The 62,638-nt window shown below is 47.9% G+C and overlaps 3 protein-coding genes across 10 annotated transcripts; 1 reads left to right on the top strand and 2 right to left on the bottom strand.

The window, feature by feature from the left end:
- Nucleotides 1–10,971: 10,971 nt before the first annotated feature.
- On the bottom strand, nt 10,972–57,706 carry LOC143805148 (uncharacterized). Of its 7 annotated transcripts, none has more exons than XM_077284082.1 (6): nt 57,461–57,706; nt 29,058–29,204; nt 27,533–27,666; nt 27,181–27,339; nt 21,673–21,762; nt 10,972–11,343 (listed from the first exon to the last, which is right to left on the bottom strand). In XM_077284082.1, exons 3-6 carry the CDS (start codon nt 27,654–27,656, stop codon nt 11,093–11,095), a joined length of 624 nt encoding a protein of 207 aa, XP_077140197.1. In that variant the 5' UTR covers nt 27,657–27,666; nt 29,058–29,204; nt 57,461–57,706; the 3' UTR covers nt 10,972–11,092. The 7 variants fall into 7 exon arrangements, with proteins under 7 accessions (XP_077140197.1, XP_077140196.1, XP_077140195.1 ...); XM_077284081.1 differs by lacking the exon at nt 57,461–57,706 and adding an exon at nt 37,531–37,717; XM_077284080.1 differs by lacking the exon at nt 57,461–57,706 and adding an exon at nt 37,168–37,258.
- Nucleotides 31,567–34,110, bottom strand: LOC143805146 (uncharacterized). The gene is made up of 2 exons (XM_077284076.1): nt 33,850–34,110; nt 31,567–33,065 (listed from the first exon to the last, which is right to left on the bottom strand). Exons 1-2 carry the CDS (start codon nt 34,088–34,090, stop codon nt 31,582–31,584), a joined length of 1,725 nt encoding a protein of 574 aa, XP_077140191.1. The 5' UTR covers nt 34,091–34,110; the 3' UTR covers nt 31,567–31,581.
- Nucleotides 37,309–49,704, top strand: CXXC1 (CXXC finger protein 1). Of its 2 annotated transcripts, none has more exons than XM_077284078.1 (14): nt 37,309–37,383; nt 41,023–41,132; nt 41,589–41,689; nt 42,802–42,935; nt 43,617–43,772; nt 43,968–44,123; nt 44,202–44,309; nt 44,409–44,593; nt 44,986–45,193; nt 45,928–46,038; nt 46,128–46,177; nt 46,782–46,878; nt 46,964–47,116; nt 49,162–49,704. In XM_077284078.1, exons 1-14 carry the CDS (start codon nt 37,381–37,383, stop codon nt 49,306–49,308), a joined length of 1,719 nt encoding a protein of 572 aa, XP_077140193.1. In that variant the 5' UTR covers nt 37,309–37,380; the 3' UTR covers nt 49,309–49,704. The 2 variants fall into 2 exon arrangements, with proteins under 2 accessions (XP_077140193.1, XP_077140192.1); XM_077284077.1 differs by having other exon boundaries at nt 37,368–37,471.
- Nucleotides 57,707–62,638: the final 4,932 nt, after the last annotated feature.

The raw sequence follows: 62,638 nt of genomic DNA, 5'->3' as shown, positions 1-62,638 counted from the left end.
AGACCCGTCACCTCCTCCTAATATACAGAGATCAGACCCGTCACCTCTTCCTAATATACAGAGATCAGACCCGTCACCTCTTCCTAATATACAGAGATCAGACCCGTCACCTGCTCCTAATATACAGAGATCAGACCCGTCACCTGCTCCTAATATACAGAGATCAGACCCGTCACCTGCTCCTAATATACAGGGATCACAACTGTCACCTACTCCTAATATACAGGGATCACACCGTCACCTGCTCCTAATATACAGGGATCACACCTGTCACCTACTCCTAATAAACAGGGATCACACCTGTCACCTGCTCCTAATATACAGAGATCACACCAGTCACCTCCTAATATACAGAGATCAGACCCGTCACCTGCTCCTAATATACAGAGATCACACCAGTCACCTCCTCCTAATATAGAGATCATACCCGTCACCTGCTCCTAATATACAGAGATCACACCAGTCACCTCCTCCTAATATAGAGATCAGAGCCGTCACCTCCTCCTAATATACAGAGATCACACCTGTCACCTGCTCCTAATATACATAGATCAGACCCGTCACCTGCTCCTTATATACAGGGATCACACCTGTCACCTGCTCCTAATATACAGGGATCACACCTGTCACCTACTCCTAATATACAGGGATCAGACCCGTCACCTGCTCCTAATATACAGAGATCAGACCCGTCACCTGCTCCTAATATACAGAGATCAGACCCGTCACCTGCTCCTAATATACAGGGATCACAACTGTCACCTACTCCTAATATACAGGGATCACACCGTCACCTGCTCCTAATATACAGGGATCACACCTGTCACCTACTCCTAATAAACAGGGATCACACCTGTCACCTACTCCTAATATACAGGGATCACACCCGTCACCTCCTCCTAATATACAGAGATCAGACCCGTCACCTGCTCCTAATATACAGGGATCAGACCCGTCACCTCCTCCTAATATACAGAGATCAGACCCGTCACCTCCTCCTAATATACAGAGATCACACCTGTCACCTGCTCCTAATATACAGAGATCAGACCCATCACCTGCTCTTAATATACAGAGATCAGACCCGTCACCTGCTCCTAATATACAGGGATCACACCTTTCACCTACTCCTAATATACAGGGATCAGACCCGTCACCTGCTCCTAATATACAGGGATCACACCTGTCACCTACTCCTAATATACAGCGATCAGACCCGTCACCTCCTCCTAATATACAGAGATCAGACCCGTCACCTCTTCCTAATATACAGAGATCAGACCCGTCACCTCTTCCTAATATACAGAGATCAGACCCGTCACCTGCTCCTAATATACAGAGATCAGACCCGTCACCTGCTCCTAATATACAGAGATCAGACCCGTCACCTGCTCCTTATATACAGGGATCACACCTGTAACCTGCTCCTAATATACAGGGATCACACCTGTCACCTACTCCTAATATACAGAGATCAGACCCGCCACCTCCTCCTAATATAAAGAGATCACATCCGTCACCTCCTCCTAATATACAGGGATCACACCTGTAACCTGCTCCTAATATACAGGGATCACACCTGTCACCTACTCCTAATATACAGAGATCAGACCCGTCACCTCCTCCTAATATACAGAGATCAGACCCGTCACCTGCTCCTAATATACAGAGATCACACCTGTCACCTCTTCCTAATATACAGAGATAAGACCCGTCACCTGCTCCTAATATACAGAGATCAGACCCGTCACCTGCTCCTAATATACAGAGATCAGACCCGTCACCTCCTCCTAATATACAGGGATCACACCTTTCACCTCCTCCTAATACAGAGATCAGACCCGTCACCTCCTCCTAATATACAGAGATCAGACCCATCACCTCCTCCTAATATACAGAGATCACACAAGTCACCTCCTAATATACAGAGATCACACCAGTCACCTCCTCCTAATATAGAGATCAGACCCGTCACCTCCTCCTAATACAGAGATCAGACCCGTCACCTGCTCCTAATATACAGAGATCAGACCTGTCACCTCTTCCTAATATACAGAAGATCAGACCCGTCACCTCCTCCTAATATACCGGGATCAGACCCGTCACCTCCTCCTAATATACAGGGATCAGACCCGCCACCTCCTCCTAATATAAAGAGATCACACCCGTCACCTCCTCCTAATATACCGGGATCAGACCCGTCACCTCCTCCTAATATACAGGGATCAGACCCGTCACCTGCTCCTAATATACAGAGATCACACCTGTCACCTCCTCCTAATATACCGGGATCACACCCGTCACCTCCTCCTAATATACAGAGATCAGACCCGCCACCTCCTCCTAATATACAGAGATCAGACCTGTCACCTGCTCCTAATATACAGAGATCAGACCCGCCACCTCCTCCTAATATAAAGAGCTCACATTCGTCACCTCCTCCTAATATACCGGGATCAGACCCGTCACCTCCTCCTAATAAACAGGGATCACACCTGTCACCTGCTCCTAATATACAGGGATCACACCTGTCACCTACTCCTAATATACAGAGATCAGACCTGTCACCTGCTCCTAATATACAGAGATCAGACCCGTCACCTGCTCCTAATATACAGAGATCACACCCGTCACCTCCTCCTAATATACAGAGATTTGCTTATAGTCACCCATATGCCCAAAACATATTACAATTCTGCTTGGGAAATAATTATTTTCCATCGATGTAACAGGAAATATTAATCTGATGGTCGGTGGGATAACACTACAACGCCCTCTGTGCACAGGGACGGAGCACACAACACAAGAAAACAACCAATATAAACTGTGTAACCAATAAGCAGAGGTGTCCTGTACTCACATAAATAGTCCAGAAATATCTGTGCTGAGTATCAGTGTCTTTATAGATGTGGTTTATAGCTACATCACTGGAAAGACATAATCCCACCACTAGGGGGAAGTCTGCTGCACAATGTTTTGTTATTGAGATCACCATGTACATGTATGGAATGAGCTCCTCCTAATGGTGACTGCAGACATAATCTTATCATGTATCTCTGTATACAGCGAGCAAACCCTAGTGGTGACTGCAGACAAAATCTTATCATGTATTTCTGCATAAAGGGAGCTCCACCTAGTGGTGGCTGAAGACATAATCTTATTATGTATCTCTGTATACAGGGAGCTCCCCCTAGTGGTGGCTGCAGACAGGATCTTATCATGTATCTGTATACAGGGAGCTCCCCCTAGTAGTGGCTGCAGACAGGATCTTATCATGTATCTCTGTATACAGGGAGCTCCCCCTAGTGGTAGCTGCAGACAGAATCTTATCATGTATCTCTGTATACAGCGAGCTCCCCCTAGTGGTGGCTGCAGACATAATCTTATGTATCTCTGTATACAGGGAGCTCCCCCTAGTGGTGAGTGTAGACAGAATGTTATCATGTATCTCTGTATGCAGGGAGCTCCCCCTAGTGGTGGCTGCAGACAGAATCTTATTATGTATCTCTGTATAGAGGGAGCTCCCCCTAGTGGTGACTGAAGACAGGATCTTATCATGTATCTGTATACAGGGAGCTCCCCCTAGTAGTGGCTGCAGACATAATCTTATCATGTATCTCTGTATACAGGGAGCTCTCCCTAGTGGTCGCTGCAGACAGAATCTTATCATGTATCTCTGTATACAGGGAGCTCCCCCTAGTGGTGGCTGCAGACAGAATCTTATCATGTATCTCTGTATACAGGGAGCTCCCCCTAGTGGTGGCTGCAGACAGAATCTTATCATGTATCTCTGTATACAGGGAGCTCCCCCTAGTGGTGATGCAGACAGAATCTTATCATGTATCTTTGTATACAGGGAGCTCCACCTAGTGGTGGCTGCAGACAGAATCTTATCATGTATCTCTATATGGAGGGAGCTTCCTCTAGTGGTGACGCAGACAGAATCTTATCATGTATCTCTGTATACAGGAAGCTCCCCCTAGTGGTGGCTGCAGACAGAATCTTATTATGTATCTCTGTATACAGGGAGCTCCCCCTAGTGGTGGCTACAGACAGATTGTTATCATGTATCTCTATATGGAGGGAGCTCCCCCTAGTGGTGATGCAGACAGAATCTTATCATATATCTCTGTATACAGGGAGCTCCCCCTAGAGGTGGCTGCAGCCAGGATCTTATGTATCTCTGTATACAGGGAGCTCCCCCTAGTGGTGGCTGCAGACAGAATCTTATCATGTATCTCTGTATACAGGGAGCTCCCCCTAGTGGTGGCTGCAGACAGAATCTTATCATGTATCTCTGTATACAGGGAGCTCCCCCTAGTGGTGGCTGCAGACATGATCTTATCATGTATCTCTGTATACAGGGAGCTCCCCATAGTGGTGGCTGCAGACAGAATCTTATCATGTATCTCTGTATACAGGGAGCTCCCCCTAGTGGTGACTGCAGAAAATAGAATTAGACTTAAAGGGCCACTGTCACCCCCCCTCCAGCCGTTATAAACTAAAAGAGCCACCTTGTGCAGCAGTCATGCTGCAGTCTAACAAGGTGGCTCTTTTAGTTTTTGATTCAGTTATTCCCTAAATAAAGCGTTTTAAAATTCGTAGAAAATAACCTGTCCTCGGACCTGGAGGCGGTCCGAAGCTTCCTCGGTGAATCTCCCAACGGCCGTCACTCTTCTCTTCTGTGGATGTGGTCGCCGCCCCCTGAGCGCTGTTTCTTCTTAAATCCGGCGCCTGCGCTGTGCGTGCCTGCCTGGGGCAGGCGCAGTCTTCATTGTCCTTCATAGCTCAGATCCAGGGTGCCGGGGGAGCGTCTGAACAGCGCAGTGCGCATGCCCAGGAACACCAGCCCCGCACTGTGCATAATGAATAACACAGTGCGGGGCGGGGATTCAGCAACAGGGTGGCCGCACTGCCTGCACAGGCGCAGTCCGGCACCCTGGATCTGAGCTATGAAGGACAATGAAGACTGCGCCTGCCCCAGGCAGGCACGCACAGCGCAGGCGCCGGATTTAAGAAGAAACAGCGCTCAGGGGGCGGCGACCACATCCCCAGAAGAGAAGAGTGACGGCCGTTGGGAGATTCACAGAGGAGGCTTCGGACCGCCTCCAGGTCTGAGGACAGGTTATTTTCTACAAATTTTAAAACGCTTTATTTAGGGAATAACTGAATCAAAAACTAAAAGAGCCACCTTGTTAGACTGCAGCATGACTGCTGCACAAGGTGGCTCTTTTAGTTTATAACGGCTGGAGGGGGGTGACAGTGGCCCTTTAACGGTAATTCGGTTTCTAGGAACCTTCCACGACAGCAGTATGGGAGGATGTCTCCCCGCCTTAATAGGGGACAGGAAATCAGAGAGGTTAAATACCCTCCCCTTCCTGCAACCACCAGTGTTTTTTTCTGGACACAGTACCATGTATAGTTACCACTTAAGTGCAGGAATCATCCAATAGGAATATCAGATAGGGAGGGAAATTAGTGCTGTCCTGGAAGGTTCCTAGAAACCGAATTACCGGTATGTCTAATTCTATTTTCTCCAGTCACCTTCCACGACAGCAGTATCAGAGTGATACCAACAGCTAATTTCTTTAGGGAGGGACAACAGCCTGCAGAACACGTCTGCCAAACGATAGATCCCTATTAAAATTTAGTCTGTAGTGCCTGGTGAATGTATGGATTGACGACCAGGTGGCAGCTCTGCATATCTGCTCAGACGATGCGTTCCCTCTCTCTGCCCAGGATGTTGAGACTGAACGGGTGGAGTGAGCTTTCAGCGTTGTCGGGGGAGCAATTTCCTGTGTTGAGTATGCAAGACAGATGGCCTGCTTGATCCAGTTAGCGATCGTACTTTTAGCCGCTTTCTTGCCTTTATTCCATCCTGACCACTGGACGAAAAGGTTTTGGTCTATCCTCCAACCCTCCGTTTGTTGGAGGTAGAAGAGGACCACCCTGCGGACATCCAGGGTGTGAAAGGTTTCTTCCTTCGGATTAGAGGGATTTGGACAGAATGAGGGTAAGACAATATCTTGACTTGTGTGGAAGTCTGAGACTACTTTTGGCATAAAGGCAGGGTCCAGTTTAAGGATTATGCTATCCATGGTTATTGTTATGTATGGCTCCTGTACTGATAAAGCCTGTAACTCCTATGCGCCTAGCGGTAGTGATTGCTACTAGGAAGACAGTCTAGAGGGTGAGGATTTTCAAGCTGATGGCTGATAAGGGCTCAAAGGGGTCCCTGGTCAGACTATTTAGTACGAAGTTCAGATCCCAAGGAGGGGTCTGGACCTGGAGCCTAGGGCGAATCCTAGCTACAGATGTCATGAAACGTTTAACCCAACGGTGACCTGCTAAATCCTGAACAAAAAAGGAACTTAGTGCCGACACCTGAACTTTTAAGGTGCTAGGTGAGAGTCCTAACTCCAGTCCCATTTGGAAAAATTCTAATACCTGAGCGACGTTGGGATGGAATGGATCAGGTTTGTTTGGGGCACACCAGGATGAAAATATTTTCCAAACCTTGCCATAGATGGCATTAGTTATAGGTTTCCTACTTTTTTGTAGGGTTTGAATGACGTCATCTGAGAGACCTCTAGCTCTCAGAATCTCGGTCTCATTAACCAGGCTGCCAGTTTCAGCCTGTGAAGGTTCGGGTGTAGCAGTGGCCCCTGCTGAAGAAGGTCTACTATTTGAGGTAGAAGTATCGGGCCTTCCAGGGACATGTCTGTTATTGCGCCGTACCAGCTTGTTCCCGGCCACATTGGTGCTATCAGAATTGTTGTGACTCGATCCGCCCGGATCTTCTGTAACGTCCTTGGCAACATCGGAATTGGTGGAAAAGCGTATGCCAGAGCAAACTTCCAAGGATGGGAGAAGGCGTCCAGTCCCTGAGCCCCCCCCTGAGAGGTTGAGGGAGAAGAAAGTGTCCGACTTTGTGTTCTGACTGTTGGCGAACAGATCCACATCGGGACTTCCCCATCTCTGGACTAAGGATAGGAACACCTCTTGGTTCAAGGACCATTCTCCAGGATGGAAATCCCTTCTGCTTAGGAAGTCCGCCTGGGCATTGTCTGACCCCTTTATGTGTACTGCCGAGATGGACAGGAGATGTCTTTTTCCCCAGGAAAAAAATCCTTGCAGCGGTTGATTTTAGGCTGGTGTATTTTGTACCTCCCTGGTGTCGGGGGTAGGCCACCGTAGTTGTGTTGTCGGACATAATCCGTACATGGTGACCCTGGATGAGGATGGATGCGGCTTTTAGCGCCTCCTCCACCGCTTTCAGTTCTCTCAGATTCGAGGATCTGGACCTGATGTTTGGGGGCCACAACCCCTGGAAGTGGGAACCTTCTATTATGGCACCCCAACCTCTCTGGCTCGCATCTGTTGTGAGTACCTTCAGAGGCCTTTGATCCCAGCTGACTCCTCTTTGAAGGTTCTGGGAGTTCAGCCACCATAAAAGGGAGGTTTTCACGTGATTGGGAAGGGGAATCCTCCTGGTTAGAGCATTCTGGGGTCCTTTTGAATGTCTCAGGATGTGGGTTTGAAGGACTCTTGTGTGAGCCTGGGCCCAGGAGACTGCCTGGATGCAGGACGTCAAAGAACCCAGGATTGACATGGAGTCCCTTAGGGTCGGAGAATTCTGGCTCCTGAACCTGGAGATCCTGTGGATGAGATCGTCCTGACGGTCCCTGGGTAAGAAGGACATTCTTTCCCTTGAGTCCAGAAGAACCCCTAGAAATTTTTTCCTTGGAGATGGATTGAGGTCCGACTTCTCCAAGTTCGGAATCCATCTTAGTGATTTCAGGATATCCAGGACTTTCGTCACATCCTGATTTAAATGAGAGACAGATGGCGCGATAATGAGAAAATCATCCAGGTATGGGATGAACAGATCCCCTGATGCCAGATGAAGATCACTGCTTCTGACATGATCTTGGTAAAAACCTGTGGAGCTGATGAGACTCCGAATGGGAGGACGTTGAACTGATAATGGCTGGTTTGATGGTTCTGGGCCACCGCAAATCTGAGGAACTTTCTGTGGTCGGGATGTATCGGCACATGATAGTAAGCGTCCCTCAGATCCAACGTAGCCATTACCCAGTCCTGGCCAATCAGCGGGATTGCTGATTTGATTAATTCCATTTTGAATCTGTGGTATTTGATTACTTGATTCAGAGGTTTCAGGTTTATGATAACCCGGTGTATCCCAGAGGGTTTTTTCACCAAAAATACAGTAGGTGAGAATAGTGGCCTTCTCCTACTTCCTGAGGAGGTACCTGGGAGATTGCCCCTGCCTGAAGCAGATCGAGAATATCTGCATTGAGGCATCCCCGAAGGTGTGGAGACTGTAGGGAGGTAATTGTTAGACGGTGAGGAGGAGGACTCTCGAATTCTAGCCTTAAGCCTTCCCGAATGGTACGTAGGACCCACTGATTCGTGGTGATGGTCTGCCATTGGGAAAGAAAACCTGAGAGTTGGCCTCTGACCAGAGAGCAGTCATTGTTTCTCAGGGGTCTGCTGGGGTTGAGGAACAAGGATGTTCCTAGCCTTATCCCCTTTGGGGTAACTCCACCGACCCGATTTACCTTTACCCCTGTAATCCCTCTGGGGGACCTGCTCACGGGGGGGGGGGGGGGAAGCATTTCCTTGAGCTTTTTTGCTCCGGAAGAGCTTTCTTTTTATCCGTAACCTTGTCTAGGATGTCATCGAGGGCTGGCCCGAACATATAATGCCCCTGAAAGGGAATACCACATAACCTGGATTTAGAAGTTAAGTCACCTCCCCAGGATTTAAGCCATAGAGCTCTCCTAGCGAAGTTGGAGAGAACTGCGGACCTAGCAGCTACCCGTACAGACTCAGCGGAAGCATCCGCCAGGAACCCCGTTGCCTTCTGGAGTAATGGTAGGGAATTTAAAATTTCCTCCCCTGATAAAGGTGATTTTTTTAAGGTACGTAACCAGAGAAATAGGGATCTGGCAACACATGTGGAGGCCACATTTGTCTTCAGCAGATTAGTAGATGTGTCCCAGGATTTCTTTAGTAAGCTCTCAGTTTTTCGATCCATAGGATCTTTGAGCTGTGAGGAATCCTCGAAGGGTAGAGCCGTTTTTTTGGTCACCCTGGACACCTGTACATCTACTTTAGGCATCTCCCATAAAGAACAATCCCCCTCCAGAGGGAAACGATTCTTCAATTCTGATGGGACATTCAAAGCTTTCTCAGGTAGGCCCCACTGATGAAGGATAAGGTTTTCAATATTCTCGTGAATAGGGAACCCTTTCGGGGTCCTAGGCTTTAACCCTCCAAACATGTCATCCTGAACGGAATGACTTGCTACCTCCTCTTCCACCCCCATGGTACCCCTCACCATGGAAATCAGCTCTTCCATATCTTCGGAAGAGAAGAGATATTTTTTATTGTCTATTTTGGGGTTGGAAGTAGAACCCTCATTCTCCCAAATGTCCTCTGAACCCGATGTATGGATCTCGCCCGAGTCAGATACAGTATGAGCCATCTTCCTTTTCTTAGGAGGAGGAGGCTGTGGTGTCGGGGCCTGAGACAGGGCCGCCATAGAGGATTGGACCTCCTGTTTGATGAGGGTTCTGATGCTGTCCAGGAGAGAGGGCTGTTCACTGTGCAGCACTTCATCCGTGCATGATTGGCAGAGTTTTTTCTTATAAGCTGAGGGAAGCTTGGTCACACATGTACCACACTTGCGGCTGGAATTTTTAGGGGCAGAGGCCTTGTCTCCCTAGAAGAGAGAGAAAGGCTGGACTAAGTTATTTAATAACAAAAAGCTGGACAGCAAGGGACCTCATCCTCTACTTACAGAACGCTGGGCTCTGCAGAAGCAGAGTGCAGGGGTTTGTCGCCATCCATAGGGCCAGTCAGTCACCGGTCAGAAGGGACACAGACAGAGGCCTTACCTGGAGGCTTCCCCTGACCAGGAATATATACACATCGAGGTCACCAGCTAATTCTATGCTTCTCCTCCTCCTCCTAGGGTCCGTAGGGGGTGCTGTGATCGAACCGCCTGTCATGGCTGCCACCGGCTTGGAACGCCGGCCGGCGCGCGCGCGCAGGCTCCGGAGTATGGAGGCCTAAACCGGAAGTTCGACACCTGCGGCTGAAACGTCACTTCCGGTGCGCGTCGCGCGGCCCCCAGCGGCAGCGAGGCGGGAGTAGGAGAGCCGGGGAGCTACATGAGGACCCCAGAGAGCTTCACCGCCTTTGCCCCACGAGGGAGGCGCAGGAAGGGCGGGATGGAGGGTCCCAAGTCACGCAGTACATGCGGAGATGGGAGCAGTTACCGAGGAGAAGAGCGGAGCCCCCCGACCTCAACTGCCCGGCTATTCAGGTAACAGTGCTCCGATCACCGGCCACAGCAGCACTATCTGAGAACCTCTTAGTGCCCCATAGGGGACAGGAAAAATACTGGTGGTGGTTGCAGGAAGGGAAGGGTATTTAACCTCTTTGTTTCCTGTCCCCTATTAGGGCGGGGAGACATCCTCCGATACTGCTGTCGTGGAAGGTGACTTGAGAAAGACAGAATTTCATTGGTGGTATGATTCTCACTTACTAACGTGACATTTATGAACTAGGGACATAAGAAGGCGGCATAAGGGCTTTATAGCAAACATTTTTATGGGTTCCCATGACCAGATAGTCCCAGGATACCCACTGAACAGTAACAAGCACGACCACATTCCTTCGTACCATGGCTCGCTCTCTGGTGACTGGTAATAACTGGATCTAAGAGTAGATAACTTTTCCTATAATCTTACCTATAAATTTATTCCTGTCAGGTGGAGTAGCACCTGTGGACCAATGGACTATGTTGTTTGGTCACAACTGTGACTCCTATAGTTACGCCTGCCGTGAGATATGATTCTTAGTATGCAGTTTCTCAGGATACCCTGCAGTGCTGCCCCCTGGTGGATAAACCGTAAAGGAGATATGACAAGTGCCAATATACACAGGAGTCAGAGCAGTTTTATTGAGATGAGGGTACAAGCATGGGGCACGGTATGAATCTCTACCAGTCTGCTCCCGGCGTTACTCCCACTGAGAATTAGTGGAGCTGCAGATTCTTCATTCAGGATGGGAAGCAGAGGGAACAGCACTCCAGGCAGATGTCCAGGCAGTCTGATGAGCGGCAGCCCTCGTCCAGGACGGCACAACCAGGCTCACAAGGCCACAACCGGGCACACATTAGTCCACTGGGGCACAATGACCCACATAGGGCACCATCACTGCAGAGCCCGCAGCTTAAACACCCGAGGACTGTAGAGCAGAGGATGGAGACCTCGCAAAACAGGACAGCCAGGAGACAGCGGGCACACCTGTCTACAGGGAGAGACACAGTAGTCAGGAGGGAGACAGCGGGCACACCTGTCTACAGGGAGAGAGACAGTAGTCAGAAAGGAGACAGCAGGCACACCTGTCTACAGAGCGAGAGACAGTGGTCAGGAGGGAGACAGGGGGCACACCTGTCTACAGGGAGAGAGACAGTAGTCAGAACAGAGACAGCGGGCACACCTGTCTACAGGGAGAGAGACAGTGGTCAGGAGGGAGACAGGGGGCACACCTGTCTACAGGGAGAGAGACAGTAGTCAGAACAGAGACAGCGGGCACACCTGTCTACAGGGAGAGAGACAGTAGTCAGAACAGAGACAGCGGGCACACCTGTCTACAAGGAGAGAGACAGCGGGCACACCTATCTACAGGTAGGGAGACAGTGGTCAGGAGGGAGACAGCGGGCACACCTGTCTACAGGGAGAGAGACAGTAGTCAGAACGGAGACAGCGGGCACACCTGTCTACAAGGAGAGACAGTGGTCAGGAGGGAGGGAGACAGCGGGCACACCTGTCTACAGGGAGAGAGACAGTGGTCAGGAGGGAGACAGCGGGCACACCTGTCTACAGGGAGAGACACAGAGGTCAGGAGGGAGACAGGGGGCACACCTGTCTACAAGGAGAGAGACAGTAGTCAGAAGGGAGACAGCGGGCACACCAGTCTACAGGGAGAGACACAGAGGTCAGGAGGGAGACAGGGGGCACACCTGTCTACAAGGAGAGAGACAGTAGTCAGAAGGGAGACAGCGGGCACACCAGTCTACAGGGAGAGAGACAGTAGTCAGGAGGGAGACAGCGGGCACACCTGTCTACAGGGAGAGAGACAGTAGTCAGGAGGGAGACAGCGGGCACACCTGTCTACAGGGAGAGAGACAGTGGTCAGGAGGGAGGGAGACAGCGGGCACACCTGTCTACAAGGAGAGAGACAGTAGTCAGGAGAGAGACAGAGGGCACACCTGTCTACAGGGAGAGACACAGCGGGCACACCTGTCTGCAAGGAGAGAGACAGAGGTCAGGAGGGAGACAGCGGGCACACCTGTCTACAGGGAGAGAGACAGTAGTCAGGAGGGAGGGAGACAGCGGGCACACCTGTCTACAGAGCGAGAGACAGTGGTCAGGAGGGAGACAGGGGGCACACCTGTCTACAGGGAGAGAGACAGTAGTCAGAACAGAGACAGCGGGCACACCTGTCTACAGGGAGAGAGACAGTAGTCAGAACAGAGACAGCGGGCACACCTGTCTACAAGGAGAGAGACAGTGGTCAGGAGGGAGGGAGACAGCGGGCACACCTGTCTACAGGGAGAGAGACAGTGGTCAGGAGGGAGACAGCGGGCACACCTGTCTACAGGGAGAGAGACAGTAGTCAGAACGGAGACAGCGGGCACACCTGTCTACAAGGAGAGACAGTGGTCAGGAGGGAGGGAGACAGTGGGCACACCTGTCTACAGGGAGAGAGACAGTGGTCAGGAGGGAGACAGCAGGCACACCTGTCTACAGGGAGAGAGACAGTAGTCAGGAGGGAGACAGCGGGCATACCTGTCTACAGGGAGAGAGACAGAGGTCCGGAGGGAGACAGCGGGCACACCTGTCTACAGGGAGAGACATTAGTCAGAAAGGAGACAGCGGGAACAGCTGTCTACAGGGAGAGAGACAGTAGTCAAAAGGGAGACAGCGGGCACACCTGTCTACAAGGAGAGAGACGGTGGTCAGGAGGGAGAGAACGGGCACACCTGTCTACAGGGAGAGACAGTAGTCAGAAAGGAGACAGCGGGCACACCTGTCTACAGGGAGAGAGACAGTAGTCAGGAGGGAGGGAGACAGCGGGCACACCTGTCTACAAGGAGAGAGACAGTAGTCAGGAGGGAGGGAGACAGTGGGCACACCTGTCTACAAGGAGAGAGACAATAGTCAGGAGGGAGACAGCGGGCATACCTGTCTACAGGGAGAGAGACAGAGGTCCGGAGGGAGACAGCGGGCACACCTGTCTACAGGGAGAGACAGTAGTCAGAAAGGAGACAGCGGGAACAGCTGTCTACAGGGAGAGAGACAGAGGTCCGGAGGGAGACAGCGGGCACACCTGTCTACAGGGAGAGACATTAGTCAGAAAGGAGACAGCGGGAACAGCTGTCTACAGGGAGAGAGACAGTAGTCAAAAGGGAGACAGCGGGCACACCTGTCTACAAGGAGAGAGACGGTGGTCAGGAGGGAGAGAACGGGCACACCTGTCTACAGGGAGAGACAGTAGTCAGAAAGGAGACAGCGGGCACACCTGTCTACAGGGAGAGAGACAGTAGTCAGGAGGGAGGGAGACAGCGGGCACACCTGTCTACAAGGAGAGAGACAGTAGTCAGGAGGGAGGGAGACAGTGGGCACACCTGTCTACAAGGAGAGAGACAATAGTCAGGAGGGAGACAGCGGGCATACCTGTCTACAGGGAGAGAGACAGAGGTCCGGAGGGAGACAGCGGGCACACCTGTCTACAGGGAGAGACAGTAGTCAGAAAGGAGACAGCGGGAACAGCTGTCTACAGGGAGAGAGACAGAGGTCCGGAGGGAGACAGCGGGCACACCTGTCTACAGGGAGAGACATTAGTCAGAAAGGAGACAGCGGGAACAGCTGTCTACAGGGAGAGAGACAGTAGTCAAAAGGGAGACAGCGGGCACACCTGTCTACAAGGAGAGAGACGGTGGTCAGGAGGGAGAGAACGGGCACACCTGTCTACAGGGAGAGACAGTAGTCAGAAAGGAGACAGCGGGCACACCTGTCTACAGGGAGAGAGACAGTAGTCAGGAGGGAGGGAGACAGCGGGCACACCTGTCTACAAGGAGAGAGACAGTAGTCAGGAGGGAGGGAGACAGTGGGCACACCTGTCTACAAGGAGAGAGACAATAGTCAGGAGGGAGACAGCGGGCATACCTGTCTACAGGGAGAGAGACAGAGGTCCGGAGGGAGACAGCGGGCACACCTGTCTACAGGGAGAGACAGTAGTCAGAAAGGAGACAGCGGGAACAGCTGTCTACAGGGAGAGAGACAGTAGTCAAAAGGGAGACAGCGGGCACACCTGTCTACAAGGAGAGAGACGGTGGTCAGGAGGGAGAGAACGGGCACACATGTCTACAGGGAGAGACAGTAGTCAGAAGGGAGACAGCGGGCACACCTGTCTACAGGGAGAGAGACAGTAGTCAGAAGAGAGACAGCGGGCACACCTGTCTACAAGGAGAGAGACAGTAGTCAGGAGGGAGACAGAGGGCACACCTGTCTGCAAAGAGAGAGACAGTAGTCAGGAGGGAGACAGAGGGCACACCTGTCTACAGGGAGAGACAGTAGTCAGGAGGGAGGGAGACAGCGGGCACACCTGTCTACAAGGAGAGAGACAGTAGTCAGGAAGGAGACAGCGGGCACACCTGTCTACAGGGAGAGAGACAGTAGTCAGGAGGGAGGGAGACAGCGGGCACACCTGTCTACAGGGAGAGAGACAGTAGTCAGGAGGGAGGGAGACAGCGGGCACACCTGTCTACAAGGAGAGAGACAGTAGTCAGGAGGGAGACAGCGGGCACACCTGTCTACAGGGAGAGAGACAGTAGTCAGGAGGGAGGCAGACAGCGGGCACACCTGTCTACAGGGAGAGAGACAGTAGTCAGAAGGGAGAGAGACAGCGGGCACACCTGTCTACAAGGAGAGAGACAGTAGTCACGAGGGAGACAGCGGGCACACCTGTCTGCAAGGAGAGAGACAGTAGTCAGGAGGGAGACAGAGGGCACACCTGTCTACAGGGAGAAACACAGCGGGCACACCTGTCTACAAGGAGAGAGTCAGTAGTCAGCAGGGAGACAGCGGGCACGCCTGTCTACAGGGAGAGAGACAGTAGTCAGGAGGGAGGGAGACAGCGGGCACACCTGTCTACAGGGAGAGACAGAGGTCAGGAGGGAGACAGGGGGCACACCTGTCTACAAGGAGAGAGACAGTAGTCAGAAGGGAGACAGCGGGCACACCAGTCTACAGGGAGAGAGACAGTAGTCAGGAGGGAGACAGCGGGCACACCTGTCTACAGGGAGAGAGACAGTAGTCAGGAGGGAGGGAGACAGCTGGCACACCTGTCTACAGGTAGAAAGACAGTAGTCAGGAGGGAGGGAGACAGCGGGCACACCTGTCTACAGGGAGAGAGACAGTGGTCAGGAGGGAGGGAGACAGCGGGCACACCTGTCTACAAGGAGAGAGACAGTAGTCACGAGAGAGACAGAGGGCACACCTGTCTACAGGGAGAGACACAGCGGGCACACCTGTCTGCAAGGAGAGAGACAGAGGTCAGGAGGGAGACAGCGGGCACACCTGTCTACAGGGAGAGAGACAGTAGTCAGGAGGGAGGGAGACAGCGGGCACACCTGTCTACAAGGAGAGAGACAGTAGTCAGGAAGGAGACAGCGGGCACACCTGTCTACAGGGAGAGAGACAGTAGTCAGGAGGGAGGGAGACAGCGGGCACACCTGTCTACAAGGAGAGAGACAGTAGTCAGGAAGGAGACAGCGGGCACACCTGTCTACAGGGAGAGAGACAGTAGTCAGGAGGGAGACAGCGGGCACACCAGTCTACAGGGAGAGAGACAGAGGTCAGGAGGGAGACAGCGGGCACACCTGTCTACAGGGAGAGAGACAGTAGTCGGGAGGGAGACAGCGGGCACACCTGTCTACAGGGAGAGAGACAGTAGTCAGGAGGGAGGGAGACAGCGGGCACACCTGTCTACAAGGAGAGAGACAGTAGTCAGGAAGGAGACAGCGGGCACACCTGTCTACAGGGAGAGAGACAGTAGTCAGGAGGGAGACAGCGGGCACACCAGTCTACAGGGAGAGAGACAGAGGTCAGGAGGGAGACAGCGGGCACACCTGTCTACAGGGAGAGAGACAGTAGTCAGAAGGGAGACAGCGGGCACACCTGTCTACAGGGAGAGAGACAGTAGTCAGAAGGGAGACAGCGGGCATACCTGTCTACAGGGAGAGAGACAGTAGTCGGAAGGGAGACAGCGGGCACAGCTGTCTACAGGGAGAGAGACAGTAGTCAGAAGGGAGACAGCGGGCACAGCTGTCTACAGGGAGAGAGACAGTAGTCAGAAGGGAGACAGCGGGCACACCTGTCTACAGGGAGAGAGACAGTAGTCAGGAGGGAGGGAGACAGCGGGCACACCTGTCTACAGGGAGAGACAGAGGTCAGGAGGGAGACAGGGGGCACACCTGTCTACAAGGAGAGAGACAGTAGTCAGAAGGGAGACAGCGGGCACACCAGTCTACAGGGAGAGAGACAGTAGTCAGGAGGGAGACAGCGGGCACACCTGTCTACAGGGAGAGAGACAGTAGTCAGGAGGGAGGGAGACAGCTGGCACACCTGTCTACAGGTAGAAAGACAGTAGTCAGGAGGGAGGGAGACAGCGGGCACACCTGTCTACAGGGAGAGAGACAGTGGTCAGGAGGGAGGGAGACAGCGGGCACACCTGTCTACAAGGAGAGAGACAGTAGTCACGAGAGAGACAGAGGGCACACCTGTCTACAGGGAGAGACACAGCGGGCACACCTGTCTGCAAGGAGAGAGACGGTGGTCAGGAGGGAGAGAGCGGGCATACCTGTCTACAGGGAGAGAGACAGTGGTCAGGAGGGAGACAGCGGGCACACCTGTCTACAGAGAGAGAGACAGTAGTCAGGAGGGAGACAGCGGGCACACCTGTCTACAGGGAGATAGACAGTGGTCAGGAGGGAGGGAGACAGCGGGCACACCTGTCTACAGGTAGAGAGACAGTAGTCAGGAGGGAGGGAGACAGCGGGCACATCTGTCTACAGGTAGAGAGACAGTAGTCAGGAGGGAGGGAGACAGCGGGCACACCTGTCTACAAGGAGAGAGACAGTAGTCAGGAGGGAGACAGCGGGCACACCTGTCTACAGGGAGAGAGACAGTAGTCAGGAGGGAGGGAGACAGCGGGCACACCTGTCTACAGGTAGAAAGACAGCAGTCAGGAGGGAGGGAGAGAGCGGGCACACCTGTCTACAGGGAGAGAGACAGTGGTCAGGAGGGAGACAGCGGGCACACCTGTCTACAGAGAGAGAGACAGTAGTCAGGAGGGAGACAGCGGGCACACCTGTCTACAGGGAGAGAGACAGTGGTCAGGAGGGAGGGAGACAGCGGGCACACCTGTCTACAGGTAGAGAGACAGTAGTCAGGAGGGAGGGAGGGAGACAGCGGGCACACCTGTCTACAAGGAGAGAGACAGTAGTCAGGAGGGAGACAGCGGGCACACCTGTCTACAGGGAGAGAGACAGTAGTCGGAAGGGAGACAGCGGGCACACCTGTCTACAGGGAGATAGACAGTAGTCAGGAAGGAGACAGCGGGCACACCTGTTTACAGGGAGAGAGACAGTAGTCAGGAGGGAGGGAGTCAGCGGGCACACCTGTCTACAAGGAGAGAGACAGTAGTCAGGAGGGAGACAGCGGGCACACCTGTCTGCAAGGAGAGAGACAGAGGTCAGGAGGGAGACAGCGGGCACACCTGTCTTCAAGGCGAGAGACAGTAGTCAGGAGGGAGACAGCGGGCACACCTGTCTACAGGGAGAGAGACAGTAGTTAGGAGGGAGGGAGACAGCGGGCACACCTGTCTACAAGGAGAGAGACAGTAGTCAGGAGGGAGACAGCGGGCACACCTGTCTGCAAGGAGAGAGACAGAGGTCAGGAGGGAGACAGCGGGCACACCTGTCTTCAAGGCGAGAGACAGTAGTCAGGAGGGAGACAGCGGGCACACCTGTCTACAGGGAGAGAGACAGTAGTCAGGAGGGAGGGAGACAGCGGGCACACCTGTCTACAAGGAGAGAGACAGTAGTCAGGAGGGAGACAGCGGGCACACCTGTCTACAGGGAGAGAGACAGTAGTCAGGAGGGAGGCAGACAGCGGGCACACCTGTCTACAGGGAGAGAGACAGTAGTCAGAAGGGAGAGAGACAGTGGGCACACCTGTCTACAAGGAGAGAGACAGTAGTCAGCAGGGAGACAGCGGGCACACCTGTCTACAGGGAGAGAGACAGTAGTCAGGAGGGAGGGAGACAGCGGGCACACCTCTCTACAAGGAGAGAGACAGTAGTCAGGAAGGAGACAGCGGGCACACCTGTCTACAGGGAGAGAGACAGTAGTCAGGAGGGAGACAGCGGGCACACCTGTCTACAAGGAGAGTGTCGATAGTCAGGAGGGAGACAGCGGGCACACCTGTTTGCAAGGAGAGAGACAGAGGTCAGGAGGGAGACAATGGGCACACCTGTCTACAGGGAGAGAGACAGTAGTCAGGAGGGAGACAGCGGAAACACCAGTCTACCGGGAGAGAGACAGTAGTCAGGAGGGAGACAGCAGGCACACCTGTCTACAGGGAGAGAGACAGTAGTCAGGAGGGAGACAGCGGGCACACCAGTCTACAGGGAGAGAGACAGTAATCAGGAGGGAGACAACGGGCACATCTGTCTACAGGGAGAGAGACAGTAGTCAGGGGGGAAGACAGCGGGCACACTTGTCTACAGGGAGAGAGACAGTAGTCAGATGGGAGACAACGGGCACACCTGTCTACAGCGAGAGAGACAGTAGTCAGGAGGGAGACAGCGGGCACACCTGTCTACAGGGAGAGAGACAGTAGTCAGGAGGGAGACAGCAGGCACACCTGTCTACAGAGAGAAAGACGGTGGTCAGGAAAGAGACAGCGGGCACACCTGTCTACAGGGAGAGGCAGTAGTCAGATGGGAGACAGCGGGCACACCTGTCTACAGGGAGAGAGACAGCGGGCACACCTGTCTACAGAGAGAGAGAGCAGGCACACCTGTCTACAGAGAGAGAGACAGTGTTCAGGAAAGAGACAGCGGGCACACATGTCTACAGAGAGAGAGACAGCAGGCACACCTGTCTACAGGGAGAGAGACAGCGGGCACACCTGTCTACAGGGAGAGAGACAGCGGGCACACCTGTCTACAGAGAGAGAGACAGCGGGCACACCTGTCTACAGAGAGAGAGAGACAGCGGGCACACCTGTCTACAGAGAGAGAGAGACAGCGGGCACACCTGTCTACAGAGAGAGAGAGACAGCGGGCACACCTGTCTACAGAGAGAGAGACAGCGGGCACACCTGTCTACAGAGAGAGAGACAGCAGGCACACCTGTCTACAGAGAGAGAGACAGCAGGCACACCTGTCTACAGAGAGAGAGACAGTCGTGAGGAAAGAGACAGTGGGCACACCTGTCTACAGAGAGAGAGACAGAGGTCAAAAGGGAGATAGCAGGTACAATTGTCTACATGGTTGTTAGGCAGGGGAGAGCAGGTACAGTGGCATGTAAAAGTTTAGGCACCCCTAGTCAAAATTACTTGTTATAGTGAACAGTTACACAAACTAAAAGCTTAAGTTACAGATGAGACATTTCCTTTCTAATTTAGGCAAAAAAAATGTCATTTTTAAAATTACAAAAAGGGAAAATGGGCTGATGCTAAAGTTTGGGCACCCTGCATGGTTAGTACCTAGTAGCACCCCCATTTGCAAGTATCACAGCTTGTAAATCATTTTTGTAGTCAGAAAAGAGTCTTTCAGTTCTTGTTTGGGGGATTTTCATCCATTCTTCCTTGGGAAATTCTTCCAGTTCTGTGAGATTCCTGGGTCGTCTTGCATCCTCTGCTATTTTGAGGTCTAGTTAGATTTTCAATGATGTTCAGATCAGAGGACTGTAAGGTCCATTGTAAAACCTTCATCCTGCACCTTTTGAGGTCGTCAATTGTGGATTTTGACGTGTGTTTAGGATCATTATCCATTTGTAGAAGTCATCCTCTTTTCAACATCAGCTTTTTTACAAATGGCGTTATATTTGCATGAAGAATATTTTGAAATGTAATTAGACCCATTCTTCCCTGTACCCATGAACTGTTCCCCGTGCCATTGGCTGCAACACAACCCCAAAGCATGATTGATTCACCCACATGCTTAATGTTTGGTGAGATGTTCTTTTCCTGAATTCTGTGCCCTTTTTTTCTCTACACAAACCTTTGATCATTGTGGCTAAAGAGTTCTATTCTACATTCACCGGTCCACAGGACTTGTTTCCAAAATGCGTCAGGCTTGTTTGGATGCTCTCTTGTATGCTTCTGACACTGAATTTTATGATGAGGACGCAGGAGAGGTTTTCTTCTGATGCCTCTTCCATAAAGACCATATATGTACAGATGTCTCTCTACAGTAGAACAATGTACCACAACTCCAGAGTCTGCTAAATCTTTCTGAAGGTCTTTTGCAGTCAAGCAGAGGATCTGATTTGCCTTTCTAGCAATCCTACAAGCAGCTCTTACGGAAATGTTGTTTGGTCTTCCAGACCTTATCTTGACCTCCACTGTTACTGGTAACTGACATTTCTTAATTACATTTTGAACTGAGGAAAGGACAACTTGAAAACACTTTGCCATCTTCTTATAGCCTTCTCCTGCTTTGTGAGCCTCCACCATTTTCATTTTCACAGTACTACCGTAGGCAGCTGCTTAGAAGAACCCATGGCTGCTGTTTTTTGGCACAAGGTTAGTGGAGGCTGGGTTTTATAAAGCTGGAAAATTTGCATCACATGGCCTTTCCTAACAATGATAGTGAACAAGCCATAACCATAACAGGTTAATTAAGGTCTGAAATCTTGGTCAAAGTTATCTGAGCACACAAATCTCCAAGGGTGCCCAAACTTTTGCATCAGCCCATTTTCCTTTTTGTAATTTTGAAAATGTAAATGACAATATATTTTTTTCCCCAAAAATACAAAAGAAATGTGTCATCTTTAACTTTAGGCCTTTTAGAGATCATGTCATCTGCAGCTTGCTTAACAGTTCACAATAATAGTAATTTTGACCAGGGGTGCCCAAACTTTTACATGTCATTGTATAGCAACAGACGGTCAGTAGCAAAAAACATAACTGTCTGTATGTGCAGAGTATGAGGATCCTGGTAGAACACCTCATATCTCAGCTACCTGGATGCCTGTGGAGTGCCTTAATAGACGTGGCCTGGCATCTTATTTCTATAGCTCTTGGGCTGGGTTGCAGTACCAGACACGGCCACATGATCGGCGCTGTGCCGGATACTATAATGAGAGCAGTCAGGAGACAATGACCTGGGTTAGTCAGTGGTAGCACAGCGCGGAGATCTCCATGGCCAGCTCCAGACACTCGGCCGTATGACGACACACATCCAGAAACTCGCAGCAGGTGTTAGTACAGCAGCAGGAGGGGCAGCAGCAGAGGTCATACAGGTCCGAGAGACAGCTATGAGAGCAGAGACAGCGCACACCTGAGCTACAGGTGCTCGGGATGAGGACCACACAGTCTGAGAAATGGCAGAAGAGGCATGCAAGGAGTAGAGAGGCCGTGAGGTCCGACACTGTGTGAGGAAAGGACAAAATCGGTGAGACATCCTTCAGGCTGAGGACCAAACATGATTCAATCTGCGAATAATTCAACCAGATCAACATTCGTACACTGCCACAATTACAGGAATACTCTCTGCCTCGCACTGTATATGGGGCACTGCGTAGCACAATTATGGCAGCACTCGCTGACTGACACTGATTATCGGGACACTACAGGCGGCAGTGTGTGGGCACTACATGGCTGATACTGTATGAAGAAGCTCTCTCTGATTAACTATATGTATAAGGACACTTCATGAAGAGCACTGTATATAGAGACTATTCCTGACACCGTTTAGAGGGACTCTCCATCCCTGACATCGTTTAGAGGGACTCTGCACCCCTGACACCGTTTAGAGGGACTCTGCACCCCTGACACCGTTTAGAGGGACTCTGCACCCCTGACACCGTTTAGAGGGACTCTGCACCCCTGACACCGTTTAGAGGGACTCTGCACCCCTGACACCGTTTAGAGGGACTCTGCACCCCTGACACCGTTTAGAGGGACTCTCCACCCCTGACACCGTTTAGAGGGACTCTCCACCCCTGACACCGTTTAGAGGGACTCTCCACCCCTGACACCGTTTAGAGGGACTCTCCACCCCTGACACCGTTTAGAGGGACTCTCCATCCCTGACACCGTTTAGAGGGACTCTCCACCCCTGACACCGTTTAGAGGGACTCTCCACCCCTGACACCGTTTAGAGGGACTCTCCACCCCTGACACCGTTTAGAGGGACTCTCCATCCCTGACACCGTTTAGAGGGACTCTCCACCCCTGACACCGTTTAGAGGGACTCTCCACCCCTGACACAGTGTAGAGGGACTCTCCATCCCTGACACCGTTTAGAGGGACTCTCCATCACTGACACCGTTTAGAGGGACTCTCCTCCCGACACCGTTTAGAGGGACTCTCCACCCCTGACACCGTTTAGAGGGACTCTCCACCCCTGACACCGTTTAGAGGGACTCTCCACCCCTGACACCGTTTAGAGGGACTCTCCACCCCTGACACCGTTTAGAGGGACTCTCCACCCCTGACACCGTTTAGAGGGACTCTCCACCCCTGACACCGTTTAGAGGGACTCTCCACCCCTGACACCGTTTAGAGGGACTCTCCATCCCTGACACCGTTTAGAGGGACTCTGTACCCTTGACACTGTTTAGAGGGACTCTCCACGCCTGACACTGTATAGAAGGACTCTCTACCCTTGACACTGTTTAGAGGGACTCTGTACCCTTGACACTGTTTAGAGGGACTCTCCACGCCTGACACTGTTTAGAAGGACTCTCTACCCTTGACACTGTTTAGAGGGACTCTGTACCCTTGACACTGTTTAGAGGGACTCTGTACCCTTGACACTGTTTAGAGGGACTCTCCACGCCTGACACTGTTTAGAGGGACTCTGTACCCTTGACACTGTTTAGAGGGACTCTGTACCCTTGACACTGTTTAGAGGGACTCTGTACCCTTGACACCGTTTAGAGGGACTCTCCACCCCTGACACCGTTTAGAGGGACTCTCCACCCCTGACACCGTTTAGAGGGACTCTCCACCCCTGACACCGTTTAGAGGGACTCTCCATCCCTGACACCGTTTAGAGGGACTCTCCACCCCTGACACCGTTTAGAGGGACTCTCCACCCCTGACACCGTTTAGAGGGACTCTGTACCCTTGACACTGTTTAGAGGGACTCTCCACGCCTGACACTGTATAGAAGGACTCTCTACCCTTGACACTGTTTAGAGGGACTCTGTACCCTTGACACTGTTTAGAGGGACTCTCCACGCCTGACACTGTTTAGAGGGACTCTGTACCCTTGACACTGTTTAGAGGGACTCTGTACCCTTGACACTGTTTAGAGGGACTCTGTACCCTTGACACTGTTTAGAGGGACTCTGTACCCTTGACACTGTTTAGAGGGACTCTGTACCCTTGACACTGTTTAGAGGGACTCTGTACCCTTGACACTGTTTAGAGGGACTCTGTACCCTTGACACCGTTTAGAGGGACTCTCCACCCCTGACACCGTTTAGAGGGACTCTCCACCCCTGACACCGTTTAGAGGGACTCTCCACCCCTGACACCGTTTAGAGGGACTCTCCATCCCTGACACCGTTTAGAGGGACTCTCCACCCCTGACACCGTTTAGAGGGACTCTCCACCCCTGACACCGTTTAGAGGGACTCTGTACCCTTGACACTGTTTAGAGGGACTCTCCACGCCTGACACTGTATAGAAGGACTCTCTACCCTTGACACTGTTTAGAGGGACTCTGTACCCTTGACACTGTTTAGAGGGACTCTCCACGCCTGACACTGTTTAGAGGGACTCTGTACCCTTGACACTGTTTAGAGGGACTCTGTACCCTTGACACTGTTTAGAGGGACTCTGTACCCTTGACACTGTTTAGAGGGACTCTGTACCCTTGACACTGTTTAGAGGGACTCTGTACCCTTGACACTGTTTAGAGGGACTCTGTACCCTTGACACTGTTTAGAGGGACTCTGTACCCTTGACACTGTTTAGAGGGACTCTGTACCCTTGACACTGTTTAGAGGGACTCTGTACCCTTGACACTGTTTAGAGGGACTCTGTACCCTTGACACTGTTTAGAGGGACTTATGAGAAGCACTGTTTATATGGATTCTTTATGGCTGGCACTATATAAAGTGACTCCTCATGGCTGACACTTTAAGGAATTCCATGGCTGACACTGTTAATAGAGGCTCTCTATGGCTGGCACTGTTTGTAGGTACCCTCTGTGGTTCGCACTGATTATAGGAACTGCTTATAGCGGACACTTATTTAGGGATTCTCTCTGATGGCTATTAACACCCAATGCTGTAATATCAATTAATTGATGAGTAAATGTAGGTGGAGCATTACCACATATTGATGCAATCACCAATTTTGCTAAAGGCTATGATAATCTAATCCCAAAATGTTGGTGATTTTTCCCCAGATGGTAATAATAGAAATTGCAGCTGCAATTTTTTTTTTTTGTACTTGTAATTCACTTGTTTATGCATCTGGCCCCAAGACAGAATAATCTTATTACATGTGGAATCTGCAGGGAAATGATTTCTACCAATGAATCCAATGAATAAACTAAATATAAAGCAACTAAAGGTACCGTCACATTAAGCGACGCTGCAGCGATATAGACAACGATGCCGATCGCTGCAGCGTCGCTGTTTCGTCGTAGTGTGGTCGCTGGGCCGCGCTTAGTAACCCGATGTTTACCCTGGTTACCAGTGTAAATGTAAAAAAAAACAAACACTACATACTTACATTCCGGTGTCTGTCGGGTCCCCCGGCGTCCGCTTCCCTGCACTGTGTAAGCGCCGACCCTAAAGCAGAGCGGTGACGTCACCGCTGTGCTTTGCTTTACGGCCGGCACTGACACATTCAGTGCAGGAAGCTCTGAGCAGCAGCGCGGACGCCGGGGGACGTGACAGACATCAGAAGTGAGTATGTAGTGTTTTTTTTTTACTTTTACAATGGTAACCAGGGTAAATATTGGGTTACTAAGCGCGGCCCTGCGCTTAGTAACCCAATATTTACCCTGGTTACCATTGTAAAACATTGCTGGCATCGTTGCTTTTGCTGTCAAACACAACGATACACGCCGATCTGACGACCAAATAAAGTTCTGGACTTCTAGCTCCGACCAACGATATCACAGCAGGATCCAGATCGCTGCTGCGTGTCAAACACAACGATATCGCTATCCAGGGCGCTGCAACGTCACGGATCGCTATCGTTGTAAAGTTGCTCAGTGTGAAGGTACCTTAAGGCATTTCTGTAATTTCTTAGCTGCCTGGGGTTTGCGTATGGGTGCTTCTCTTTGGTCAGGACAGCTGTTTATGTCTGAAAATGCACCATCCCCGATCCTCTGAAGCTGGCGTCTTCATCACTGACAGTGTATACAATTTATTGCTGACATGTAACAAGATCCAATTAATTTATAATTTTTCTTCGGACAGATCTCATAAACCTGACACTGCTGTCAGTGCAGCATTAAAGAAAATGTGCAGTAAGTTTGCTGTGCTATGGTGGCCGCCATCATTAGATACACAACTGCAATCAAAATGATGGAAATCAGGTCCATTAGCAAAATTTGCAAACTTTCTGCTATTTCTAAAAAAAACCCCTAAAATAATGAAACAAGAACAAAACCAATATAATGAGTGGTTTCTCCATATACAACACAAAATGCCACCAGTAATGTCTACAGTGAAGCATGGTGGTGGCTCAGTAATGTCTACAGTGAAGCATGGTGGTGGCTCAGTAATGTCTACAGTGAAGCATGGTGGTGGCTCAGTAATGTCTACAGTGAAGCATGGTGGTGGCTCAGTAATGTTTACAGTGAAGCATGGTGGTGAATCAATAATGTCTACAGTGAAGCATGGTGGTGGCTCAGTAATGTCTACAATGAAACATAATGGTGGCTGGGTGATACCTACAGTAAAGCATAGCAGAGTGCTTTGTGGTGACTAAAGTGAAGCATGGTGGTAGCTTGATTATGTCTACAGTGAAGCATGGCGGTGGCTCAGTGATGTTCTGGGGTTGCTTTGCCTCCTCTGGCATTGGAAACCTGTGGCGTAAGGAGGGCAAGATGAATTTAATGTATTATGGAAATTGTCAGTCCTTCTTCAAGGAAACTGAAGTTTTGATATCATTGGACCTCCCAGTAGGACACTGATCTCAGCACCTCACAGTACACCAAGGTTTGGTTTAAGAATAAGTCCAGGAAGATTCTTGAGCGGCTGTCACAGTTGCCTGGCCTGAACCCCATAGAAAATGTTTGGTAGGATGTGAAGCAGGTAGCTACAACAATCCCAAGATTATTAGTGACCTTGAGGCCATTGTTCATGAGGAATGAGATAAGATTCATCAAGAACTCTGCCAGAAGATGGTATCTGGCTATGTATCACATCTACAGCAGGTTATAACAGCCAGAGGAGATCTGCTAAATACTAAAGTGTTGGTCATGAAGGAGTGAATAATGCTGAGACTGTGGAGTCTGTAAAAGTGGCATTTTGTGGTGAATTTGGAGAAACCACTTGTTATATTAGTTGTTCAGCTTTTTACATTGCAATAAACAGGTAAAACAAGAACGAACGGCAAAAAGTTTGCACATTTTACTAATGAACCTGATTTGCATTGGGCAGGTGGGATTCTAATGCCAACTACAGTATGTAGGTCAGTCGTCACTTCATGTAGTTATCGGTGTCACAAGAAAATCACAAGAAAGTGTTCTGTGCATAAAACTCCGCCCTGTGAGACAGAACTGGTGACACTAGTGGTTACAGAAATGTGAATTTTACTGCATCTGCTGTTTGTTTTACCTATTTCCACATGTTCAGCGGATCACAAGACTCACCATCCCCTGCAGCCTCCTCTAGGTGGCTGGCGGAGAGCACGGGTCCCTGCACGCTGCTCGTTTTGCCGCTTCTCCGGGAGGATTTCTGCTTCTTGCCGGTGACATCTGCACTTCTGAAAACCTGCTGGTGAGGAGGCTGCGTCACTGCCTGGAGGTCTCCTAGGAAAAGTAATGGACAGTGGAATAAGACTGGACAAAGCAAATGTGTTCTAGGATCTCTGCTTACTGTCAGTCAATCCAAACAGCGAAAACCTGATTAGCCCTACGGGTCTATTCAGACGTAGCGGTTGTAAGGGATGTATTATAACTGTACTATGAGGGGCTCAGAGATTCATCATACACCGCTCATCACCTAGCACAGCACTGTGGTCATCAATCACTTCCCCAAAATGGATTTTTGCAGATTTCTTTGCAGTAGGAAGACACTCCGATGTTCTCACTAATGTTTCAGCGCTGCTGGAGGCCAAGTCACTCATCCTGTAATACCTGAGAAAATAAGGAAATTCAAGTCACTACACACACACGGCCCATTCCCTCCAGTCATTACACATATGGCCTGGCCCCTCCAGTCACTACACACATACAAGGCCAGGTCCGGCCCCCTCCGGTCACTACACACATGGCCCATTACTCTTTGATCACTACACACACGACCTGTCACCCTCTGGTCACTACGCACGCGGCCTGTCCCCCTCTGGTCACTACGCACGTGGCATGTCCCCCTCCAGTCACTACGCACGTGGCATGTCCCCCTCCAGTCACTACGCACGTGGCATGTCCCCCTCCAGTCACTACACACATGGCCAGGCCCCCTCCGGTCATGACACACACGGCCCATCCCTCTTCGATCACTACACACACACGGCCTGGGTCCCTCTGGTCACTGCACGCGGCCTGTCCCCCTCTGGTCACTACGCACATGGCCTGTCCCCTTCTGGTCACTACGTACGCGGCATGTCCCCCTCCGGTCACTACACACACACACACACGACCAGAGCCCGTCCGGTCACTACACACACATGGCCAGGCCCCCTCCGGTCACGACACACACGGCCCATCCCTCTTTGATCACTACACACACACTGCCTGGGCCCCTCCGGTCACTATGCACGTGGCCTGTCCCCCTCTGGTCACTACGCACGTGGCCTGTCCCCCTCTGGTCACTACGCACGTGGCCTGTCCCCCTCTGGTCACTACGCACGTGGCTTGTCCCCCTCTGGTCACTATGTATGCGGCCTGTCCCCCTTTGGTCACTACGTACGCGGCCTGTCCCCTTCCGGTCACTACACACACACACACACAAGTCCAGATCCCTTCCGGTCACTACACACACATGGCCAGGCCCCCTCCGGTCACTACACACGGGGCCTGTCCCCCTCTCGTCACTACGTATGCGGCCTGTCCCCCTCTGGTCACTGCGCACACGGCCTGTCCCCCTCTGGTCACTACACACGTGGCCTGTCCCCCTCTGGTCACTACGTATGCGGCTTGTCCCCTTCTGGTCACTACACACATGGCCTGTCCCCCTCTGTTCACTACACACACACACACGGCCAGGCCCCTTCCGGTCACTACACACACATGGTCAGGCCCGGCCCCCCTCTGGTCACCACACACACATGGCCCATCCCCCTTCGATCACCACACACACACACACACAAAGCCCCCTCCAGTCACTACACACGCGGCCTGTCCCCCTCTGGTCACTATGCACGTGGCCCGTCCCCCTCCGGTCACTACGCACATGGCATGTCCCCCTTGGTCACTACACACACACACGGTCTGTCCTCTATGGTCACTATACGTTGTGGTACAATCATTCATCGTGTCACCTGATGGTCATTTTGTCTGCTGTGCAGTGTAGTCGGTATACTCACCACTGCAGGTTTTATCAGTGATATGGATGGATCCAGGCTCATTACTCCGTGCTCACTGTGTTCGTCTTCACACCCTTTCTACTTCTCTCACATCATTAAATTGTGGATGGTGTTAAAAAGCTTTTGCTGGCGTCACCATATCCTGAGCTGAAGAGGAGGGAGAGATGTACAGAGATGAGAGGGATGGAAAAGAAAACATCACACAACACAACAGGAAGCACCCCGCAATCCAGAGCCCTAGTACGGTCATAGGATGGATATTACATTTGTAGAAGAAAATCTCTTATAATGAAAATTTTTGTTTGTTTACAAATTCCCCCCAAAAATAACGATATTGCATTTTTGTCACCAACTTTTTTCATAGCACATTATAAGGTTAAATGAAAAGTGTAATTCGAAATCAAATCTCCTCCAGGAAAGAAAATGCTCATACATTTGCGTGACAACCATTTTTAAATTCCAGGAAAAGTCACAGTTTTTGCAAAATTGCCACGGAAGCGGACGACATGTGACAGGTTCGTCTCCCTCATTGCATAAAAATTAACAAATTGCATATGCAAAAAAACATTGCATTGGCTTGTGACATATCGGGCAGTTCTAGACCGTCCCAATTTTTGTCTCACGAGCCACTGCTGACGACATTTTGCGTTAAAAAGCTGTATAAAAAAAAAAGAAAAAAAAAAAAAAGATTAAGACAAAAATAAAAATCGTTTCGAATTCTGTGAAAAATTCATGAACTGCGTGTACAATTCTGAAGAATTTGGCGCAAAAATGGTCAAAGAATCCCACAAGCCAACAAATAATGAATCAGGCCCGGCGAGCACATACATTATGGAGTCTCTGGGAAGCCCCAAGATCTCCTTGATTACTGCTGTGTAAGGGGATGAATGATGGAAATCCGCGGCTGAGAGCCTGCAGAGGAATGCGGAGATGAATTATTCACGCCAGGCCTTCAATCACTGTTTGGGGCTGATCCCGAGAGGAAGATAAACCGCACTTATGTACCATGTTGAGATGCGGAGAGTGCTCGGTCTCACAGGAAGCTCGAGAAGAGGGGCAGGTGGGGAATAGAGGGGCAGAAGGGGAATAGTCACCAAAAATGGTGCATAGTCCAAAAAAATGACTCCGGCAACCCCAGACAGAAATTCAAGCTTGGTGGTGTCCTCTCATGTCTCCATAAAACTACTCATAAAGTAGAAGGAGTGATCTACCTATGGGGGCACTCAAACTATTTAAAGGGCAACACCGCCACTATTTATAAATACATGGACGCTATTAATAAGGTCACTCTGGCACAATTTATACAGTACACTGGCACTATTAACACGAATCTAAACAGTTCTCGAATGAAGGGTAATGAGGGGCATATAGGGGGCTAACAATGGCCCCCATCGCTGCCATCTTGGTCTGGTATTAGGCGCAGTCTCCTCAGAATGAATGTTAGTATTTATTGGACAGGTAGGGTTGGGTAAAAAGATTTGCAGGACCCTGGCCCAGCAGCCGCACTTATAGTCTATATAGGCTGCCGGATCAGAGCACTGTGAACCTTCTACTTGCCGGCATCCCCACCGCTTTTGATTAGTAGACCCTGTCCAGCGCCATTGTTACAATATGGCGCACACATGACATGGCGCCAGGCCTGGCAATGAGGAGAGGAGGAGGTCCGCCGGCCATGGACTATCAAAGTGGCAGCTGGACTGGGGTCCTGTGCATCATTTTGCTCAACTCTACTGACAGGTATAATACACTGCAATCCAGAAGTATCTCTGTGTATTATATGAGTGAACAAGAACGTTCATGTCCACTAAGGCCTCTTTCACACTTCAGTTGTTTGGCGTCAGTCACTTCCGACATAGTGACGGATCGACGGATCCGTCACAGTTGTTGAGAAAACGGTTCCAACGGATCCGGTTTTTTGACGGATCCGTTACTTGGGGGTTGTCTGGGAAAAGTATCTACTTTTTGGAGCATGCGCAATTGAAAAAGCGGATTGGGGCGACGGATCCACCGAAATGACGGTCGCGACGGATCCGTCGCCCATAGGCGGCCATTCTATGGAATGACGGACGCGACGGATCCGCCGCGAACCGCCATTTCGGCGTTGACAAAAAATGTTTCAATGTCCGTCTATGTCTAGACAACGTCCGCCAAATTTCGACGGATCCGTCGCATGACGGATGGAACGGACGACCATCAGGCTGGATAAAAATCTTGATTTTTTTTAAAAAAAATCAAAAAAATCAGATTTTTTTGATTTAAATCAGATTTTTTTGATTTAAATCATTTGATTTAAATCAGATTTTTTAATCAAGTTGTACACAAGCAAAACTTTGTCTTTTTGCAAATCTAATTGTTTTACACAAATAAAAATATTAAAACAGTTGATTATAAAACCTAATAATTTTTATTTGCACTATTAAACACTCAGAATTGAACTACAGAGAGTAAGTACTTTTTAACAATAGCCTATCTCTAACGTTTGAAGTAAGCAAACATCTTCAGTGAATACATCAGTTTTTTAAGCCTACTGTTTATTTAGGACTTTTAATAGGAAAACCAGTTGTCCTGCTTTAGCAGTTCCTAAGCGGTTTTGGACTGAAGAAAACAATCTCTCTACTCCTGCGGATGAAGCCGATGCAGTCAGTAGCTGAGTAGCTAGATTTATTATCTTTGCTGGAAGAACAAGTGATTGCGACTTCCACCAGTCCAGTGGTTTTAGTTCATTAACGACGTTATCTGCAAACATGTATTTTTGAAATGGTGCAGATTCACACTTCAATTTCAGCACAGTTGCCACAATGTCATGGTTAGTATTGGCGAGCCACTCCATTGCAGAGTTGATTTCCGCCTCAGATAATTTTTTCCCTCTGTAGATGGGATGCAAGATATTGGCTAAATAGTGTTCTTCTTTTAATGCTTGGTCCTTGCGGTGCTGTATTGCAACCTTTACATTGTTTGAGAGGTTCAAGCGATCTAGAGAACCTTCTAAATCTTTCCAAACTTCTGTGGCATCAGCTATGGTTGCAGTATCTTTCTGCATTTTATCCAACGCAATCGATATTGGCTTTAACCTTTCCAAAAGGTCCTCGGCATTTCTCTTCACACCAAGATTTAATACTTTGCTTCGTATATTAGCATCAATTTTATCCCGATGTGTTTCGCAAATGGACAGTAATTTTGACCAGTTGTTAATAAACAGTTCCAAGCAGTCAGCCAAGGTATTCCATCTAACATCTTGTGGTAGAACCAACTTCAGTCCTCCCATTTCCTTGTAGGTTGCATGTGCAAAATGATTATTGCGGAAATATTTAACAATTTCTACAACATGTTCCTTGACACCCGAAATATGCAGGTCTTTTGCCAAAAGATGCAACAAATGGGCAGAACAACCGTATGTAATGACATTTGTGTCATCCTCATGTGCCAGTTCCGCTCGCATTTTTGCCACATTGCTTGCGTTATCAGTAACTAAGCTCCTTACTTTACATCCAAACTGTTCTTGGCATTGGTGAATTGAGTTCTTAGCAATTTCAAGTAAATATTCAGCAGTATGTGAATTTCCAGATGTGTCGATTGTGTCTGTAAGGTAAGTTTCACCATCTTCTGTTGTGACACAAGTGCAAATTATGGGGTCGTTGTGGATGTTGCTCCAACCATCCAAGCTCATGTTAACAACCTTGTCTTTCAAATATTTTGTACAAGCCGCTCTTTCTATGTCGTATACAGCCTGAAGATGTTTTCCTGAGATATCAAATCTACTTGGTGGTTTGTAGCCTGGTCTAATTCCTTCGATCATTTGTACAAACAATGGGTGCTCAACTAGTCGGAAAGAAGAATTGGTTGCAAATATGAATTTAGCAATTAATTCATCAAAATGTTCTTTCTGGCTCGTCGTAGTCTTTAAGATGAATTTTTCTACACTTTGCACGCAAAGTTTTTTTTTGGGCTGCTTTGTTGAAGTTGTACCCAGATATTGATTGTCACGTGCAGCACAAGCCATATTTGACCCTGAAAGCACAGAAATTAAAAATATAAATCGACTGCGTATTTGAAGAAATATAACGAAAATATTTTGAAACAAACTTTTTGAACAATGTAATGGTCCTCGTCCTATAAGGGCTGTCTCAAAAGTTATGCTACTCAAGTTTTCCGGTGAAGTTGCTGTAATACTGGTAACTAATATCAGAGCAACTGAAAAAAATTATGTCACAAAAGTTTTAAAAATGTTTTTTTTTTAAAAATGGTCAATTTGGCAGACTTCAAAAGTGAATTGCAGCCTACAATAAAAAAAAAATAAGCGTATACACACTTTATTTTTACTTAAAGGACATGTGCACCTTTATTTTTTAAGGTGCAGTGTGCACATGTCCTCCCCCCGCAGCTCTCTTACCTCCGATGTCAGCGCTGCGGGGATCCGTGGCTTCGTTCTGCCCGTCCGCGAGCGCGCCTCCATTCATTTCAATGGAGCGTGCGGCCCGCTGACGTCACGCCGCTGGATCACTGCGAGTAGGCCGCAACCGGAGGACGGGAGGCGGACGGTCAAAACGAAGCCACGGATCTCAGCGCTGCGGGGATCGGAGGTAAGAGCGCTGCGGGGGGGGAGGACATGTGCACCTTAAAAAAATAAAGGTGCACATGTCCTTTAGCGTTAATTTTCTGTGAAATATTGCCTTAACATAAATTTAAATTCTATACTCCAGAACTACTAGTGCTAGAAATTTCTCTTTTCATAGACTTTAACCATCCCAGTAAAATGTCTGTTAAAAAAATAGGTTGTAATTGCAAGACTTACTAGTACTAGGCTCCTGGTGCATAAGAAGCTGTGGGGGTTCATTGACATTAGTTGTATCACTATCAACATCTTCATTTCCCTTCTGGTTGCAGTTTTCATAATGTGATTTCAAACGGCAAACAAGTCCTTGGATATCCTTTTGACAGTATTTGCACTTTGCTCTTGCACCTTTCTTTCCAAGATCTGCTGCTGGCATCTCAACAAAATGAACCCAAATAGGGTCTCTCTTACGACCTGCCATGGCTCACACAGATCACTTATGAAGTTTGATTGTTACTACAGCCAAGTACTGCTGACTATCCAACAAGTTTGGGCATGTCAACTGAATGGAAAAAGAAACTAAACCAAAAGTGAAACCAAGCTAGAAGTGTGGAATTAAAGGGGCAGTATGAACAAAATGTGGAGGCTATTAATAGTTTATACAATTAAGACATGCTGCTTTTAAACACCTACCTATTGCCATATAGTAAAACAAAAAAGATTTTTACTTACTTTGGGGTCCCCCCCTCACCCTGGCGTTAGATCGTTGCCCCTAGTTTCGTCCGTGTAACTATGGGCGCACATGCACACTGCTCTCACTTCTCATTTTAATCGTGATTTATATTAAAAAAAACCTTTTGATTTAAATCAGTGATTTAAATCATGATTAAAATCATGATTTAAATCGATCCGATTTAAATAGAAAAAAATCTTTTGATTTAAATCGTGATTTAAATCATGATTTAAATCGGCGTGATTTAAATCAATCCACCCTGACGACCATCCGTCACAATCCGTCGCCAATGCAAGTCTATGGGAAAATAACGGATCCGCCAAAAAAAAATGACGGATCCGTTATTAGAGGAAACTGGCGGATTTAGACTGACGCCAAACAACTGAAGTGTGAAAGAGGCCTAATGGGACTAAAAAGAAAAGGTATTAATGTAAAAAACAAAACAACAACATTGTTTAAAAAATAAATAAATCACATAACTGGTACAACCACATTCTTACCCCCTTGGCCATAAAAGTGTCTCATTAGTTAAAAATAAAAAAACGTTACCTTGGAGACCAACCACTGCTGCTAAACATCAGAGCATGTGCAGTGAGTACCAGCTTTTTTTCTATTGAGTTTGTAAGCGCTTGATTTAAAACTGACCAGGATGGCTGGAGTTTGGTTACCGCCTATTGTTGGCTAGCTTGAGCGCAGCGCTTACAATAGACCACTGCTGCTGTCTGTCTCCTAGGCAATGAGCTGTAACCAGAAGTGTTCATATCTAGTGATGAGAGAGCATGCTTGTCTAAGGTGTTATCTCAGCATGCTCGGGTGTTAACCAAGCGTCTTTGGTGTGATTGAATAATATGCTCGAGTCATTGCGGCTGTTAACAGCTGCAACACATGCGGGGATTGGCTGTTTGTTAGCCAATTTCTGCATGTGTGGCGGCTGTCGAACAGCTATGAGACATGCAGCCGCGGGGACTCAAACATATTTTTCGATCATGCCCAAGTCACTTGGTTAGCACCCGAGCATGCTGGGATGACACCCCATCAGAGCACGTTCACTCATCACTATGTGTATCACAAGAACAGAAGCAAATGTTAAAAAGCAGTAAATTGCAAACGTGCTCATATTCACAAGCATCATCTGACAAAATCGCATCGTGAAGAGGGAATAACCTTTTAAGTGAAGGTTTCCATAGTGATCTAGGCTCAGGGGTCTTGGGACTTGCAGCCATTCTGAAGACACTAAAATATGGTGTCTGAAATATTGTAAACTATCTCCGTATTAAGTAAAAGAAAAACCAACACGTCTCCAGCAATGTACAAATAACACTACAGGACTCAAAGTACGGTGACAAGTTTTTTTCCAAAACTTCAGAATTTATTGTTGGCACCAAAGACAAAAATACTGAGTCACAGTGAGAGCCGCGTTACTGGGTCATTATTAGCACATAGTAAGTGCAGCAAGAGGCCCACCCCGGACACACTGGCAGGGCGGTCGACCCGGAGAGCCACGTTACAGGGGCATTATTACCACACAGTAAGAGGCCCACCCAGGACACACCGGCAAGGCGGCCGACCTGGAGAGCCACGTTACAGGGGCATTATTACCACACAGTAAGAGGCCCGCCCAGGACACACCGGCAGGGCGGCCGACCCGGAGAGCCACGTTACAGGGGCATTATTAGCACACAGTAAGAGGACCACCCAGGACACACCGGCAGGGCGGCCGACCCGGAGAGCCACGTTACAGGGGCATTATTACCACACAGTAAGAGGCCCGCCCAGGACACATCGGCAGGGCGGCCGACCCGGAGAGCCATGTTACAGGGGCATTATTACCACAGTAAGAGGCCCGCCCAGGACACATCGGCAGGGCGGCCGACCCGGAGAGCCACGTTACCGGGTCATCGTTAGCACAGTAAGAGGCCCACCCAGGACACATCGGCAGGGCGGCCGACCCGGAGAGCCACGTTACAGGGGCATTATTACCACACAGTAAGAGGCCCACCCAGGACACACCGGCAGGGCGGCCAACACGGAGAGCCACGTTGCCGGGTCATCGTTAGCACAGTAAGAGGCCCGCCCAGGACACATCGGCAGGGCGGCCGACCCGGAGAGCCACGTTACAGGGGCATTATTACCACACAGTAAGAGGCCCACCCAGGACACACCGGCAGGGCGGCCGACCCGGAGAGCCACGTTACCGGGTCATCGTTAGCACAGTAAGAGGCCCACCCAGGACACACCGGCAGGGCGGCCGACCCGGAGAGCCACGTTACCGGGTCATCGTTAGCACAGTAAGAGGCCCACCCAGGACACATCGGCAGGGCGGCCGACCCGGAGAGCCACGTTACAGGGGCATTATTACCACACAGTAAGAGGCCCACCCAGGACACACCGGCAGGGCGGCCGACCCGGAGAGCCACGTTACAGGGGCATTATTACCACACAGTAAGAGGCCCACCCAGGACACACCGGCAGGGCGGCCGACCCGGAGAGCCACGTTACAGGGGCATTATTACCACACAGTAAGAGGCCCACCCAGGACACACCGGCAGGGCGGCTGACCCGGAGAGCCACGTTACAGGGGCATTATTACCACACAGTAAGAGGCCCACCCAGGACACACCGGCAGGGCGGCTGCTCATTATTCCTCCCAATTCTTAGTACATTATAAGGTAAAATGAACGCTGTCATTCAAAACTACAACTAGTCCCATAAAAGTCCTCACACGGCTGTGGGAACTGAGCATATGGCGCCCTAGTGAGGCCTTCAGCGCGCGCATATCGCCCCTCTTCTCAGCACATGTTGTAATGGCGCCATTGCTGTTACACCTTTAGTTGTGGTATAACTCTCACAAGCCCTGATACCGCAGTATACTGGGGGCCGCCATTCCAGTATCGTACACGGAGAAGTGACAATAATATGACACAGACTTTCTACCTCACATCTTTATTATACTGAACCCTTAGTGACGTAATCGTTCTTAACCCGGAACCGGAAGCTGCGCTTGTTGTCGCGGAGACAGCAGACCGGAAGCGGCGGTTATGGTGAGAAAACATCTCTTTGGTGCCGTAAATACGGGGCTATTCCTCCCCCACCACCCATTACACATGATGTGCGCCCCCCAACATGACTGTAAGGGTCTCCTCCGGGCGGGAGTGACGTGCGCGGGTCTGTATGGGGGCGGCCATTACTCCGGAGCTTCTTGTCTTTGTGTGTGGCCATGGCTGCAGTCAGTCAGCTAGTGTGGGGGCTGTTGTGTGCCCGGGGGAGCTCGCCCCCTTCTGCGGTTTTCTGCCATCCTCGGTGTCTTGGGTTGCTGTCACGTTGTAGACCCTCTGCTTGCTGTCAGTGACTCTGAACCGTCATTGTTTACATTCTGGCATCTGTCTAGGTCACGTGATCACGAGGTGGCGCCTTAACCCCTTGGTGACCAGCTCTTGACAGCCCAATTGCCCCCGCACCCCCATCTTAGCTTCTTTGCTTTTCTGCAGCAATCCATATTTTGTTATATACATATTTTCTAACAGTTTTTGCACGCGGCGACTGGACGAGGCTTTGTCTTAGGCTGGTTTCACATTTGCGGTTGTGTCTGCAGCGTTTCCGACGCTTACATCCACATGCGTCTTGATTTCATATGTTTGACATTGTGGACGCAGGTTCATGCGTTCGCCCGAGTTTGCTTATGCATGCTTTTTTTTCGCGGTGTGCGGCAAACGCACCATGTTGGAGTTTTTGAGGCGGCAAATATGCGCAGGCATGTGGGTGAGTGCGTTAAAAAATCCCATTCCTGTCTATGGGAACGCAGGCGTTCGCTGCGCTTGCGTACTTTGGACTGTGCATGTCCAGGAACTGCTTTAGACACGCCCATTGAGGCCCGCCCGCTTGGAAATATCAAACGCATGCGCATAAAAAGCGCAAACGCATGTAAAACATGCATGCACACGCTGCGCTTTATTTTGCCGTCATGCGTAAGCTGATGCAGATAAAAAACACTGTGTTATCATGCGGTTTTGTATGCAGTTGCGGATGATACGCTGCGCACATAGACACAAATGTGAAACCAGCCTTATGCCGGAGAAGTTGTGTGTTTTTTTTTCATTGCTGTTTAGGGTTTTGTGTAAAGTGCCCCGTTCTATAATGTTTATGTTTCACACCCTGTAACGGGAAATGATGAATGCTCCAGGTTATTACAGTCGGGTCGACAGCACATTTGTGATTTTTATTGTGTTCTCTGTAATAAAATGTAGTTTATATATAAAAAAAAAAAAAGAGATTTTTTTTTTTTTTTTACAGGGACTTTTTTTCTTTTGTATTTGTTTTATACATGTATATTACTTAATATTTCCTCCAACTGATCATGAAAGATTCCAGGAGACATATACCTGGAGCTGTTTGTACAGTAGTACAATGCAGGATGTGCTGTACATTTTTTTCATAATATTTTGTAGAGTTATTAAATGTCTGTTCTGTTCCTGATCTAAGAATCTGGGCTTTTAGACGAGATGAATCTGAGCTGCACTACAGGCTCAGTAGTGACCAGTGCTGTGGGGTCGGGGAAATTGAGGATTTGGAGGTTTGGCTTAGGCTTATTTTAAACTTGCCGTGGATTTACTTCCCGTTTTTGCAGCCTCAATAAATTTCTATGGGGCCGCAAAAATGGGCCGCAATAATTCCACAGAGCGCCGTATGGCCGTGAGGGCCATATTTATAACAGTGAAAAAATATCGAGCCTGCTCGATATTTTTCACGGCTTACGGACACGGTCCCCATTGAAAATCATTGGGGCCGCAAAAACAACGGAAGCTTGTTTTTGCAGTGCACCGTTGCTTCCTGTGTTTCTTAGCGCCGTTTTTTTTTCCCAATACTTTTGCCATAGTATTGGAAACCCGAAAAACGGCGATCCGCAAGTTTTTTGCAGTTTGTTATTGCGGCAGACCGTGAAAACTGCGATAATACGGCCCGAAAAAAAGGTCCGCAGTAACGGACCACACAGTAAGGCTATGTGCGCGTTGCAGAATAGATGCCAATTTTTCCGCATCAAAACCGCACACCCTTGCCAAGGAAAACGCATGCGGATTTTGACGCGTTTTTCAAGCGTTTTTTCCAATACAAGTCTATGTCGGTGGAATTGCTGCGATTCCACAAAATTAATTAACATGCTGCGTATTTTTCAGCGATGCAATTCCGCTGCCGAAAAATACGCAGCATGGGCACAGCAATTGCAGAATGCAGTTAAAATTAATAGGATGCATTTTGATAGCGTTTTTTTAAGCGTTTCCACAGCGGAAAAACGTGGCGGAAACGCTTAAAAAAACGCAACGTGGGCACATAGCCTAAGGGTAAAAGATGCCTTACCAACTCCACAGCCCTGGCTGTAACCATAGAAGCCACATTTATAGGGGAAAACGGCTCTTACTGGGAGACTGATCTGGATGTGCTAGGACCCAGTAGAGATCCAGTGATCAGCAGTGCTGATGCTTCTTTTCACTTTATGGAACTTGCTGAGAACTATGTAGCCAGCACAGAAGAAGTGATAACCTGCTTTTGTCTACTCCCCAGGGTCTGACAGCCAAGGGACCAGACTTGCTTCTGGCAGGAGCCCAGTGCTGGGAATTCTCAGTGGCACAACGTTAAAACGCAGAACTAAGTGCTCAGTCAGGCGGCTGTATAAATCGGGCCAAGTTTGCAATTCTATAGTGAGAGACTCTTCCCTCCAACTCCACATAGATGAGGATCAATTGAACATTGTAGGTCTGAGCTAACTACCAGTGACTGGCTGGAGGCTCTCCCAACCGGAGTGTGACAGCTTCATATATTTCTATGCAACTGTTACTTTTGGGTCGGGAGAGCCTCCAGCCAGTCATTGGTAGTTAGCTCAGACCTACAATGTTCAATTGACTCTCATCTATGTGGAGTTGGAGGGAAGAGTCTCTCGCTACATAAGCGGGGGGCTTACTCTGGATCCACATCTATTTTCTTAAGTTAACCCTTGGGCAATTGACTTGCGGCACTCTACCATTCTGAAAACACCTGGATGCTCAGGGAAACTGATAACAATGAGATAATCCGTTTACCTACATGAAAAGCGATGTTTTATTGAGTTGGGTTTTCACCTGTGGACCTATTTCTCATCCACCCACGAGTCAGACAGGTCCTGATAATCATCAGTGTTTCTACTCATCACTTACGGTGCATTCAGACCCTTGACTGAGCGCCGATTCTTTACAAAAGAAAACAATTACTGATGGGACCAGAAAAATTGTTAATATAATGGTGGTATACATTGTCCAGCAGTCCAATTATTTCTTAAATGGGGCATGTAAGGAAGCAATTGTCACCAATGTGAAGGTAGTCCAACGCTATCACTATAAGGCCATGTTCACATGTTTAGTATTTGGTAATTCTTTTTTACATCAGTATTTGTAATCCAAAACCAACAGTGGGTGAAAAATACAAAAGTGGTGACATGTTTCTATATTCTTTTTCTCGGATTGTTCCATTCCTGATGTAAAATACTGACCACATACTGAACGTGTGACCGTGGCCTCACCCTCCCTATGCTATGGATCTGCAGAGTAGTTGCAGTTGCACATAAGCTGGTGCCCACTGCTGTTACCAGTGAGCCGTGCTTTTATATACTGCTATAATAAAAGGCTGAGTCTGATATATAATCCTATTTGTAGGAAAGTGAATATTCTGACCCAGACATGGCAGGACTGGGTGAGACTGAAAATGGAGAAAATGCACCAGTGTACTGTGTGTGCCGGAAACCGGACATCAACTGCTTTATGATGTAAGTAAGAATTGGGGCTTAGATTTCACTATTTGGATCCCATTGATTCTGAGGACTGTGGGTCACTATAGTTTCATTAACACCATTGAAATACATGGAAAGTCACCATCACCTCTCACTGAAAACGAAGACCCCTGACCCCTTATTTTAAGGCCCAGTCATAACCCCATGTAAACACTTGTTAGGCTGGTTCCACACATATAATTACAGACCACAAAGTCTGCACTGGCCTTGAGTCTGAGAAGACTACTGATAATCCATTCATCTGTGAATGCGTCAAACTGGATTTCTGCTTTTTTTTTCATAATAAGTTGCAAATGTGAATTGGTAGAAAATCCTGACATTTACAGTGACAAATCTCCAGTAAGTGGGGATTTCCTGATCCCAGATGTGGGACTGTGTCCCTGTATGTGTCTTCTCAATATGAATTTCACTGAAGTTTTTTTTTGTTTTCAGAGGATGTGATCATTGCAATGAATGGTTCCATGGACACTGCATTAATATTACCGAGAAAATGGCAAAGGCAATTCGGGAGTGGTACTGCATGCAGTGCCGAGGTGAGGTATTGGGTACTTTGGTGACTTGATCACTGCCTGCTCATTTCTTATTCCTCTTTTCTGTCCACATCTGCTAATCTCTTACCTGTAGGGGAATGTGCACGCCATCAGTAATTGCTGTGGGTTTGACTCTGCGTATTTATGCAGCATCAAACCTGCAGCGTCCAGATGTTCCAGCATAGTGGATGGGATTTCAAGAAATGCCATGTCTGCGATGCGTCCACAGACGCCTACGGGTCCCTCACGGAGACTGGCATGCGGCACGTCTTTCCAGACCACAGCATGTCAATTTCTCTTGCGGGGACGCTACTCTCTGCAAGAGAAATTTCCACCCATACAGTGTATTTAAATGAGGTGAATCCACATGGTTCAATGAACACATGTGAATTCATCTGCATTCAATAGACGGCGTTCTCTGCATCCAAAGCACTGCTACTCCGGGATCATGTGCACCCGGCCTTACTTTATATACACTGGTTATCCACATGGCAGCCTAGAAATATTTTTAAATGGGATCTTGTAGTACCGTAGTTTAAAAAAAAATGCAGAATCAGTATCGATCTGATGAGAGGGGTGTCTATTAAAAATAATTTTTATTTCTATAGCGCCAACATAATCCGCAGCACTTTACAATACAGAGGAGACTTGTACAGACAATAAAAGACATTACGGAATAACACATGACTCAGATACTAAAAGGAGTGAGCCCCTGCTCACAAGCTTACAATCTATGAGGAAATAGGGGAGATACTTAAAGGGAATCTGTCAGCAGGTTTCTGCTACCTCATTTGAGAGTAACCTGAGGTAGGCAAAAGAGAAGCTGAATCCAACGATGTATCACTTAGTTTACTGGGTGCAGCCGTTTCAGAGCTTTTAGAGTTAGCATGAAGCAGAACTGAGAAAGTGGGGTCCTTGAGGCCGATAGTGCGGAGCATAGTGAGGAGGAGCTGGTGATCCACTGTGTCGAATGCCGCAGAGATCCAGGAGAATCAGCAGGGAGCAATGATTATAAGATGTAGCTGTTAGATCATTAGAGACTTTAGTAATGGCAGGCTATAATCTTTTGAATTTAAAAAGTCAGAGAACTCAATTTGTTTCTTTTTACTATTTAGAGAAATATCCTCTTCTGGAGATCAAGTATCGTCACAAGAAATCCAAAGATCGGGAGAGAGACACCGATAGAGAGGAGAACGAGGAGCCACAAAGGAACGATCGGAGGAGAAACAGCACCGGCAGCGGAGGCAAAGTAATGCATGAGCTGGAAAATGCTGTCTTGTGTAGGCGAGCGGAAGAAGCTGCTGACTGACTCTTGGGGCTCATTCAGACATCAGCTTTTCTTGTACAAGTTCTATTTGTTTTTCACAGATAGTATTCATACCTGTTATCGTCTATGGGACCTTCACATGGCCATGTAGTTTTGTGGTCTGCACCACGGATACATGGCCGCTTTTGATCTAATGTGCAAGTATATGAGATACCATTTATGTGCTGTCTGCTTTTCAGAGACTCAGGAAAAGCTTGAAAAACATCCATTGTTTTTTTTTTTTGCATTCGTGAGAAACTGATCAAACTGGTAAAACCTGACAGACTGATCAAAACACTCATGAAACTTGGACAGTTTTTACATATGATAAAAATCACTGATATCAGAATGAGCCCCGAGGGAGATAAGTTTATGCCAGGTCACATGACAAGAGTAAAGATTCAGTCATATTAAAATCCAACATGTCCAACCCTTTTTGTCCCCAACATTTTCCTACAGGAAGGAGTCAAGAGAACCCTATATACATTATATGGTCCATCTTCCCTACTAAAGTTGATGGGTTTGGCCAGGAATCATCTTGTGTATGACCACCTTAACATAGTGATCATTAATGTGGGACAGGAAGTTGCAAAATGATGTCTTCTGTGACTTTTTCCACTACAGATCAAGCGGTCGGCTCGCATGTGCGGGGACTGTGAATCGTGCTGCCGAACGGAGGACTGTGGCCAGTGTGACTTCTGCAGAGACATGAAGAAGTTTGGAGGTCCCAACAAGATTCGTCAGAAATGTCGTCTCAGACAATGTCAAGTCAGAGCAAGGGTAGGAAAGTTAAAGGGATTTTCCTCTTTTTTTTATTAGTGTTTAGTTAATCTTTTGGTGAACCGACTTTTAATGCGATGTAAATTGCACAGTCTGGATATGCTCATGTATTACTCTGTCCCATTAATAGACAATTAAAAGACTTTTTTGATACTGTGATGTATTTTCACTACTTTGGGTGTACTTCTCATTCAGAAAATGCTGCGCGTGAAGGATGACGATCAGTCATCATACAGGGACACGCCGGAGCCGCCCAGTCTAGCCGGCTCGCTGTCTGACGACGAGCTTCCAATGGATCCAGATCTGTATCGGGATCTCTGTGCCGGGGGAGCCTTTGATGATCATAACCTGGTAATTTCCCTTCCTAATGCAGTTATGGAGGCTTTTATGGGTCTAGTTCTGCTTTAAACATCCTTGTGCTTCTTCCAGCCTTGGCTCAGTGACACGGACGACATGCCATTTCTGGACTCTGTTCTGAGAAAAAGAGCCGTCAAGGTCAAGCACGTGAAGAGGAGAGAGAAGAAATCCGACAAGAAGGTAAATGACCAAAAGGGACCGTTGTAGTGTCCCCTGTATGAGCTGCACATCCAGCCCCGTCCACACTTGCGTTCTTTAATTTTCCCATTTTCTTTATAGAAAGATGATAAATACAAGCGACACAAGCAAAAGCAGAGACACAAGGACAAAGCTAAGCACTCGGAACGCATGGAAAACCGAGATTACTCCTCTCAGCGCCAGTGTTTGGGGCCCAACTGTGTGCAGCCAGCCAGGACGGGCTCTAAGTACTGCTCAGATGACTGTGGCATGAAGCTGGCGGCCAAGTGAGTTCATCGGCTCACTGTAATAAAGTGATGGCATTTCTCCATCACCGATCCTGAGAATGAGTGGGGCTTTAGCACTACTGCTCCTTTACTATATGTCCCTACTCAGTAACTCCACCTCGATGTGCAGGAAACTTCAGCTTACCCAATTCACTTTCACAGAGCTGTGTCCAGGGCACTCGTGTGCAGGCAAAGACTGCAATCTCTAATCACATCTCTAAATTAATCAATGTGATATGCTCAGGATTGGTGGAGGTCCTACAAGGCGAACCCCACCGATCATTAAGTGATGACATTTTCCTGATGGAAATAGATGAGGCTGTCGAGCTTTACCCTGGGCTGATGCTGTGCACAAGGAAATTACTTTCTCTCTGCCTCCTCCTTCCATTTAGCCGCATCTATGAGATCCTTCCCCAACGGATCCAGCAGTGGCAGCAGAGTCCGTGTGTCGCCGAAGAGCAAGGCAAGAAGTTACTGGAGCGCATCCGTCGGGAACAGCAGCAGGCACGCACCAAACTGCAGGAGATGGAGCGACGCTTTCACGAGCTGGAAGCCTTAATCACCAAAGCCAAGCAGCAGCAGATCCGAGAGGACGAAGAGGTGCGAACAGCATATGATCGCTGACTTGGGATGGGGGGAGGGGATCTATGAACAGGTAATATATAAAGCTGTTGATGGCTCGCACACGACCAAATTAGAAGTGACGGTGCTAGTGAAAGGAGCCAAAGGTTCCGAATGTACTGAATATGAAGATCACTGCACACGTACAATTGAAGATATGCTTTAAGTGGAAATTTATTTTGTAGTGGTTTTTAGACAAAAGCGACTGGTAAGCGTTGACGTTTCGGCTAATACATAGCCTTGGTCACAACGTCGCTACTATATGAAGAGTCTATCTTGGTCTGAAAAAATGGTGTTGTAGAACAATGGAATGTTGTCTCCCTGACAATTGAGTTGATCGTCATCTATCATGGGATATTCTTAGCCTCATGGGGCAAAATATATGCAATGGTTAATATGGATGAGGATGGCACACCTGTACCCTGGTGGTGTGTGTGGAGACTTCTGTGTCAAAGGATGTGGAGTCCAGTGGGCGTATAGCTATACTGCCCAGCGTTTGTCCGACAGTGGGTCCATAGGTGGCGCAGCGGTGTGCGGCTGACACTCCCGTGTCTGAGCTGTGACTGGCTTTTGTCTAAAAACCACTACAAAATAAATTTCCACTTAAAGCATATCTTCAATTGTACGTGTGCAGTGATCTTCATATTCAGTATGAACAGGTAATGGCTTTGTGTTTGCTCAGATATATACATATATATATGTTTTTTTAACAGACCAATGATGGTGACAGTGACGATACCGACCTTCAGATTTTCTGTGTGTCTTGTGGTCATCCGATTAACCCAAAAGTTGCACTAAGGCACATGGAGCGCTGTTATGCCAAGGTTAGTAATAATCAGCACATCACCCTGATTATTTTTAGGTTTGCTTTTCTTGCATACTATATATTATTTTTTATTTTTTTGCTTACCAGTACGAAAGTCAGACCTCGTTTGGATCCATGTACCCAACAAGAATTGAAGGGTGGGTTTTAAGCTCCTTCTCTTATGTGAAATGACTGACTCAATCACCGATTGAACGTGCTACTGCTTTCCTTTAAAAAAGAGGTTCTTCAGCAGCTGCACTATGTATTCAACATCTTAATTCCCAGCTGCTGCAGAACACTAAAGAAATAATTTAAAGGGGTTGTTGAAAATGTAGATATTAATGACTTTTTAAGTTTGGTGGGGGTCCGACACCTGGTGACCCCATCAATCATCTGTTTGTACAGAGCTGGAGCAGCACAGCTCTGTGTATTGTCGTTCTGCTCAGCTCCCATTCACTTTAATAGGAGCTGTGCTGCAGTATCCGAGAATGGGCACGGATAGAGTTCACACTTAGGGCTTCCTGTCTCCATGAATTATTGACTTTTCAGACGCAGTGGTGGTGCCGAGTTTCTGATATTGACAAGCCAAGTCCTGGACACATTAGTTGGTGGTGGACAGGAAGGTTTCTCTTGTTTCTAGCAGCCTGTATTCCGCATGTAGGGCAGCCTGTGAACTGAAGCCCGCTGATGGGACAGCCCTTAAAGAACCCTTTCCGTTTTATTTTCCTCTGGTTTCCTCTCTCAAAACCTTTTTGTTTGCAGGGCGACCCGTCTGTTCTGTGACGTGTACAACCCGCAGAGTAAAACCTACTGCAAACGCCTGCAGGTGTTGTGCCCTGAGCATTCCCGAGACCCCAAGGTAAACATGTACATTGCGTTACTGATAGCTGAACATTTGCCGTAGACAGTGATGTATAATTTTTTGGGGGTGTTCCTTGACCCAGGTGCCAGCTGACGAGGTTTGCGGGTGCCCCATCGTCAAGGACGTCTTTGAATTGACAGGTGAATTCTGCCGAGTCCCAAAGAGGAAGTGTAACCGCCATTACTGTTGGGAGAAGCTCCGCCGCGCCGAGGTTGACTTGGAACGTGTCCGCGTGGTACGTTCCTTATTAGTGTGCGGCTGTGGGTTACATTTTGTTGTTCAAGGAGAACCAGTCTTCAGCACCATTCCTATTCATTTAAGCATTCACCCTACTGTGAACCTATGCGGTATCAAGATAAGGAATACGGTGGTGCTCAGCAAAAGAGTAGTGCAACAGTCATCCAAGAAAAAGAAATTAAACACTCACCGTTTATTGCGATACTCGGGACATGCAGATGGCCTGCAGGGTTAGCAAATCTGTGGACGACGGCTGTTTCGCGTCTGATACGACGCTTCTACGGGTTAAGGTCCACTCCGCCTGCATGTCACGAGTATAGGAATAAAGGTTGGATAACTATTGCATTTTATTGTTCTTCATGGTCCAAACAAAACCCAGTTGACCACAATTTGGTTAGTGAGAAAAGGCTCACTCTGTTGTGAATGGATCTGTCCATTGACATAAATGGCAGATCTAGAGGGCAATGGATGACTGATCGGTGCCCAAGCCCTTTAAGGACCATATGTTTATTCAATTGCATTGGTTTTAGTTTCAGACTTCAGGTCAAATATGTCCCTTGATCGTTAAAGAGTACACATACTTTGCCAAATATTGGTGGCACTTCATTAGGGAAGTCTTTTGGGAGGGGGGTCCAAGCTTACTAAGTTTCAAAGAAAATTCACATGACTGGAAGTTATTGCCTATCCATAGGGTAAGGCGATAACTTACTGAGCATTGTGATGCCTAGATTGGAGGGGTTGTGCATGCTTGGTCTCCGCTCCATTCATTGTCTATGGTACTGCCAGAAATGGTTCATCTCTGTAATTAGTCTCTCCGGCATTCCCATAGACAATAATTGGAGCCTATCCTGGGGATAGCGAATAACCCGTTAAAGGGTTTGACAGTGAGGCCATGTGCACACGTTCAGTATTTTTTGCGTTTTTTCGCTATAAAAACGTGATAAAAACGCGAAAAAAACGCTTACATATGCCTCCTATTATTTTAAGTGTATTCCGCATTTTTTGTGCAAATGTAGCCTTTTTTTCCGCGAAAAAATCGCATCGCGGAAAAAAAAGCAACATGTTCATTAAAATGCGGAATTGCAGGGGATTCCGCACACCTAGGGGTCCATTGATCTGCTTACTTCCCGCACGGGGCTGTGCACACCATGCGGGAAGTAAGCAGATTATGTGCGGTTGGTACCCAGGGTGGAGGAGAGGAGACTCTCCTCCACGCACTGGGCACCATATAAGTGGTCAAAAAATAAGAATTAAAATAAAAAACAGTCCTATACTCACTCTCGATGTCTTCCCGCCTCCACTGCACGCTGCCGTTCGGTTCCTGTAGCTGGTGTGCGGCGAAAGACCTGCCGATGACGTCACTGTCCTGTGATTGGTCGTGAGCGGTCATGTGACCGCTCACGTGACCGTGACGTCACGGAAGGTCCTGTGCGCACAGACCAGCTATAGGAAGAGGAGCCGGACGCCGGTGAGGAGATGTCTGGGTGAGTATAAGCATTTTTTTATTTTTTTTATTATTTTTAAACATTCTATCTTTTACTATAGATTCGGCATAAGCTGCATCTATAGTAAAAAGTTGGTCACACTTGTCAAACGCTATGTTTGACAAGTGTGACCAACCTGTCAGTCAGTTTTCCAAGCGATGCTACAGATCGCTTGGAAAACTTTAGCATTCTGCAAGCTAATTACGCTTGCAGAATGCTAAAAAAACGCGAAAAAAAACGGAAAAAAAAACGCAAAAAAAAAAATGCGGATTTCTTGCAGAAAATTTCCGGTTTTCTTCAGGAAATTTCTGCAAGAAATCCTGAACGTGTGCACATACCCTAAGTCTCAGAAATTAGTTAAGAGGGGGTCCCCCATGCTCACTACTGCTTCATTCATACTAACAACTTTAGAGCCCCTGTTCTCAAGCCCCTAGTGATCCTACATTTATCATCTGTCTTACGGGGGTGAAAACAGCCTAAAGATGCAGAACGTCGCATTCCTATGTGCCCAATCCAGGGGGTCGCTCACTCAGCACTGTCTCTTTTCCTGTCTTCACAGTGGTACAAACTGGATGAACTGTTCGAGCAGGAACGCAATGTCCGCATGGCGATGACTAATCGAGCTGGCCTCCTGGCTCTCATGTTACACCAAACCATCCAGCATGACCCTGTCACCACGGACCTGAGGACACACACCGAGCGCTGAATGGGGGGAGGGGGCTTTTCTAGAATGATGTGTTTTGTATTCCGCCAGTGTTTCTGTAAACTTTTCTAAGATTGTGGATCCCACATTTTAAGAGACTGTAAATTTTGTGCCGACAACTTGTGTGTCGTATAATCACTTTGTACCAAAAGGTGACTAACAGCTGATCTTACTGTAGGGTGCTGAGTGAGAGGTGTAGGGGGATCTGACTCTTAGGGGGATGTTTTTAGTACAGATTTAGGCTGGTCATGCACGTACCATGGCTGTCGGCTGTATCAACATTTTATTTCATTTGTAAGCCAAGTTCTAGTACATTGTCCAATACCATTATTAACAGATTGTAATAATTCTGACCTGATATCTGTAATCTGCATAAAGAGTTGTCACTGTGTACATACAATACTTTTCCTATATTATACTCCAGAGCTGCACTCACTATTCTGCTGGTGCAGTCACTGTGAACATACATTACATTACTGATCCTGGGTTACATCCTGTATTATACCCCAGAGCTGCACTCACTATTCTGCTGGTGCAATCACTGTGTATTATTATTATTATTTATTGTTATAGCGCCATTTATTCCATGGCGCTTTACATGTGAGGAGGGGTATGCATAATAAAAACAAGTACAATATTCTTAAACAATACAGGTCATAACTGGTACAGGAGGAGAGAGGACCCTGCCCACGAAGGCTCACAATCTACAAGGGATGGGTGAGAATACAGTAGGTGAGGATAGAGCTGGTCATGCAGCGGTTTGGTTGATCGGTGGTTATGCAGGTTGTAGGCTTGTCGGAAGAGGTGGGTCTTCAGGTTCTTTTTGAAGATTTCGATCGTAGGCGAGAGTCTGATGTGTTGTGGTAGAGGGTTCCAGAGTAGGGGTGATACGCGAGAGAAATCTTGTATACGATTGTGGGAAGAGGAGATAAGAGGGGAGTAGAGAAGGAGATCTTGTGAGGATCGGAGGTTGCGTGTAGGTAAGTACCGGGAGACGAGGTCACAGATGTATGGAGGAGACAGGTTGTGGATGGCTTTGTATGTTATGGTTAGGGTTTTGTACTGGAGTCTCTGGGCAATGGGGAGCCAGTGAAGGCATTGACAGAGGGGAGAGGCTGGGGAATAGCGGGGGGACAGGTGGATTAGTCGGGCAGCAAAGTTTAGAATAGATTGGAGGGGTGCAAGAGTGTTAGAGGGGAGGCCACAGAGCAGGAGGTTGCAGTAGTCAAGGCGAGAGATGATGAGGGCATGGACTAGGGTTTTTGCAGATTCTTGGTTGAGGAATGTACGGATTCGTGAAATATTTTTGAGTTGAAGTCGGCAGGAAGTGCTTGGATATGTGGTTTGAAGGAGAGATCAGCGTCAAGGATTACCCCGAGGCAGCGAGCTTGTGGGACTGGGGAGAGTGGGCAGCCATGCACTGTAATGGATAGGTTCTTTTTTTTTTTTTTGGGGGGGGGGGGGGTCGCGTGAAATGGGGGAAAGATGATGAATTCTGTTTTGTCCATGTTAAGTTTCAGAAATCTAGCGGAGAAGAAGGATGAAATAGTGGACAGACACTGAGGGATTCTGGATAGTAGGGAGGTGATATCTGGTCCAGAGATGTAGATCTGTGTGTCATCAGCATAGAGGTGATACTGAAAGCCATGAGATTCTATGAGCTGTCCCAGGCCAAAGGTGTAAATGGAGAAGAGCAGGGACCCAAGGACTGAACCTTGTGGGACTCCAACAGATAGGGGGCGAGGTGAAGGAGGTGGTGTGTGAGTGGGAGATGCTGAATGTCCGGTCTGTTAGGTATGATGAGATCCAGGATAGGGCCAAGTCTGTGATGCCAAGGGATGAGAGGGTCTGTAATAATAGGGAATGGTCCACTGTGTCAAAGGCAGCCGACAGGTCGAGGAGGAGGACGACAGAGTAGTGTCGCTTGCTCTTGGTGGTTAAGAGGTCATTGGTGACCTTAGTTAGGGCAGTTTCAGTGGAGTGGTGTGACCGGAAGCCAGATTGTAAGCGGTCAAAGAGGGAGCAAGAAGAGAGATGGGAGGACAGTTCAAGGTAGACGTGTTGTTCCAGTAGTTTGGAGGCATAAGGGAGAAGTGATATAGGGCGATAGCTAGATACAGAGGATGGGTCAAGAGAAGGCTTTTTGAGGATAGGTGTGATTGAGGCATGTTTAAGAAGGAACAGATGAATGACCTCGGGGAGACCAAAACATCCAACACTGCGGAGACACCATCACGTGTTTCTCAACGCAGTGATCCAGAACACTGCCCCCATCCCTTATGGGAAATATGCAAACGCATGTAAAGTAAGCTGCGGAGACACCATCACGTGTTTCTCAATGCAAGCAATGAATAGCCAGGCCTTTCTCCGGGAAGGAACAACCACGGGAAGGGCAGCATCCAATAAAGGAGAATATCCAATAAAGGAAGACCACCTATGCCAAGCATGGTATCCATCCACAAACAGCTGTTTCGGGGTTTTTGCCCCTCATCAGTGTGGAGTAGGAAACTGGCTATTAGGAGCAGTGCCTGGTGAAAGGCTATGAAGGAACAGATGAATGACCTCGGGGAGACCAAAACATCCAACACTGCGGAGACACCATCACGTGTTTCTCAACGCAGTGATCCAGAACACTGCCCCCATCCCTTATGGGATCACTGCGTTGAGAAACACGTGATGGTGTCTCTGCAGTGTTGGATGTTTTGGTCTCCCCGAGGTCATTCATCTGTTCCTTCATAGCCTTTCACCAGGCACTGCTCCTAATAGCCAGTTTCCTACTCCACACTGATGAGGGGCAAAACCCCCGAAACAGCTGTTTGTGGATGGATACCATGCTTGGCATAGGTGGTCTTCCTTTATTGGATATTCTCCTTTATTGGATGCTGCCCTTCCCGTGGTTGTTCCTTCCCGGAGAAAGGCCTGGCTATTCATTGCTTGCGTTGAGAAACACGTGATGGTGTCTCCGCAGCTTACTTTACATGCGTTTGCATATTTCCCATAAGGGATGGGGGCAGTGTTCTGGATCACTGCGTTGAGAAACACGTGATGGTGTCTCTGCAGTGTTGGATGTTTTGGTCTCCCCGAGGTCATTCATCTGTTCCTTCATAGCCTTTCACCAGGCACTGCTCCTAATAGCCAGTTTCCTACTCCACACTGATGAGGGGCAAAAACCCCGAAACAGCTGTTTGTGGATGGATACCATGCTTGGCATAGGTGGTCTTCCTTTATTGGATATTCTCCTTTATTGGATGCTGCCCTTCCCGTGGTTGTTCCTTCCCGGAGAAAGGCCTGGCTATTCATTGCTTGCGTTGAGAAACACGTGATGGTGTCTCCGCAGCTTACTTTACATGCGTTTGCATATTTCCCATAAGGGATGGGGGCAGTGTTCTGGATCACTGCGTTGAGAAACACGTGATGGTGTCTCCGCAGTGTTGGATGTTTTGGTCTCCCCGAGGTCATTCATCTGTTCCTTCATAGCCTTTCACCAGGCACTGCTGCTAATAGCCAGTTTCCTACTCCACACTGATGAGGGGCAAAAACCCCGAAACAGCGGTTTGTGGATGGATACCATGCTTGGCATAGGTGGTCTTCCTTTATTGGATATTCTCCTTTATTGGATGCTGCCCTTCCCGTGGTTGTTCTTTCCCGGAGAAAGGCCTGGCTATTCATTGCTTGCGTTGAGAAACACGTGATGGTGTCTCCGCAGCTTACTTTACATGAGGCATGTTTAAAGCTTGAGGGGAAAACACCAGTTGTTAGTGATAGGTTGAAGAGATGGGTTAGGGTTGGGATGAAGTGGGATGGGAGCGGGTCAAGTGCACAGGTGGTGAGATGCGATCTTGAGAGTAGAGTGGAGAGTTGATCTTCTGTAATGGTGGAGAAGTTGGTTTTGGAGGTGGAGGGCTGGGAAGTCGGGAGGAAGGGCTCTGGGGGTTGTTGACCAAAACTGCCTCTGATGTTATCAATCTTCTGCTTGAAAAATGAGGCAAAGTCTTCAGCTGAGATAAGTGGGGAGGGAGGAGGTGCTGGGGGAGGGAGGAGGTGCTGGGGGACGGAGAAGAGAATTGAAAGTGTTGAATAACTGTTTAGGGTTGTGAGACAGGGAGGATATGAGAGATGAGAAGTAGGTTTGTTTAGCTGTGGCGAGTGTGGTCTTGAAAGTAGTGAGGGACTGTTTGAATGCGATGAAGTGCTCGTTGGAATGGGATCTTTTCCATCTGCGCTCAGCAGCCCTGGAGGCTCGCCTCAGTTCTTTGGTCAGGCTGGTGTGCCAGGGCTGTCTGTTGATTTTGCGAGCTTTGGTATGTGTAAGTGGGGCAGTAGATTCCAGAGCGACAGCTATTGTGGTGTTATATAGAGCGACAGCGTCATCCGCATTGTGTAAGGAACTTATGTCTGTGAGAGGGAGGAGGGAGTCAGAGAATGAATGTAGGTCAAGATGTTTAAGATTTCTGCGAGGGTGTGAAAGTTTGTGGGGTGGGGATTGTAGACATGGAGTGGAGAGGGAAAAGAATGTGAGAAGGTTGTGGTCAGAGAGAGGAAGAGGTGTTCGAGAGGTTAGATAGGGAGCAGAGGCGGGTGAAGATGAGGTCCAGTGTGTGACCATTTTTGTGAGTGGCTGCAGAAGACCATTGAGTGAGGCCGAAGGAGGAAGTGAGAGATAGAAGTTTAGTGGCAGCTGAGAGGGAAGTGTCAATGGGAATGTTGAAGTCGCACATGATGATAGTGGGGATGTCCGTGGAAAGGAAATGAAGCAGCCAGGTGGTGAAGTGGTCAAAGAAGGTGGTGGCTGGCCCTGGGGGGCGGTAAATGACAGCCAGTTGGAGGCTGGAGGGGGGAGTAGATGCGCACAGAGTGTACCTCAAAGGAAGGGAGGGTAACAGAGGGTGGAAGTGGGATTGAGGTGAAGGAGCAGTTATCTGACAGGAGAAAACCAACTCCTCCGCCATGTTTGCTGCTGCAGCGGGGGGTGTGAGAAAGGTGGAAGCCACCGTAAGAGAATGCAGCAGGGGAGGCTGTGTCGGAAGGGGTGAGCCAGGTTTCGGTGATGGCGAGGAAGGAAAGTTTGGTAGTAACAAAGAGATCATGGATGTAGGAAAGCTTGTTGCAGACAGAGCGAGCATTCCACAGAGCTCCTGTTAGTGGGACTGGGGAAGTGGGGGCTGGGCGAATGGGTATAAGGTTAGAGAGGTTACGGAAATTTGTGATAGAGCGTGGATGGGAGGTAGAAATGACTGTGGGAATGTGGTGAGGAGGACCAGGATTTGGAGAGATATCACCAGCAGTGAGAAGGAGCAGAGAAAGTGTTAGCAGGTGGGAGCAGGAGAGGGCATGAGGGGGCTGTCTGTGCTTGGAGACAGAGGATTGTATGTTACGGAACAGTTCTGAGGAGGAGGTGAGATGGATGGGGAGGATTGAAGCAGAGATAAACAGTTCCTTACTTGGTGCAGGGATTAGGGGAGGTAAGCATAAAGTGAAGGATTATAGGGGTGAGAGTGAAAATAAATAGAAACATTGTTTACAGTGACTGGCCAGTTACCTTCAGTTCCAATTCTGGTTTTAATTCTACTGTTATCTTCACACTTTTAGAACACACTTCTAGAAATCTTACTGCAGACTAAACTCATGCAGACTTTAGCTATGCAATATATGTACAACTAAGTGCGTTCAGGTGTGAAGCAGAGAGGAGTGGTCTCTGCTCATCTTGGTCAGAGAATTAAGGGTGGACCAGATACATACAATCAAGCCTGAGTAAACAAAGTCATAAATAACACAGGGTAAGCTGAGGTTAGCTGAAATGCATACCATGAGAATGCTAGGAGCAGAGGGAAGTCTGTGTGCAAAGCTGGGTGATGTAATATGTGCACTTCATAGACAGACAGCAGGAGAGCTGGGTGGATGAACATACCATGAGAATGCTAGGAGCAGAGGGAAGTCTGTACTTACATTACTGATCCTGAGTTACATCCTGTATTATACCCCAGAGCTGCACTCACTATTCTGCTGGTGCAGTCACTGTGTAAGGTGAACATATAAACCCTTAAAACAAATCTATAGTGAATACTATTTAAAAAACACCAACCAACTCCCGTGCAATAAGAGTAATAACGTGAGATGATGCCTCTGGATGACCTACAGCTGCTTTGCACAGATAGTCAGTGACGTAGATCTGTCCAGGATGGATTGGATGAATCCAGCAGGCCGATGTAGGATAATACATCTGGGTGACCTGCAGACGTTATACACAAGTGTTCAATGCTGTAAATGTATCCAAAAATATTAAATGGGCCTGTAGATCATGTACATAGGTCAGGAACACTGGACGGTATAAATATCACAGGCCATAAACCTGTGAGCCCCCAATACCTTGGAGGGTACTGCCTAGCCATGGTGGTTGGCACCCAAGATATGCAACAGGTGGCGCCCCTAGTTGTCCCTATTCAGACGTGATAACGGAGTGTACTTTAGGCTCACTTGTATGCAGGGAACATCAGGTCTGTGCACATTATGGGAGCCCACTGTAATGTCTAGTAAGAAGGTGATCACTTACTAAATGCTTGTACTTAGGATAATTGCCTCCATGCACTTCCCCATCTTGCAGGGCCATCAGGAGGTTTGATGTCTCTGTAGTAGTGCGATGATTGCCCATGTGGTGAACCTGAGCTTGGAATAACTGGCCATTTAAATATACCTCCAGATCAAAGGTTATGATGACACACACGCAATAGGAAATCGTCTCACCCCATACTGCAGGTCTTCCCTGTCCCCATCGTGTGCACCTGCCCAGAGGGGAGCAGACCTTTCCTCAGATGCTAGAGGGCGTAGTAGCCAAAATTATAGATTTTATAACACAGCTAAAGGATATCAATCAAAATACATATACCCCTCTATCTGTACTCTGCATATGATAAGAAGCTGTATGCATGGTTCTGATGTTTGTGTTCATCCAGGGAATGTGGCTGCAGGGCTGAGCTACCCAATGCATAATGGTACAACGCATAGCAGTGTGGGAATATAATGTGCAGGTGAAGGCACACAATGGAGATCTGACATTTACTGATGCATGCTTATAAAGAGCCAAGTACTAGAGGATGCAAACAAGCATTTATAAAAAGCAAGTGTAGAAAATCTGATCATTTAATCTTCTTGGGAATAATGATTAAAACCTAAAAATCCAATCTGACTCTTCTGAGGATGATCTTGTCTAGATTTCTTCCCCTCATTTTTGGTTTAATTAATTCGACCATACAGAAGGATATATCCCTTAGCCTTCCATCATGGATGTTACTGATGTGACGTGATCGAGGTGTCCCAATTGTTGTGCATATCTCCCAAGTGCTCCCATACCCTCCTTCTAAGTTCTCTAGTCATTCCAATATAATGAAGGGAGCAGGTGTATGCAGCCTTATATACTACTCCAGAGGATTTACAGTCACCAAAATCAGTAATGGAGATGGTTTACCTGATGATACAAGAATATCGCCTCTATAATACTACCACTAAGTACAATAATATAACTACTATAATACTGTCCCCTATGTACAAGAATATAACTAATATAATACTGCTCCTTTGTACAAGAATATAACTACTATAATAGTGCCCCCTATGTACAAGAATATAACTACTATAATACTGTCCCCTATGTACAAGAATATAACTAATATAATACTGCTCCTTTGTACAAGAATATAACTACTATAATACTGCCCCCCTATGTACAAGAATATAACTACTATAATACTGCCCCCTATGTACAAGAATATAACTATAATACTGCCCCCTATGTACAAGAATATAACTACTATAATACTGCCCCTATGTACAAGAATATACTATAATACTGCCCCTATGTACAAGAATATAACTACTATAATACTGCCCCTATGTACAAGAATATAGCTACTATAATACTGCTCCTATGTACAAGAATATAACTACTATAATACTGCCCCTATGTACAAGAATATAACTACTATAATACTGCTCCTATGTACAAGAATATAGCTACTATAATACTACCACTAAGTACAAGAATATAACTACTATAATACTACCACTAAGTACAATAATATAACTACTATAATACTGCCCCTATGTACAAGAATATAACTACTATAATACTGGAAAGAAAAAGCAACGAAGATCAGCTCACCTCCTCTCAGTCCCAGCGCACGGATCATGCAGTGCTGCAAGTAGTGTGAAGGAAAAGCAGAAGTCCAGCGTGGGTGATGTCCATAAAAAATACCTTTTATTCCATTTTTGTTAAAAGCACATAAATCCAAAGTCCATCTTCATATCCATAGACACAAAAACGGGTGATTCCTACCAGTGACAGTCACAGGCTTAAAGTGCATTAAAATCAAACACGTTTCAACGGTCTTGCCTCCTTACTCGTGATAAAAATAAAATGAAAGAGGGCTGCCATATAGGACTAGGCCCATTAGGTTACACCCCCTGATCTTGCAGACAACAGAAACAGGGCAACACCTACAGGTAATTAGTGAGTTTAGTCTGAAATTTGCATGTACAAATACTATGCTTAAGGCAGGAGAAAGAAAGGAAAAAAAAAAAAAACATATGCAAGAAATATAACATCATTCATAATAATTCATAAGATCCTGCCGGATATTCATGCCTAGGGGGGCTCTGGACTTAAGTTGATACATCCACCATATCTCTCTGTTGGTTATTTTTCTCTTCATATCTCCCCCTCGAAATGGAGCTTTAACCCTTTCAATCCCGTGGACCTCCAATGAGCTGACGTCCCCATTGTGTTTATGGATGAAGTGTTTGGATGCAGCAGAGCTCTTATGGGTAATTTTATTCACTGCATCAGACAGGTGCCTCCTTACTCTCACCTTCAGGGGACCCCCTGTGCACCCCACATATTGCTGGTCACAGGTGGTGCAATTAATCAACTACACAACATTGGAGGTGTTGCAGTTAATGTAGTGGTTAATTTTGTACGTCTTTTTAGTGACAGATGAGTGGAATTCCTTACTGGTCACCATATATTTACAGCAGGTGCAGATATTGTGCCCGCACTTGTATGTGCCTTTAGTACTGAGCCAGTTTTCTTTCTCTTTTAACCTTTTGTCCTCACTAACAAAGAGGCTGGGGGATAAGATGTCGTTCAGACTTGGGGCTTTTTTAGCGATATAGCGCACTGGTTTGGACAGGATTTGTCCTGGCTCAGCATAGGGATTCTTTTTCTGATGATATCAGTAATCTCTTTGAACTGAGGGCTGTATGTAGTGGTGAAGGTGATGTGCTCCTCACTGGACACACGGGTATTACTCGCCTTATTCAGCATAGTATCCCGGTCTATATCCTCCACAATGCTGTCAGCCCTCTGCAGCATCCAGCTGGGGTAACCCCTATGAGCCAGCCTGGCCTTCACCTCCCTCTTACTCCGGTCATAGACTTCCTTGGTGGTACTGTTCCTCTTAAACCTGTAGAGTTCCCCCACAGGTATGTTTTTTATTACATGTCTCGGATGACATGATTTGGCGTGTAATATGGAATTAGTCGCGGTACGGGGGAAAACCTCAGTACCTGGGTGGATATGTATCTGCAACCACTGATTTCTAGACTACCAGGCTACATAAAAGATACAAAGCATTTGATTTCCTCCCTGGATAAGACTGAATGGTCTGGAGACTGTATCTTCATCTCCTGTGACGGGGAGGCCTTGTATCCCTCCCTGATGCATGATCTACTATCTCCATCCTGAAGAGACATCTCCAGGACTACACTCCAGCTATACAGGAATTTTTGATTTCCTCTGTGGACTTTCTCCTCAAACATAACTTCTTTTCCTTTAAGGCCGGCGTCACACTAGCGAGTTTGTCGGACGTAAGCGCAGAAAATACGTCCGTAAAACTCGCCAAACAAACGGCCCAATTATTCTCTATGGGGCTGCTCCTATCTGCCGTATATTACGCATCCGTAATATACGGTCTTGTACGGCCGTACAAAATCGCAGCATGCTGCGTTTGTCAGCGTATTGCGCAAAAAAAGCCAATGAAAGTCTATGGGGGCGAGAAAAATACGGATTCCACACGGACCAGCAGTGTGACTTGCGAGAAATACGCAGCGGTGTTATTGAAAAGCCGGTAATTCAATTGCCGGCTTTTCATTTCTCCTTCACAAACCCGACATGAAATGAGACATGGTTTACATACAGTAAACCATCTCATATCCCCTTTTTTTTTTTTTTGCATATTCCACTCTACTAATGTTAGTGTGTATGTGCAAAATTTGGGCGCTGTAGCTGCTAAAATAAAGGGTTAAATCGCGGAAAAAATTGGCGTGGGCTCCCGCGAAATTTTCTCCGCCAGAGCGGTAAAGCTAGTGACTGAGGGCAGATATTAATAGCCAGGAGAGGGTCCATGGTTATTGGCCCCCCCGTGGCTAAAAACATCTGCCCCCAGCCACCCCAGAAAAGGCACATCTGGAAGATGCGCCTATTCTGGCACTTGGCCACTCTCTTCCCACTCCCGTGTAGCGGTGGGATATGGGGTAATGAAGGGTTAATGCCACCTTGCTATTGTAAGGTGACATTAAGCCAGATTAATAATGGAGAGGCGTCAATTATGTCACCTATCCATTATTAATCCAATTGTCTGAAAGGGTTAAAAAACACACACATTATTAAAAATTATTTTAATGAAATAAACACAGGTTGTTTTAATATTTTATTGCTCTCTCAATCCAGCTGCAGACCCTCGCTTGGCAAAATAATAAACCCACAATATACATACCTTCAGATGAACCGTCACGTCCCACGAGGTAATCCATCTGAAGGGGTTAAAATATTTTACAAGCAGGAGCCCTGCTAATGCAGCTGTGCTCGTGCTTGTAAGCCCCGGCGAATGAAGGAAATGTAGGTCAATGACCTACTGTATAGTTACCTTCAGTCGCGGTGAGGCGCCCTCTGCTGGATGTCCTCATGAACTGCAGCCTGGGAACTTTTTCCCACGCTCGAGCTCATATGAGGACAACCTGCAGGGGGTGCCTCACCACGACTGAAAGTAACTATAGGTCATTGACCTACATTTCCTTCATTCGCCGGGGTTTACAAGCACGAGCACAGCTGCATTATAGCAGAGCTCCTGCTTGTAAAATATTTTAACCCCTTCAGATGGATTTACCTCGTGGGACATGATGGTTCATCAGAGGGTATGTATATTGTGGGTTTATTATTTTGCCAAGCGTGGGTCTGCAGCTGGATTGAGAGCAATAAAATATTAAAACAACCTGTGTGTTTATTTCATTAAAATAATTTTTAATAATGTGTGTGTGTTTTTTAACCCTTTCAGACAATTGGATTAATAATGGATAGGTGACATAATTGACGCCTCTCCATTATTAATCTGGCTTAATGTCACCTTACAATAGCAAGGTGGCATTAACCCTTCATTACCCCATATCCCACCGCTACACAGGAGTGGGAAGAGAGTGGCCAAGTGCCAGAATAGGCACATCTTCCAGATGTGCCTTTTCTGGGGTGGCTGGGGGCAGATGTTTTTAGCCACGGGGGGGCCAATAACCACGGACCCTCTCCTGGCTATTAATATCTGCCCTCAGTCACTGGCTTTACCGCTCTGGCGGAGAAAATTGCGCGGGAGCCCACGCCAATTTTTTCCGCGATTTAACCCTTTATTTTAGCAGCTACAGCGCCCAAATTTTGCACATACACACTACTAACATTAGCAGTGTGGAATATGCAAAAAAAAAGGGGGATATGAGATGGTTTACTGTATGTAAACCATGTCTCATATCCTGTCGGGTTTGGGAAGGAGAAATGAGAAGCCGGCAATTGAATTACCGGCTTATCACATATATCGCACTGAATTAAATATAAATACAGAATATATATATATATGTGTCTCAATGACATATATATATATATATATATATATATATATATACTGTATATATGTTTTAATGAACATTTGAGCCCATAAATCCATTAGATGTCGGTTTTGCAAGCCTGCGAGAAAATATCGCAGTACGGATGCCATACGGATTACATACGGAGGATGCCATGCGCAAAATACGCTGACACACCCTGCCTACGGATTACTATTTTGGGAACATTTCTCCGTATTACGGACGTAAAAAACGGACCGTATTGTCTTACGCTGAGTGTGACGCCGGCCTAACAAAGAATTTTTTTTGCAGGTTTGCGGAGCCCCGATGGGCGCAGGGTTCTCGCCATCTATCGCTAACCTGTATATGGCAGCCTGGGAGAGCTTGTTCATGTTTTCACATGTTATCCCCTTCTCCCCCCATATTAGGTGGCTGGGGCGCTATCTGGATGACCTGCTCCTCATATGGGAGGGACCTGTGGACTTGATATCTGAACTTATCAAATATATGAATGATAATGAAATGAATTTGAAATTCACCTATACAATTGGTGGTAGAAACATTAATTTTTTAGATGTTACTTTAGATCTAAATTCAGATTCAATCATCACAATCTCCCCTTTCAGGAAACGTACCGCGACTAATTCCATATTACACGCCAAATCATGTCATCCGAGACATGTAATAAAAAACATACCTGTGGGGGAACTCTACAGGTTTAAGAGGAACAGTACCACCAAGGAAGTCTATGACCGGAGTAAGAGGGAGGTGAAGGCCAGGCTGGCTCATAGGGGTTACCCCAGCTGGATGCTGCAGAGGGCTGACAGCATTGTGGAGGATATAGACCGGGATACTATGCTGAATAAGGCTAGTAATACCCGTGTGTCCAGTGAGGAGCACATCACCTTCACCACTACATACAGCCCTCAGTTCAAAGAGATTACTGATATCATCAGAAAAAGAATCCCTATGCTGAGCCAGGACAAAAAGCTGAACCAAATCCTGTCCAAACCAGTGCGCTATATCGCTAAAAAAGCCCCAAGTCTGAACGACATCTTATCCCCCAGCCTCTTTGTTAGTGAGGACAAAAGGTTAAAAGAGAAAGAAAACTGGCTCAGTACTAAAGGCACATACAAGTGCGGGCACAATATCTGCACCTGCTGTAAATATATGGTGACCAGTAAGGAATTCCACTCATCTGTCACTAAAAAGACGTACAAAATTAACCACTACATTAACTGCAACACCTCCAATGTTGTGTAGTTGATTAATTGCACCACCTGTGACCAGCAATATGTGGGGTGCACAGGGGGTCCCCTGAAGGTGAGAGTAAGGAGGCACCTGTCTGATGCAGTGAATAAAATTACTCATAAGGCCGGGGTCACACATGCGTGTTTTACGGACGTAAGAGCGCAGAAACTACGTCCGTAAAACTCGCATTAAATACGGCACAATT

Source organism: Ranitomeya variabilis, chromosome 2, assembly GCF_051348905.1.
Source record: "Ranitomeya variabilis isolate aRanVar5 chromosome 2, aRanVar5.hap1, whole genome shotgun sequence".
NCBI lineage: Eukaryota > Metazoa > Chordata > Amphibia > Anura > Dendrobatidae > Ranitomeya > Ranitomeya variabilis.
Note: the sequence above shows the minus strand (reverse complement) of the source record. Positions and strands in the feature narration are given on the sequence as shown.

Excerpts from the sequence above, each read along its gene's own strand:
- LOC143805148 (XM_077284082.1), bottom strand. The coding sequence starts at position 27,656 with ATGAGTGACTTGGCCTCCAGCAGCGCTGAAACATTAGTGAGAACATCG. Across the intron at positions 21,763-27,180 it reads AGAGGAGGCTGCAGGGGATG|TGTCGGACCTCACGGCCTCT; the intron begins GTGAGTCTTGTG and ends TTCCTCACACAG. Across the intron at positions 11,344-21,672 it reads CCCGAGCACCTGTAGCTCAG|ACAGGTGTGCCCGCTGTCTC; the intron begins GTGTGCGCTGTC and ends CTCTCCCTGTAG.
- LOC143805146 (XM_077284076.1), bottom strand. The coding sequence starts at position 34,090 with ATGGCAGGTCGTAAGAGAGACCCTATTTGGGTTCATTTTGTTGAGATG. Across the intron at positions 33,066-33,849 it reads GCACCAGGAGCCTAGTACTA|GGTCAAATATGGCTTGTGCT; the intron begins GTAAGTCTTGCA and ends CTGTGCTTTCAG.
- CXXC1 (XM_077284077.1), top strand. Across the intron at positions 41,690-42,801 it reads GTACTGCATGCAGTGCCGAG|AGAAATATCCTCTTCTGGAG; the intron begins GTGAGGTATTGG and ends TTTACTATTTAG. Across the intron at positions 47,117-49,161 it reads ACTTGGAACGTGTCCGCGTG|TGGTACAAACTGGATGAACT; the intron begins GTACGTTCCTTA and ends CTGTCTTCACAG.